At 40.2% G+C, this 71097-nt stretch overlaps 6 protein-coding genes across 9 annotated transcripts; 2 read left to right on the top strand and 4 right to left on the bottom strand.

The window, feature by feature from the left end:
• Window positions 1-12120: 12120 nt before the first annotated feature.
• Window positions 12121-15675, bottom strand: slc52a3 (solute carrier family 52 member 3). The gene is made up of 4 exons (XM_026368433.1): window positions 15560-15675; window positions 13962-15024; window positions 13434-13557; window positions 12121-12920 (listed from the first exon to the last, which is right to left on the bottom strand). Exons 2-4 carry the CDS (start codon window positions 14966-14968, stop codon window positions 12708-12710), a joined length of 1344 nt encoding a protein of 447 aa, XP_026224218.1. The 5' UTR covers window positions 14969-15024; window positions 15560-15675; the 3' UTR covers window positions 12121-12707.
• A 5348-nt stretch (window positions 15676-21023) lies between these two features.
• LOC113167299 (ubiquitin-conjugating enzyme E2 variant 1-like) lies at window positions 21024-24363 on the bottom strand. The gene is made up of 4 exons (XM_026367801.1): window positions 24318-24363; window positions 23161-23309; window positions 22529-22654; window positions 21024-21633 (listed from the first exon to the last, which is right to left on the bottom strand). The coding sequence occupies exons 1-4, from the start codon at window positions 24337-24339 to the stop codon at window positions 21484-21486; spliced, it is 447 nt and encodes a 148-aa protein (XP_026223586.1). The 5' UTR covers window positions 24340-24363; the 3' UTR covers window positions 21024-21483.
• A 2450-nt stretch (window positions 24364-26813) lies between these two features.
• Window positions 26814-30943, bottom strand: tmem189 (transmembrane protein 189). The gene is made up of 6 exons (XM_026367800.1): window positions 30732-30943; window positions 29808-29927; window positions 29571-29662; window positions 29095-29239; window positions 28759-28971; window positions 26814-28670 (listed from the first exon to the last, which is right to left on the bottom strand). The coding sequence occupies exons 1-6, from the start codon at window positions 30865-30867 to the stop codon at window positions 28549-28551; spliced, it is 828 nt and encodes a 275-aa protein (XP_026223585.1). The 5' UTR covers window positions 30868-30943; the 3' UTR covers window positions 26814-28548.
• Window positions 30944-35601: 4658 nt separating this feature from the next.
• cebpb (CCAAT enhancer binding protein beta) lies at window positions 35602-37174 on the top strand. Its single transcript, XM_026367244.1, has one exon. The coding sequence runs from the start codon at window positions 35812-35814 to the stop codon at window positions 36703-36705; it is 894 nt and encodes a 297-aa protein (XP_026223029.1). The 5' UTR covers window positions 35602-35811; the 3' UTR covers window positions 36706-37174.
• An 11320-nt stretch (window positions 37175-48494) lies between these two features.
• ptpn1 (protein tyrosine phosphatase non-receptor type 1) lies at window positions 48495-56911 on the bottom strand. The gene is made up of 9 exons (XM_026367237.1): window positions 56655-56911; window positions 54766-54856; window positions 53360-53460; window positions 52551-52649; window positions 52317-52454; window positions 51985-52194; window positions 51636-51797; window positions 51361-51518; window positions 48495-50695 (listed from the first exon to the last, which is right to left on the bottom strand). Exons 1-9 carry the CDS (start codon window positions 56709-56711, stop codon window positions 50404-50406), a joined length of 1308 nt encoding a protein of 435 aa, XP_026223022.1. The 5' UTR covers window positions 56712-56911; the 3' UTR covers window positions 48495-50403.
• Window positions 56912-63212: 6301 nt separating this feature from the next.
• Window positions 63213-70189, top strand: LOC113166934 (kelch-like protein 12). Of its 4 annotated transcripts, XM_026367202.1 has the most exons (13): window positions 63218-63505; window positions 63604-63714; window positions 64536-64762; window positions 65107-65260; window positions 65467-65684; window positions 66313-66462; window positions 66584-66698; window positions 66795-66901; window positions 66986-67181; window positions 67280-67438; window positions 68463-68561; window positions 68643-68829; window positions 69194-70189. In XM_026367202.1, exons 2-13 carry the CDS (start codon window positions 63660-63662, stop codon window positions 69318-69320), a joined length of 1794 nt encoding a protein of 597 aa, XP_026222987.1. In that variant the 5' UTR covers window positions 63218-63505; window positions 63604-63659; the 3' UTR covers window positions 69321-70189. The 4 variants fall into 4 exon arrangements, with proteins under 4 accessions (XP_026222988.1, XP_026222987.1, XP_026222989.1 ...); XM_026367203.1 differs by lacking the exon at window positions 63604-63714 and having other exon boundaries at window positions 63213-63355; XM_026367204.1 differs by lacking the exon at window positions 63604-63714.
• The last annotated feature ends 908 nt before the right edge of the window (window positions 70190-71097 follow it).

The raw sequence follows: 71097 nt of genomic DNA, 5'->3' as shown, positions 1-71097 counted from the left end.
CTGGCAGCTCCTCTTCAGTCTGAATAATCAGTACTTTGGTTAGACTCAGACACCACTTCAAACCATGATAAATACACCACTCCAAACCCTCGCCACCAAGAGGATAGCATTTGTCTCTAAATGCCTTGACCACCATATTTATCTTGTTGAGGAATGATCAGATGATGAAGGGTGATTTCTTCCATTACGCAGGTAATTATAGGTGTTTTTACACAGGAAAAACATCAGCTGCACCTTACCTTTACATCAGGGGCCTGTACAGTAGTCATACTGCAGGGATAGTGGTGAGGAATGGGCTTAACGGTGAAATAGATCTATTTTATTCTTGTTGCGTGTGCTGAGGCTGCCTAAGAAATGTTTATGCACAAATACAGTGAATGTGTTACTGTGCATGTTAATATCATCACACTCAGACCCGGTTGGTCCCTTAATATAATTATTCAACTTCACTATAAGCCGCCACAGTAATAGATTCACTGCATACATTTCACAGAGCAGGACTGCTGTAGGCCCTACCGAGGGAAACAAAGGCAGATTTTTATTTTTTTATTTTAAGTACAGTAGGTGCTATTAATGGCAGTTCATCATAATGCAAGATTCACTGACTTGCTGAGATTCACTGCTATCATTTATACCATCGCTGTCCAACACCAGCTGACTGTGTTTCTGAGTTACAGGAATTAAATCCACTGCTAAATGCTGCAGACCGGATGCCTGTGGATAATGTTTGACAGATTCAATCAGAAAAGGATTTATCATCTTATGCATCCCATCAGACCAGGTTAGATTTTCTCACCATGTTGTCTGGATAACCCCTCATGAAAAAACTGCCACTTGGGTCAACCCATCTTCTGATTGTTCTCGATGTAACTAGTTCATGTGTGACTGTATGAATAGCTTGGGGCTATTACACTGCTGAATATGAATAGCAGACCAATTATTTTGGCCCAGATGGAGCTGTGTGCTCCTCGGAGAAGTCCCTATCCTTGCCTAACACCCATACTCTCACACACACGGGAGCCTCGAGATCCTGCTCTCTTGGTAGCAAATGTAGAGGGGACATGAATAAGGCTAATGAGGTACACAAATAGGTGTTTCAAAATTATATAACACTTCACCCACATTTCAGATCAATTGATGCTTTCTCACTGGATGTGACATTTGTGTCCTAGCAACAGTGATTTGCCAATTGCAGCAGTGTTTTGATTGTCAGACAGATAACATTCAGCAAAATTATCATTTCAGTAAATGCACGCCTCAGAGGAGATATGTGCACAGTTTAATTATTTCAGCTGACCAAAATTGAGTGAATGGATGTTGTAGTCGACTCCCTCTCCATCCCAGAGGAGCTTTTACTGGGACGTTCCCAAAAGAATCCAATCTCAAACCAAGCCAGTGTAGCTGGCGCTCACACACACAACGGACATATGGCCAATCTCCCATCGTCTGCTGTGCTATTTACGGCTCAGTAGCCTGTCATTTGTTGCCTCTCAGAAACCAGTATGACACCTGTTTGAATTCTCAATAAAGAGCTTTTTTATGTCTGGGAAAGTGTTGTTGTCACTCAGTTGTTCTCTCTACATCACTAATGATTGGGGCTATGCTTTTATCATGAGATTGACAGTAATGTTTGTTTTTTGTGGTGATGAAATTTTAGACTCGTAGTGATTGTCAAGGCAGCTATAAAAAGTCAAAATCAAAAAGCTGTTGACGCATTGATGTGCATCTGAATTAAAACAGTGTCTCATTTACACACACTGACAGCAAAGCTAAAGGTTTTAGTGGTATAATAGAGAACCGCTGACTAGACGGCAGTGTCACTGATGTGTAGCCCATTATCTCATCTTCTACTGCATCACCAACTTAAAGCCAGCACGCACACGGTAAGAGGCAGGGAATCTGCCTGAACAGGTCAGAAACATTACTGAGATTTATACTGGTGTCAGTTCATATACAGTTTGTCCTTTTAATCACAAAAGCCATCATTAGATTGTAGGTTCTGCTATTTTGTTGTGTCACATTTGTCCTGACTGTATCAGGCTAGGCTGTGTTTCTGCTTCTCCCCCAGTGTGAACTGGGGGAGAAGCAGCCCCCTGCAACTCTGTATGATAAGCAGGTATACATAATGGATGGATACATAGAAATTTATCATGGTCTAATTAACGCAGGCTCAGGCTTTCTCAGGAATATGATTACATTGTGTTTCATTTGTACTCACAGGAAAAACAGAATTTATGCTGATTTAAGGATTGTTCCTTTATGGTGCAGTGTGTAAGATAAGGAGGAATCTACTAGCAGAAATTAAATATATAGTTTTCATAAATAAAACAATTAAAATACCAACCATTGCATTACTAAGCTTTGAATGCTTTTATAACCTTTTGTGTCTACATAGGGAGCGACTTCCCTTTCACAGACACGCCATGTTGCACCACCGTATTTCTACAGTAGCTCAAAACGGACAAACACTGGAGTTTTTCTATGTTTCATTGAAGCTATGGCATGTAGTCTCACACACAGTATTACATAGGTTAACTTAAATCAGTCTATATATATTTATCTAGAGTCATCTCGCCACATAAGATATGACACTGTGGGTTCCCTTTTGTGTGGAAATGGGCTTATGAGGTTTGAAAGGTGCGCACAAGGTTTGGAGTCTCACTCTAGCTAAATGTTTCACATTTTTCATGTTCAACCTATTTAACAACTACAGTAAACAACTGAAGTCACAATGAAACAATAATCAGTGCATCTTTATCCTCCATGATGTGATTATTTTCCAATGAACTGAAACTGAATATACTATATACTGAGTAAGAAATGGACTGTAGCAATGGTGTTGTGTTGGAATTTAAACAACCTGAGCTCCAACGACACATCTCTGACCTTTGACCTTAGTCTAATAGCTACTCACTGGCTAAGTACAGTGTTATACAGGCTAATTTTGACACTGTGGAAAAATATTTAACAGGAAGAGAAAACCGATATCATTTTGATATATAAATACAATATATTTCATAAATATAGGGACATAGTAGACTCAATAAGGGATTAGATTTTGATTTTCTTTAGTTCATCCTATACCAATCCATTAAAATATGGTCAAATGTTAGTTTTTTACTATTGCTGAGGAAGTAGTGATGACATCGTCCATCTTGGGAGGACAGTCTCGTTTCACAGATCATAAACCAAAGAATGGTACAAATGAAGTATTTGGCCTAATGATGGCATTGGTAGAATTTACAATTTATCCCGAGGGGCACAGAGATGTCTAATGAACCAAATATTGTGCCAGTCTCTCTGCTATTTGTTTGGATATTGCAGTCAAATCACAGATGTGATTGGGGACCGTGAACCTCTTTCAATATTTTCTAGCTGCTTATCCAATAATTGAGATATTTCTTTGAAAGATCAACCGCGCATCATTGTCATCTAAAAAGAAGAACAAACTACCATTGTTGAACATGCTTCGACCAGCGCTTTCTTTCCTCATCTGTATTTTTCTTGGAGGATCGTGTGGCCATGCCACAGCACCACAACCTGTTACAGAGGGAACCGGATGCAGTGCTCAGGTTGTGTCACCCTCAGACCAGTGCTGAGTCAGTCGCCAGTGACAAGGTCTCCTTGTCCTGCTTTCGCCCCGACAACTGAATTATTCATTAAAGAAGAGGAAAGCACAGGGGGGCCTGCTAATTTCTCAATGGGATTGTTGGCTGTCCTCGCAGTAGGCTTTCCAATGAAAAGACAAGTTCAGAGTATTGGTTTGAAATGATCTGAGAGTATTTCACTCAATATATATGTCAAATGAACAACACCCGCTATCCACACAATTAACAGGGCTCTAAGTGACTCATTGACTTGTGGCAGAGTGAATACATTTCACTTCCTGAACTGATATGGCTTTAGCTTCTTTCAAGGACACTGGACGGCATCGTGTTGGTGTCTGAATCAGACCCTCACAGATTTATTGAGCGTACTCACACTGTCGCATACCTCCAGCAGTGGCGCAAGTCTTTTTAAAGGTTGGGGACTCTGCCAGTTGTCGTCATCAAAGAGAGTGTGTCTATGTTTGTGTCCTTTTATAACTGGCACAGAGCCACTGAGGTATGCGGAGGTTAACTTAGCATATGACATTCTCTGCAGCACCAAATCCCCATAATGAACTAAATCATGTTAAAGTGAGAGCATAAGGGGAACCAGGGCTCCAGTATGAACATGGCGCATTACTGTCTAACTATTGTACTTACAGAGAGGAGTGCAGACATGAGAGGGATCAATAATCTGTATGAGACGGTGAAATAAATAATTAAACCTTAAAAATGCACACTGGCTACCAGTGAACAACCAATGAATCCTTTAATACCAGTTTTAAAGGTATACAATGTTACACAGCTGAACACCAAAGTTCTGTACATCCTAAATTGAGTATTATTTACAACTGAGAGAATAAAGAAAACACATGCTTCTTTTCCATAATCAGTGAATAATTAATCAGTTTCTTATAGTGTATGTACATTTAAGTACTAGCGCATACAGAGAACCACCCTGAATTAAGTTACATTATCTGTGAGAAAGGTTCAGCAGCTACAAGGTCAGTGGTATCAAAAATAAGATTCCCATGGGGATTTTGGAGGCAGATATTTTTCACTGTAATGCAGGCCAGATACAATGTGACCCATCAACCCCACTCAGTGAAGAAAAAGTTTGCTAAATGTGTGTACCCTGTGGTGTAAACATTTCAAAGTTGCAAATGTTGATGTTTGTATGTCCCATGAATTTATACCTTTGGCTCATTTTAGGGTAATTATGCAAAAACATCCTGTGGCTCTTTCACCTCAAAACTGAGAGACAGCAACTTAAGTATTTATTACAGCAAGTTTTGTCAGATTGTTGGTTGCTATCATTGCTCAGTGGATGACTCACTAGAGCAAATGCTACTGGCTAAAATGTACAGAGAGACGTATAAAACTAAATGATGTTAGGAACTGTCTGTACATAAATAATATGAGCGCATTTTTTATTACAATCAGCACGAGGTATATTAGCATCAGTAGCCTCTGATCACCACATGTTTGGTGTGTTCGAGGCCAATCAAGAGCGTAGGTCATCTGTGTTTTAGTGACAGCCCAAGAGGCTTCACATTAAATATGAGCCTTTTAAAGGATAAAAGAAATCAATTACACTGTAAGAACTGAGAAAATGCTGGGTGCCTACCAAAAACAGTTTGGATAACATGACTATAACAACATCAGGACAAAGTATCCAGATGTGACTGTGTATTACAGCTAAAGAATACAGTATTTGAACCATGGCAGATCATTAATAACACATTGAACAAAACACTATAAATTAAATAATAAAAAAAAACTATTTAGGTTTTTAGGTTTTAAGATATGTTTTACAACAGCAGCTGGGATTGTTGGGATAATATATGCACATATCTAGGGCAGCCACGCTAGTGAAAGTGGGTTTCAGAGTGGAACCTATATGTTGATTTTCAAGATTTTCCTTCTAATGAACTTACTGTATCCCTACAATTGGTCAGTTTTGGTAACACAATGTAACACTTAATTCAGGCCAGTGTTACTAATTAGGTTCCCATTATTTACATTATATAACACTTTGGAGTATAATTTATAGCTTTTTCCCTCTAAAAACACAACCTAACCATTTTGTGTCCTGATTTCCTCGAAAAGTCATCAAAGCAAAACAAAGTGAGAGGATAATGGTAATCGTGCACATTAAAGCAGTTTGAAGTTTCATGCTGAAGAAGGAATACCGTTTTAAATCCTGTATATATGTATATAGTATTTATGTAATGACATTATGTTTCAGTCATAATCATTGGAGTTGCAGTTCTGTTCTTCTGCACTGCTTTTCTCAACAAATTTCACTAAAATAATCATAGTCATTCTCACTCACAAAAACACACACACAGGAGTATTTAATGCTGAAGGCGTTCAACGGCATCGTCAAAATGCCCTCCTGATGTTCTCCGTGAAGATAAGGTGTCCATGAACAGCAATAAAATGCCGACTCTGCAGGAAAGAAAAATCTGTTCTGGTAGTTTTCTTTTGGTCATTTTTACCTGAGATTCCTTCATTTCACATATATCTTTACATCTGGTTATGGGGAATATAAAGGGATTAATCTGCTTCCTCAGAACGTATAGATCCACAGTAAGCGTTTCCTCCCAGCTGTCAAATGTTACCTCTGTTTGTCCTAATTACACACTGAGCATCATGCCACATTTGTTAGTCACCTCTCTCTGCTTTTAATGTCAGTTTCATGACTACAGAGAGAACGAGAGAGCTGCAACTCTGGGAGCAGAGGTGTCAACAGGCACAAAACCACAAGTGTGTGGATTGAAGTCACATATTTTCTCCAGCTTCCCACTCCTGACGCATAAGCACACACACACACGTAGATGCAGACCTGTACACAGACACTTTCATCCATAGCCACAGATCCTCGCAGCAACAGATGGAGGGCCTTGAGGCAGTGCCTGAGAGATTTGTGTGAGGGTAGAGCTGCCAATTGATTGCTAAGATCAGGTGTGCGTCTACACAAAGGCACCTCCTGCTCTTTTCAAGTATCTGCTTTATACTAGCCTCGGGACAAATGGAGACACAAAACAACAGTGGCATCTGTGGCAGGTAATGATCCCTTCACCAAAAATCTGGATAATGACGTACCTCGACCATTTGTTGCGGTTAAAATCACTGTTGCTCATTCGGAGCTCCACGTGTGTCCTCCAGCAACATGTGCCGGAGCTGTGAGACCTGCATGAAGTTACAGCCGCAGATCAGCACTCAGCCAATGCTGGAGTCGAGCCAGCGAGAGCAGGGCCGGATGAAATGGTTTCAGCTTTCATCTGCTGCTGATCCAACCTGAATCCAGAAATTTGGCTGCACACATTGCATAAAGTCAGAGGTGGATTAGAGCACCCTGCATCAGCTAATGAGCATATGACTATTTTTCTCAGTTAAGCTCGTTTTCTGAGACGTGGTCGCAGTTGTCAAAACGTCCCATTAATCTTATACTATTCTTCATTTATCCTACAATAAACATACTGGGGTTTTGTGGTCAAGAAGCTTAATTGTTTTTGAACGACAATGGAGCTCTATGGTACAGACAAATAATCTTTTCTACATGTTTAGTCACTCAATTTTTTTTTTACATCAGTGAAAACCTATGGTCATTTTTGAGGCTGTATCTTGTGCTACTGCTGCTGCTGTTTAGTCTTTTTAATATATTGACAGTGGACAAAATAACAACAATACCACAACTGATGGAGTTGATAACAGGTAACTGATAACAGGTTCACCATATCCACTTAAAAAGTGATTATATGTGAGCTTGTTTGCATTTGGCACTGCGTCACTTTTGTGCTGGAGCCCCCTGTGGTGCCAGTCCCGACTGCATAAACATGCTTTCCCCGTTTAAATGAATGAGAAGTGCTGCTTTTTTCACGGAGGGCAGATGTCTGTGTGAATCCAACCATATTCACACATTATATCCTCTATATAATAAGTAAATCTCCTCTACAGCTGACTGACAAAACTCATGTCATACGCCAGCCTCAGCCAATTCTTCACATTTCTATCCACAGTACAGGAAATAGAAATATGTAAATTTCTGTACAACAAAGCAAATAAGTAAAATGAAAAATGTTAAAAAATCAAAATCAAAACGTAAATTCCCTCCAGCACCTTATTTGCTCTCCAGTATCTAAACACTGTTTACATCACATACAACATTTTTGTATGAACCACAGAACATGTTGGGAGGAATAAAATGTACCTTTTAAGCTTCGTTCATAGCATCAGTACCCGACTGAAACAGATGAATACTTGGATAACAATCACACTTTGCTCAGAGAGGACAGCATGAGGCGAACAATAACACATCACCCCGAAACACACTGTGGATGACTTGTTCACTAAAAGCTCGACTGACATGTTGTAATACAATCTCCACCTGGCGGTGACTGATCCAATGTCATGTTTCCCCACAGTGGCACTGTGGCGTGGCTCAGACGAGCACCCTGCCACCCTTGGATTCAAACATCGACCAACAGGGTCTCCCCTTGATCCCCTCTCCTCTCCTCTTGCTTTGGTAAACACGATAATAGCAGTGCTGTGTTCGTGTGGGCTCCATGTTAACACTGTGGCTGTCAAAGGCCATCATGCCCCTTCAAAGGATGATGGCTCTCTAAAATGGGCTCTCTCGGTAGCAGCCATTTTCCACTTGACTGGCCCCACACACGAGGGGGACTGGTAGCCCCTAGCAGCTGGACTAGACTGGTCACTGGGGGTGGGGAGAAGGAGATGAATGGGCTGGAAGTAAGAGCAGGGGAGTAGTAGCAAGAGGTGCTTTTGGTATTTTGTCCTAAAATATACCCATTTCCTTCATTTCTGATAATCGCTTACTGCTCAGGTGTGTTTACCCATCTCTGCCGACCTGCTCATGTTTACTTATCAAATACCCGATGTACATCTCCACCCAGTGACGTCGAGATGAAGCCTCCTTGCGCGTGTGTGCTGAAACATTTTGTTGCTCGCTGAAATCCTGGCAATCTCTTGATGAGAAACAGACTGCCAGCATCTCATCAGGAACCGGGAACAAAAGCTCATTGAGATGTTATGATATGAATGATAATTCAGCGAGTGGCTGTTTGCTCTGCCATATGGGCTTTGTGTCAACACTGTGGGTCCAGCCAGGTCTCGTTTGGGACAGGGAGAGCAGGATGCATTTTCATAAATCATTTCTTGACACCACATCAAGGTTATGTGGTTGGCAGTCAGTAGCCTGTAAATTGCCTTTGCATTGACAATGCAAAGGAGCTCTACCAGGATTAAAATAGTCAGTGGCTATTTATGACTGGAAAATAAGGATGACCTTTTCCCAAATTGTGTGCTTAAATAATGCTTTCAATATAAGTGTGTGATATTATGCTGGAAATGGAAACTGTTTACTCAGAAGCTCTGGGCTTACAGACGAGCCAGCTTTTTGTTTCCCGTCCATGATGCACTGGCTCTATGCTACCCACAGTGTGAAGGTAATAATTAGCTCACTACAGCAGGGTAACAAGTTTGCACCCCCGTCCTGCTGTGCAGCTCTGTAATTGGTCCCCTCATGTGGCACAGTCGGGCCCCAGAACAAAGGGTTCTCAGAGGGGGAATCTATGCTGACCCATGCTGAACCCTCGACAACAATGACAGGCAGGATGCATTTACATATGCTGACAGACTTGTCTCTTCCTAGGGTGGAGTGCTAGGCACTTCATTAAAGTAACATCAATACCTGCTGATAGAAAACGAGGAGTGGGCCTCTGCGCATCACTGTCTGCTCCAAGACACTATAGTGAAATGACAGAGGGCTGTCACATCCAATTTCAAGTAAATGGACAGCATTTATTAAATGGGCTGTGTGTGGAAATTGATGGGAGATAGGCTGTGAGATGCTGTCGGAGCTGTGAATTGTCTGCATGCATCAGCAATTGGTTTACCCGCAAGCTGTTCACCTGAACATCAGCTGCCAAAATCTGTTGGCCCCTGGGTTCACCGTAGCAAACATCCATACTTTCGGAGCCTTGTTTAATTTTTGACCTAAAAAAGTAATTCACCTTGTTTTTTTGTGTGGCCATGCTTTCACACTGTGTCCTGTCAAATGATAACATGCTACCCAGTGAACCCTGCCTTCGTGTCTCAGAATGAGAAGATCGTGCAAAGTCAGACACAGGTGACATATCTGTCGATTCAGCAGCCGAGCTGCAGGAGTGCAGGTGGGTTCATTCATTCATTGCATCATGGTGCTGTGAATTCATTATCCAGTTAAAGGAAGGGTAAATCCTCCTTCCATTTGACACGCTGCTCATTTAGCTGAGAGGCACAGTGGCTGGGTGGAGGGAGGGGGCAGCTGAGGGGGAGCTGCGGTGGTGGTGGGGCTCTTCGGGAGGTGTCGTCCTGAGCAGATGGACCTCTCAGTGGCATAGTAAAGTGAAGTCTTCACATGGCTGAGGAGACTGCAGGATCTCACAGGACCGGGACACAGTATCCAGGTGGCCACAGCCCCTCCTGACCAGCTGGAGGAGCGATGGGACCATCTGACACTCGCAGGAAAATGATACACTTTTCTTTGCTGCTTTGTTTTGTCTCCACACAAAAGACCAGAGCCAATCAAGGAATGTAGCTAATGAAGCTTAGAGAAAATCCTTTTGATTACACATACGGTATATTCTCAAGGTCATGTTAACACAGAACACAACAGAACAGCATTAACATGCAACCTTCAAGTGAATATTCCTAGTTTATGTCCAGGCTTGAATTTTATTTCCTAAAAAGCAAAAATAGTAAATGTGACGTATTGTTTGAAGTGATTAAGATTTCATATAAACCCATGCTTCAAATCTGCCTTGGTAAACAACTGCAGTGATTTCTGCACAGCTTACACATTCTGCGATGTAGATTCAACAAATCCAAGTGAGAAAGTCCCATCTGTGCTTCTCCTCCACTGACCCTGTACCCTAGAGGCTACGTAGGGCTAATTGTGGCCCTATTTTCCCTTCCGTATCTTATTGTTTTTACTCAGTGTGGAGGTCAGGGAAGCTCCCAAGTGACCAGCGGCAGGAGCAACAGCCATCGGCCCCCGCTGAGCATCAGTAATTAGAGACCTCCTCCTCCCCCTCACTGTGCTTCCCTACAGACCCAGACTGGGGAACCTCTTGCTCTCCTTCTGAAGGGCAAGGGGGCAGGGAGAAGGAACAGCTGCTCTCCTGTTCCCATGGATGACCAGCATCCCTCCGTCCTCCTCCGAGGATGTGCAGCAGCATCTTTGATTGGAATGATAGAGGCTTGGAGCAGATCTACGATAGGATTATCACCTGTCTGGTTTTCAGTTTCTCTCTCTTTTAGTTTGTTATCACAATTTCTCATGATTAATGGTGATCTATCATTTTGTTGCTGCTTTATCACTGAGCGTTTCAGCCTGTATTTGAGGGGTGGTATTGCATTGAAGCGGCACGCATAGATAATAATGATAGCACGACCTGTTATACTTTGTGAAGCTTATTTTCCAATTAAAAATGAAAATGAATCTAACGGATATATATAATATTTAATGGTCATTTTTAGGGGTGATGACAAAGTATCAGGTACACCCATTGGTGGAAGACATACTCTTTTATTTAAAGCTACAACATGCACTTTCAGCTACTGCTAGCATGACATCAGACCAATCCACTCTGCTGCGTCCAGGCCCACCTCTCCCTGCTTTGCTGTGCGCTTTACCTTATGCTCTGTTCTGCCATGCTCTGCACAGACCTTCAGGAATTAGCTTTTATCAAATTAGACAAAACTGAATCGGCTTAACTTACTTATCTGCCAGTAATCATTGCAATTCTCTGATTTGTTGGAAGGCTGAGCCTTTCAAATCTAAGAAAACTGTATCATAATAAAACTACTTGCAGACTAATTGACTCTTTGATTATATACAGCATCATTATACTCAGATTAGTGAAAACATTAAAATCAATACAGCACTACTACAGTGTTACCAGAGTAGATAAGTAAGTGTTTTATTTATCACATGCATATAAGAAGTCAAACATTTTAACATAAAAGGAGTACTTGAATATGGGATGTGATTCCAAATATACATCAACCTGTCTTTTGTGTATAAATGTATATATGTTGGCATTAAATCTGTAGCTCACCTGTTATTTTGTCATATACACAAAAGAAATGTGTTTCACGAGCAAGGATTTGTGTTGACAGTGGAATAACAGGTCTTAATATACAGAAGTGTGCTTGTGCCATCTAGTGGACAAAATCAACCTTTTATGTTTCTAGACGGGTCAAATTCACATTTCATACAAAAACCTAGGCTGAGAACAAATAGTGGCCATCCAGTGTTGAACTCCTTATAATGAATATTATATTTTTAGCTTTTTCTGTATTAATGACTTTCACACAAATAATAATAAAGTTAAGTGCAAACACTGTTCAAAAATGAAAAACATGCAAAGGGAACAATAAGCAACTGCTGCTTTAGTCCCACACCATGTCTTTGACAACAGATATTTTAAATCAGATATTACATTTACCATTATACATTTTCTTGCTTTAATTTTCACCTATGAAAGTTTAATTAACACATTAATGGTATCAACAGCATCGTGTTAAATACTGTTAAGGGAATAGTAACTTTTAGATCATATGCTTAGTACTTCAACCTGGTGTTACTTTTACCAAGTCTGTAGTTAAATATTAAACTTTTTGCCTGACACAGTCCAAGCATAACAAACGTCTCAGCCTGGTAGATTTTATAACATGATCGATCTCTATTTTTTAAGCTCTACAAAACATAAAAAATTTCACATGTGTTTATGGGAGTTCAGTCACTCAAACAGTTTTCCATTTCCATTTGTGCTCATATTAAACATGCAAACAACTTCAGGGCTGCTGGTAGACTGAGCCTGGCCAGTGGTTTGCATTTGTTTCTGTTAGTTTTACAAAGACGACCTAGCCATTTGCTCGCTTTAGCTTCTTCTTTTTCTTTTTTTTCATAATTATGAATGTACCACTTTACAGAGAAAGAAACTTTGCTTCAGAGAAAGTGTGTTTCCTGAAATGTTACAATATTCAAATGTGTCAAACCATATATTTATGTGGTGTGTGTCCAACCTGTTGTTTTCACATTAAATGTCATAAGGGACATTCAGTGTTGCAAACATCTCCTGACTCAAACAGCCGGAAGACATTGACCAGTGGGAACATAGTGATCGAGCCGACTAGTGAACCCATTTGTGCTGCAGCTCCACACCAGACCAGGGCGCTATGGCTCCGGTCTCGCAGGATGACACCCACCATTACTTTGACATAAGACAGTGTTCCAGTGAAGAAGAGCCACGAGAGCACCTGATGAGGACAGAAGAACAGGGTGGAGTCAGCAGTCCTTCTAAATGATCAGCTGGGCAATGTTTAGAGCGTAGTTCCATATTATTTCAACCTGGTGTATTTTCCCATGAATTTTGTCAGCTCTAAGTTGCTTGCACTTCTTGCTTCAATTGCAGAAGTCGTCAGTTCCCTCAGTCGCAACAACAGTGTTGAGGACTGTAAACTAAGCTGAGCATGAACCATGGAGCCACAGTTGCCACATTTAAGAGAAATACACCAGAGTGAAATGAGCCAGAATTGTGCTTATTATATTTTAATTATTATTATTTTAAACTTTCGGTTTGAGAAACACATCAGCATTTGATACATACATACGTACATACAGTCCAGATTACACTAGCACTAATACTCAGTAAACAGGTCTTTTATAAAGGAGCAGTTGAGCTTTACCACAACTATTTAAAGGCCTTTGAGAAATGTTTTCTGTGTTCATCCTATGCTACACATTTTGCACAACTTGTGTGTTTTGCTTACGATGATCGTCTCTCCCACCACCGATCCTTGAAGCAAAGGACATGGACTCATTGCTGCCATAGCCATGTTATAGCTGCCGAATCCTGTCCCCAACACCGTCAGCACACCAAGAAACACCAGTGATCTGGCAGCAAAAGAGATTTGTTATCTGCAGCAGCTTCCTAGAGTTTGATTTATCCCACATAAACAATGAGAATGGCCGTTTACTGGGGTGAGACGAAAACCCCAGGTAACGTAGTGATATTTCTTTAACGAGCATTTAGAAGAAGATTTAGATGGTCCACCATCAACATTATTCCTAAAACATATTCATTCCTTCTAATAGCAACATAAAAAAGATGTTTTTTTCCATCTTTCAGAATATTGCTTAGTTGCCAAGTTGCTGGCAACACATAAATCATAGTTATTAGCTGGTCATTATTTATCAGAGATTCTTAGAAAAACAATAATTTCGATCAGACATTAGGTAGAAAAGTGTTTCAAGTATAACTGCGGAGTCAGTGAGTTAAACAGAACAAAGAGTTTTACCTGATTTGGAAGAACATTGCAATGGTGCAGGCCACTGGGTTGGCCACTGACGCCAGAGCAGCAGAGAGGTGATAGGCCAGGTTACCGTAGGGCATACAGGAGTACGACTGCACAGAGGGCAGCAGGCCGTTGGTCGCAGCATTGACCCACACCACCAGAACGTAGATGAAGGCCAGTTGGTACATGGAGTGTTTTGGGCCAGCGAGCAGGGGACTGTTCTGAACTGCCCCCTCTCCCTGGTGTTTCACACCACCTCCATCGCTCTCTGATGCAGGGTTATCCAGGCCATAGCTGATTGATGCCACAGTGTGTGGGACAAGCTTTTCACTGGATAGCTCGTATGTCTGAGGAAGCCTGTTCAGTGCAACAAAAGCAGCCATGCTCACGCACATCATGGCTGCTAAAATGAAGAAAAACACGCTGCTGGAAAAGTTTGGAGGAAGGTACTCTGTATGTAATGACCACGAGCTCTCTCCTGTGTGGTTTCCTACAGACTGAGAGGAGTTGACACATTTGGCCATACCCACACCTTGTGCCAGAGCGACTACACCAGGAATGAAACCACTCAGACCTTCTCCAATAAAATATGTGGTGATGTATTTAGCTGGAAGCTGCATCATGAAAGGCAGGAAGGTAACAGAGGAGGTGCAGTCCACCAGGGAGAGGAAGAAGGTGATGATGAAGAAGGCGGTACTATGGGATGCCCCGGCCACAACTGTGGTCTTGTCCCAGAAGAAGGCCAGCAGGATACAGGACAAGGCACCGATGGTAAGGATGGAGTAAATGACAACATGCTCTTTAAGACGACCTGGGCAGAGTTTGTGCATAAGGGTGACAAGTAGAGGCCCCAGGTTGGCCAGCTGGATGATAACCGTCAGGTAGGAGGGGAGCTCCCAGCCCTCAGGCAGGGCGTTGACGATGAGTGGCAGTTCCACCCACAAACCATTCACTGCCACCCAGGAGCCCAGGCCAAAGGCACACGCCAGCATATGGATGAGCAGAGCCATGCTGCTGATGGGTCAGAAGAAACTCAGAAGAAGACAAAGTTTTGGTTCCACGTCTGCTGTGTGAACAAATATCAGAGATGAGTTGACGTGACTGCTCTCAGCTCACGTGCACGACCGAAGCAGCTATACTGGAGATGAGAACCATACTGGGGAGCCACTGACAGAACTCACACCACCAAAACCAGCATCATTTCAGATCACACCCACAGAATGCTACGCATGTGTCAGGCATCTGATAACAATTTTCACATCTCCTTCACACATTAACACACTCACATTAAGAAATCCTACAAACCACATGGGCCCCCATGCTCTGTCTCTTGCACACACGTAGCTTTCACACTGATCTTATGATCATGGACAAACGTCAGAAAATTCTGCAAACGAACACAACCCACGACCTATTCCTGGTTGTTCAAGAAACTGTCACAAAGGCTTTTATCCCCTCACACAATAACATCATGGAAAAGCTATGGTCTTATTGCAAATTCGAGTAGAGTTAGAGTAACAGAAAATAGAGCGTTTCACATGCACACTGTCCCACAAGCAAATAAGAACCTGGTTAGAGATGTAGTTCATCAACATACTTACAAGATTCTTCAGTCCCTGGAGGTGTTAAACACAACTGTTGTCATCTCACAGAGGTTAGTGACAGACCTCGTGTGAGCATACACACACTGCATGCTTCAGTGTGGGTCAGAGTCCACTGCAGCCGCTGATCAGCTCCACTGGATAACAGAGGGCAGTGTCTAAAACTCTTTCTTAACTGCACCCACCTGTTAATTAGGTAAAGTCAATAAAATACTTTCAGATGCCCTTGACATGGTGACTCACACACACATACAGGGCTCTAGGAGAAAAGCAAAACAAGCTGCAGCATTTGTTTCTGACTGTCTGAAGTCATCTTGGATGTGATTACCATTGAAAGGGGGCTTTGAACACATTACTTGTGTACTTGTCAAATCTAACAGAGGCATATTTTTAGGTTCAGAGTAGCTTACACACTCTGATTTCATTATCAATATGCCAATCACAAATAAACATCTAGAAATCTGCTTGAAATCTGATATCAGACACTTTAAAACTTGCCCAAGAGTAAACACATGTGTAAGTCTGACGGTGTCAGAGTGATCCTGTGAGAGTTGTCTTCATATAAACAGGAAGTGCTAATAGTCAAATCTGCACACAAGAGTTAAAATTCACAGTGAGCTGGTAGAAGATACTGAAGCAGGACAAGCAGCTCTCCACGTGGACTCTGCGTGGGGTCGGCACCTGTTCCTACTGGTTTCCTGATGCATTAAACAAAGTGTGATGTGTCACTAAAGTAGAGACCTCAACTGAATGAATGGGAGGCCGTGTGTCTTGTGCAATAAACAGCTGCCAAATGATTCAAGGGAAGTAGCTGTTTCTTCACTCCGATTCAATTGTAAGACGCAACTGTTCTGTCGACACCTGCCTTTTTCAAAGTCTCTCAAACTGGGTCAAATATTGTACTGCTTGTAGTTACAGTCATTTAGTTTGTTTTTTTCTAGGCAAGACCATTTTTACATCCTCCCCAGTCATCACATCAACCCAAAAATAATGTTTATATACAACGAGAAAAGTACTTAATTGCAGCTGCATTTTCTCTCTACTTCATATGTGAAGATACGACTGATTGATTATTTCTGATTTCTGATTAGTATCTGATCAAATCTAGTTTTCTTTTCTGTTTATATATCCAGTGTTAGAGCTTAAATGAACTGTATCAAACAGAGGGTCAGTGTGTAGCTCCATAAAATAGAGGATATGATAAATGAGCAGTTTTTGAAATGGTAAACAATCCAAAGCTGTTTCAGTAGAGCCCCACAATAAAAGCATTAGCCTGAAATTATGCATAATGATGTTAGTATGTTTAGCACATAATGTTTCCCATGTTCAGCTGCTAGCGAGCTAGAACGCTTATCAACAAGAAGTACAGCTGACAAAATGTTGACCTGATGATGGTGCTGCAGGAAAGGTCATGGGACACTAGAGTTATTATTACTGATCTTCAGCAGTGGCGAGTATCTGTTGTATGTGGAGACGTGGAGAAAATTGTCAGTACTCTTTTGTTAAAGAAAGAAAAACACACAAAAGGTCACTACTAAAACTTAACTCATGAAAATCAGTCATTGCTTTTGGCCACATTTTGCTCCACAGTGCCTTGAGAGTCTTGAGATTTCATTGTACCCCCAAGACATGCTGTGCCAGATGCAGCAAAGCAGCCTCAGAACATAACCTAGTAGGTACAGTGTTCTTTGTATGCTTTATTTTTGATGTCTGATACTGATGTATGTTGGATTTGGATTTCACCTCTAATCTCTATGGAAGTTGTTCTGGGTTCTTTCGTTACCATTTGTATTATCTGTCTCTTCAATTTGTCATCTATTTTCCTCTTGTGGCCACATCCAGGGAGGTTGGCTACAGGCCCACGGACCCTCTCTGAATGATATTTGCAACTGTAGTCACAGGAACATCAAGCTGCTAAGAGATAATCTTCTAGCATTTATCTTTTTTTCTAATCTCCTGAGACAACTCTGTCTTTAGTTTTCTGTGGTCCATGATCAGTGTGGTACACATCATGATACCAAACAGAGCAGTGACTACTCTTCACCCTTTAAATAGACAGACTGACTGGTTACAAGTGTGAAGACACCTGTGATGCTTATTACAGGACTCGCTTTAGTTTAACATGTGTCTTTGGTCAAACTGTTTTTTCTAGGGGTACCATCTTTAGTGTCCCGGCCAGTCTCATTAGTTTATCTTTTAAAATGCTTCTGTTGAACCACAACTGAAAAGCAGTGTCTGATTTTCATGAATTCATTTTTGTCAGTTTCACTTTATTTCAGTGATCTTTGTTGGTTCGTACACATCTGTGTGTTTACTTTTTGCTTGTCTTTTATTGATGTGCCTGGTTTTAGGTTTTTCTTTTAATGGTCCTAACATGTTATTTTTCTACTTCTACTCCACAGCATCCCAAAAGCAAACAGTCAAAAGCAGAGTGTGGCTGAGTCTCCTTGTTATGTTCTAAATGATGCAAATGTTTTACTCAGTATGATATAGAAGCAGGAGCACGGGTGTAGTTAATAACGTTAACATTGAGGTTTGAAGTATAACACATTTGTATTTAATAGACATTTCCCATATCTCTAAGGAGCTATAAGGAAGCAGTTAAATAATGAAGTTCATTTTAAAAAATGCATAATAGTATGCTAAACATTTTGCTTTGAGGCTGTCATGCCAGGAATCTCTTAAATGCCTGGAGTTTGCTTTGTGTATGTGTTGTCAGAAGCCATTAATTTAGTACAACTACATTCAATGACAGATTACGTTGTAGTTAACTTCTGTTGTGCATTATCTCGTGTTCTTTGGTTTCTGGTCAGTCACGCAGGTGTTTGTGTCTCCTGTTCTCATGCCTCACAGCTACAGTCGGACATGTTCTCAGTTCTGCTTTTGACTTGAACACAGCTTGTGGCTTAGGGTGTTTTATATAAACATTTGCTATTTTTACCTTGTCTGTATTTTCCCTTGCTCCTCTAACTAGTTTTCCTTCCTGTGGACTCTTACAAAACTAAAAGTAAGACTAACATGAGGTTTATCAGCAGCAGGGTGCTGTAATGTCAGCAGTCGTCAATGACATTCATTACTCCAATAATGAAATAAAGTTTATTTATATAGCACTATATCAAACGCTGTGGTTGCAGAGTGCTCTACAAAAGGTTCACATAAGGCAGTAAAATAATCAAAAAGGATATAATAAAATACCAAACAATGATGTAACAATATTACAGCATACAGTAGTGAAGGATGTGAGTAAGGTGTTGTAGTAGTCAGCATCTGTGTCTAAAGAGATGTGGGTTGAAAAATCCAGTATTCACAGAGGCAACAAGCACGAATGCTGTCGGTTCTTCAACAGTTCAACACTTTCATCCTTTCTGCTTGATATTATCAAAAATCTACTGGACTTTACATGGACACTATGTTAAATTCAAATAATACTTATTGTGATAAAGGCCTAAAATAAGCACAATAAGCAGTTTAATCATGGATGTTGGTCTCATTTTGATGACTGTTACACTTGTTTCTTTGTTAAGTCAAACAATTATTTATTTATATGAGTTTTAGTATTGTTAGGTATTGTTGTGTAAGCTCCCAGAACATGGCTAGATTACTGAATGGGACTATTGGGCCTAGGCCCAAAAAAGTCTTAGTTGTAGTCAAAGACAGACCAACTAGACAGAGACCCTAAACATAGGTCTGAGCACAGGTTCTGCAGACCTTAAGCGGGATACAAGCAACTTAACCAAACACTGTATCCAGTATTCAACAATTGAATGAAATTCTAATTAGATGTATTAATTATTCCCATATGAAAATGTTGCTTAAGTAGAAGCATTGTCAGCACAATATAGCCTACTAAAACTATGAGAAGCACTAAAATGCACCATCTGATATTCGATTATTACATTATTACTACTATTGCATTAGTACAAATACAAATACGTAGGGTACTTTAGAGCCGTATTTGTGTAAATAGACATGTAGAAACAAGTGGTGGGACATTAGAGAAGTGTAGAATTTATCAGTTCATGACCCCCACATTTGTCTCACAACCCCTAGGTTGGGAACCTCTAACCTAAAATCTAAAACCTCTTACTGGTTTTTGAGTGATCGGCAACATGTTAAGCATCTTTTCAAAACCAGCTGTTTTAGTGATATCTTGCAGTGCCTGCATTATCCTCAAGTGGGCATGAAATAATAATAATAATAATAACAAAATACATCCTGAGCAATAAATAGTTTCACTTGCAGCTGTAATCAATATTTGAAGATATAACCCATAAAAACCCAGACTAATTTCTAAAGGGAAATGTGGGATAGGAAACAAACCAAATGGACCATGTAAAACACACTTCTGAAAAGATTTGCTGAACACTACCTACTAGTGTCAAAGATCTGGAATGTTTGTAGCACTGGGTGTTTACTATTTATTATTAATTAATATAATTAGTTAAGTTGTAGCTGCTTTAGCTTTTCAGTTTTTTCTTTTTTATTTGCAACAAACAATTATTTTGCATATGGGTTTTATAACATGAACATGTGCAAAGGGTACAAATATGAAAAATAATCATTTGTCAGCTAAAGTCAAGGTGCAATTTCAATAATGAAATGCAGAATGTATGTTATTAATAATTGTAATAATTTAGCACATTTTATGTTTATATTTATTTACAGTAAATATGCATTAAATTGAGAAACTGAAAATATACTGCAAAAAATAATGCAATCTGCTAAATGATCTTGTTCTGCAGCCCACATCTTTACAGCATGTCTGAAGAAGCCACTGTAAGTGTATAATGCTGTCTCAAAACCAAACAAAAAAAATGTGACACGTATCAGCTGAAGAGCTCGATATTCCCTTCAGCAGTTACTAGAAAACAAAAACAGATCTAAAAGCAGAGTCACTACTGGAGTTCCATTTGTCAAACAGACTGTTTTACTAACTGTTGAATGTCATTACTGTGATGTGTTCTAGTTGCACTGATGTTCATGCTGCAGGTTTCATTTCTTTCTCTTTTTTTTCCGTTGATCAATTAAAAAAAGTGTAGTTTATAGCTGTAAAACAACACGAGAGGGCACCATATACTAGCAGCAACAGGAAAAATATTAACTCAGCAACACTATAAATTAGTGTATTTGCAAGAAATGTCGAATTGTTCCTTTAAGCAGCTTTTAGAAACTACTTGCATGACACTTCTTCTGAATTTGTTGGGGTCAATACAGTGCAAGTCAGCTGCTGCCACGTTAGACAGGACCAAAAGAGGTAGCTGATTCACTTCTACTTTCAACCATGGTTTGACTGCAGCTTCTGCAGACCCACAGTGGATTTACAGACTATGCTACTGTTTTGAGTATATGGGGTTTTATATGTTGTAGGTATATTGAAAGAAGATGATCTTATAATGAACCTGTTTGTGTGAAATTATGCTAATCAGCTTTTTTCAGTGTTACAAAAAGGCGACACACAAAGAGGTACACTCAATAAGATTATTTATGTTATTGTACAATCTGCATTTTTAACAAATAATAATAAAAAAAGATTAGTAAGATGTACAGTATTCGAATGATCATTTCTGGTGTGGACAGGGACTCCACCCAGAGCTCCAGTGATGGGAGAGAGAGGGGGCTGAGGCCTGGAATGACTTTCATGACTGCTCGATATATATATATATATGTGTGTGTGTGTGTGTGTGTGTGTGCGTGTCAGTGTGTATACAGGTGTGTCTGTGTGTTTGTGTTTGTGTGTGTTTGTGTGTGTGTGTGTGTGTGTGTGTGTGTGTGTGTGTGTGTGTGTGTGTGTGTGTGTACGCTCGACCAAGGTGGTGGCAGGAGATGGAATGTCACATGGCGGAGAATGGGGAGAAAGGGATGAAAGCAAAACACAGGAATTTGAGGGTAAAAAAAAAAATGGAGAAAAGGAGATGGAGGCAAAATTAGCAGTTGGTGTAGATCTGGCCCTCAGGTGGCTGAGGAAGCTTCATGTTTTCCTTGCACGTCATGAGCCGTCGCAGTTCCTGCAACACCATCCGGATGCTGTAGGAGTTCTGCCACTTGGCCAGCGCAGTCACTGCATGCATGTCCACCTGCAGGACAGAGAACACGAGAACACTATGTATTTAACCCATTTAACCTGGCACGTACGTTGTCTTTCCCCCAGACACAAAAGGAACTTAGAAGTTAGAAAGCTGACACTTTGCAGCTTTGTGAGATTAAAGGTGACTTTCTGTATGTTCAGATCCGTTTTCAGGCTAGTTTTGTTTGTGTGAACACAAGTTTTAAATGCACTGAAACTTAATTTAATATTATATTATTGAATATTTAAGTAATGATTTAAATTCCACTCTATGTTGGTGCCTTTTTTTCATACAATCAAACAACTACTACGGAAAACAACATGTCATCATGTTAACTATGAACGTTTTCTATGTTTCTAAATTGAGAAAAGGAAATGTTTGATTGGATCCAATCTAAGAGCATTTCATGCATGTGACTCACTTACAGTTTCTTAGTCTGTATCCAAGTTAGGAAAAGTGGCCACATGAGCAAATTTTAGGTAATCATCAATCAGCTGTGCACTACACTGCTAGCACAGAAGATATCACAAATACAAATAAAATAGACTATCCTCTTGTCCCACAAGATGTAATATATGATGGTCTATTAGATGTGAGAGGGTTTAAGCTCATCTGCATTTACTAGTTCATAGAGCATGCTAATTTCTTTTTAATAAAATGCCACTATTGTGTTAGCCTGCTTTGTTCTGCATGCACATCCTCCAAAAAAACATGGTGCTTCTTCAGCGTAAGCAACTTGTAAACTAGAGGCCAAATGCTTTTGTTTGCCCAAATGTATTTCAGTGTAACAGGAACAGGATCAAGAACATTACCATGCATTTGAAGAGCACAGCTGACAGCTGAGGCATACACATTTGAGCGATCAAGCCAAAGTAACAACAACTGTTTTAGAAGATTTACATACCACACCGTTGGAGTTGTGCACGCCATTCAAGTTTATCTTGGTCACAAATCTGACAAACGGAGGTGACTCTGGGTACCCTGGCCCACATTCAACCTTCAGATTGTACATCCTGTTTTCATAGCTCGTCTGTGGACAGAAACAGGTAGCGAGACATCAACAAACAGCACACAATTCATGACTCCAGGTTATCAGTGTTAAAGATGGAACTATATTCTTAGAAAATATATTTGCTGGTTTCAACTCAGAGAAAGGGAATTGGCTGAGCTGGCTGACTTAATAGTAGCAATAGTAGTATTCGGACATACTTCCATCTCCTCAGTGCTCCGGAAAAAGGGCACACTACTTGGGCCTGTGCTTTTTGCGGTGCTACCTTTTGCTTTTGTGATGCTATGTATGTGGGTTTTTTTTTTTTTTTGCACTTAGGTGTTTACACGCTTTCACTTCGCACTTGCCTTGGACTTGGCTTACTTAGCTGATCAACTCATTCAAAGAAGCATACGAGGAAGCATCTGTGTCTTCCTTTTCACCACACACACATCCTCACTGGTACACACACAAAACACACACACATGCACAGCTCGCATGAGAGACCTCTGAGTGACATGCCTATCTGTTACCCTGGAAATGCTCACCCTAGGAGGGCCAAGGATCACGCCTCTCCATCGTGTTAAGGTCATGTCCTCGTCATCCTCCAGACCCCAGCTCACTGTTCCATCTCCAACACCTTTCTGGCCTTCCTCCAGCTCTTCCAGGAGCCGGAAATTGCGAGGAACTTTAACGCCTGTTTGTGGAGGAAAACATCACAGCAGCAATGTTATGCTCACACATGCACATTTCCAACACCACAAGCGGCTAAGCTCATCAAACTGTCCATTTGCAACAGCTGCCAGGGCAATGACTTGCACTTATAGAGCCATGATCTGGCGGTGGCGTGACTCAGACACACAAACTGTGACAGGAAAATAAGGAACGCCTTAGTTGAGCAGCTTTCATTTGGTGTGTGTTAATAAAAGATGGTATTCGTGCCCTATGACTGAAAGTTGGCGTCTGGCTTCGACGATGCTGCATCATTTGGCCTCTGCAGTGGTGCTGCACTGTGAACTGATCCATGCACACACAAACTGTGACACTGCCAGCTGTTGCAGCGATTAAGCTCAGTTTACCGGCATCTCGAGTGTCTTCACCGCACTCGACACAGACATGTTTCCTTGATGAGCTGGAAGTCAAATCACAGGAAACCTACAGTCATAGTTGATATTAAACAGTCCTACGTTAACCATGCACGAAGGCTGAATTTTGCTGCACCTGCGTTTATCTGTGTCGTTTGATGCCATCGACGCGGTTTGTCACAGACGCGTTTTCACGGTCAAGTAGCGTTGAACAAATTCATAACGCAAACAGCGAACATTTCCCGGACGTCGGTGCTGTGCTGCACTAGCGTCAGCGCTCAACCCGCTTAACACCTATTCCATTATTAAATTAAAGCCAGGAAGTCACGCTTCTTTAACATGTCGATGGCTGGTAATAAATTTATCCCATAAAAACGGCTACAAACATCGGTGCTCATCTCGCCCTTTCATCTAACTTGCATTGAGAGCTTAGCTAATAGCATCGCTTCCTATTCATTCAGAGGGCTCCAGCTCTGCGTTAGCGTGTCCTTTCCATCAAGCAGCTGCGTCAATAAATAATCAACATCGTTATGAAAGGTGATAGCTGCATCGCGAAAATTCACGGAGCCGATTATTTACGGACAGCGTCTGACAGTGATTTACTTCTCTCGTACATTTACCTGATCCGGCGGCGACCGCCATCTTGTCGCTACACAGCGGGAGCGCGCACGTACTTTTGCTTTTGGAGCCAGCGGTGCGTGCACGTGCGCGACACGCAAAGTCTCGCATCCTCTGTGGATAAGTTGAAGCTGGTAGTTAACAGCTGATGTTATTTCTATTTTTAATCGTAAACAAATGCCACAACCAACAGTTACGAGTTACGTTTCTATCCGCATGTTTTATCTGTAGCTTGTCTCCCTCAGCCTCAGTTTTATTGATGCCCAGAAAATATTAAATACAAGCAATTAAGCCACGTTGTTGCAAAAGGGGACATAAACTACTTTCTACAGAACTGGGGTCTAAAGTTAATTTTGACACAACCATGCTTTTGTATTATTCTGGAAATTACCTTTCTTTAAAGACTATAAGAGAATGGGCACCAGCTTGGGGCTGACTTCCACAGCCAGGGTCCAAAGTAAAAACACAGGCTGCTGATAGATGGACTTTTTGGTTCTAGCGGTTTTTTATATTTCATTTGTTGACAGTAACCAAAATACTAAATATGACCAGCCTTCATTTTTAAACAGGCCTAGTAGAGCCTGATTCCTAACCGGTGCCAGACCATTAAATCATTAGTAATATAATATATGTAATGTAATATGTAATATTGTATATCGTGTAATATTTTCACTTTTCTAGTAGTTAAAGAAATGTTACTAATAACTTTTAGTGTTTCTGTTGTTCAGTTTTATTATTTACGTATGTTCTTTTCTTTCTTTATAGAAAAACAAACCATCTGCTCTTACTGTAAACTCAATGGTTATGGAGGCAAAGATAGAGAAATATACAATATAAAGATTGTGTATGTAGAACAAAGAACAACATATGATACAAGACAAGAAGTAGTAATAACAGTTTATTTAGTTTATTTATAAATACAGTTTAATATATTACATTGTAAGTCTCCCAGATGGAAGACAACAAAAAGGCATCAAGGCGTTATTCTGATATCTAAAACTCCATCACCACCAGCATAATTAACCAACTACAACATCCATGTGGATCTTGCCTCAGAAGAAGTAAAAGGCCAATGGAGGGTAATTTAAAGACAGTCAATAGATTTTTTTTTCCCATATTGCTAGCAAGATTGACAGTAGATCAATTAAGGAGAGGATAAGGCTGATAAATGTTTTTTTTAAATCCAAGGGATTATTACAGAAGCAATTTCAACACAGCTTGTCAAACATACCAACAACTGCCCAGCCCAATTTCTAATAAGTTAATTTGCTTTCACATGATTATTTCCAGAGAGAAAATATTAAGTTAACCACACATTGTCACAAAATACCCTTCACAAGCCATTGATGAAAGCCCATTGTCTCTAAGCAGAAAAACCAAACACAGCTTAATCACAAGTTTTACCCCAGTAACAAGAGGCCAGGTTGACTCTACAGCATAATGCATTTCAAGTCATTTGTCTGCTTTGGCCAACAGAATCTTACAGAAATTGGGAATGGGATTAAAACAACATGTATATCAAAGATAACTGTCTTGCCTTCACAAATTGAGTGTTTGTTTTTGTTTTCACAAATTCATGTTATACTATGGTTGTCACCTCAACCACCATCTTCAGATCATCTGGTGAATAAGCAAGAAGAATAATTGAATGAGTATTAGATGTGTTTTTCACATACTCCATCAGACTCCTCATTATGACAGCCTTAAATAGTACTTATGGTAAGTGCAGTCTAACATTAAACCAATGCAACCATAGGTTCCTTCTGAGTTAACCATGTATTGTTTAAGCAAGGTTGTCAGTTTTAACAATATTCAATTATCAAAGCTAATGTCAATATTCCTATATAGAACATAAGTTGTGTCAAAGTTAAAATGTGTCTGCTGACTGCAATCAGCAGTGCCCGAACAATATCCTACCTAATACTGACAAAGCAGTAGAACCTGTATGGAGGCCTTAAACTTGGATGACAAATCATGCCATCCATTTACCAGCGTATATTACACTACCTAGTGCGCACAAAACTGCTTCTCACAATACTCTACAATCACTATGCAATCTGCACTGTACTTCCGCTGTTGACCTATGATGAATAATTTCATATAATTAAGCATGAATGATTCACAAACTTGAATATTACATAATATAAAACATAATTTGGCTTAAAAGTGTTATCTACTATTACTGCAATTAAAAGGTCTACTTTGACTAGGACACCTGGTCAACCCAACTGAACAGGCTGGGTAAACCACTAAATCTTTGCTAGGATTTTCTTGGAATGACAATAACATTTGGATGGTTCAAACCTGGGACCACTTGGTCAAAGTTTGGGGTCATCTTCTAAAATCAGTACAATGAATGTCACCTGAAGTGAGCACAATCCTCCCTGGTCAGTGCCCGCTTAAAACAAACTTAAAGGAAAGCTGGTGACCTGCTTGCACAAGCCAATGTGCTGTATGCATGCATTCTTACGTCTGTGTAAATGACATCTTACCAAGAGTAATTCTGTCATGCAGTTTATTAAGTAGCTAAATTTTTGAGCTCCAGTTTTCCGACATTGCAATTGTGTGTAAACTATTAGAAAAAGAAAGGCATTTCAACCTAATCAGATGAGTTAAGAGGTGTACTCAAGGGCCTCTTATGACAATGCATAGTTATTTGCTGTACAATACATTTACAACTTACTGACTCAAGCATTTTTTTTTTTAAAGTTACATAATCTCATGTATAGTGAAGAAATTCCTGGATCGTCAGCCTTCACTAAAGCCCTTGGAACATCTCAACAACGGCTTGTCACAGTTACCAAGACGGTGCACTGTGGCAGCTTTAATCAACGGGAATGTTACACTCTGAAACTGACAGTTCCCTCCCACAATGCAAAAGAGCAGCAAGATGCGAGGAGTGATTACAATGTTACATACAGTTGGCACATAACCCTGGAGTGTCCGTGTCCATGTACAGCATCACAAATGAGTGCTGCAAATGCAACAAAAAAAGACAAGTACTGCATTTCTGGGGTATAAGGCAGCTTGACAAAACTGCATGTGCCTATTATCTGTATAACTGTCCGCATACCAGGAGTCAAAAGTTAAAGATGCTTGTCACAGAAAACACATGATCATCTGAAGAGTATGTAGGTACGGCAGACTGATCCATCTGAACAACAACGTTATGTGTGCAGATTTGCCCAAAGTTTCTAGTGTTTCTCTAGCATCAACATAGGCTACAGTTACGCACATCATCATGTTTTTCAGCGGCCAGATAACATCCAGAAAATTCCAATCAAAATGCTAACTTAGAATCCAACAGCGATTTTAGCCATTTGGTTTGGCTTCATTCTTTTTGGTTGATTTTAAAACCTATTTTTTGAGCTGTCAGATATGTCATTGGGTATGCTGGTGGGGTTATTTGGCTTTAAAGTTATGTACTTTAACTGTAGTGAACTTTTAAATATGGCTGCATCTTAATCTGTAACATGTTTGTAGAAACAACAGTGGTTAGTATTGAAAAACAAAACCACACCTTGTCATGACCTCTCTGTTAGAAGCGGTCCCAAGAAGTGTCCAGTTGAACCCAAATGTGCAATAAGACCATAAATGTAACAGTAATTTACCTATTTGTTCTTCTGCAATCAACATTGGTAAAGCATCCTATAAACCTATCACCTGAGTCCTACTTCTCACCATGACCAAAATCCAATTTTGTTGCTTGCACATCAAGCAGACCCTTGAAAAGGTAGCGACTGGCAGAGAAAATAAAGCAGTGCTAAAAATAATGTGATCTATCAACACTCCAAATGCACATTTGTGACTCTGGAGGTGAAAAAAAGCGAGCAATTGCTTTTTCAAGTATACTTTCACCGGAGTGTTGGAAATTTCTTTTAATCTCCTTGGAAAGCACTTCTAAATTTATGTTTTCTGACCATACCTTCTTAGCAACAGCCTTCATAAATCAACTCAACAAAAGCGATGAGTTGTGTTAGACATGTAAGGAGTTAAGGATATATTGCAATATGAAACAGTGATCTCCTTGAGTGAGTACAGAGAAAAAAACATCAATAAAGCCCTCGTCTGTAAAGAAAAACGACAAAATGTGCAAGACTTAAAGCTATGGCATCTGAAACTGTTTGTTAGCTTGTCTATCTATGTATTTCAGTTTAAGTGAGGCAAATGAGGGGATAAGAAGCCTGGGCGGGGCCAGTGCCTTCTGAGGTAGGGAGCAGTTAGCCTGCAGCGTTACTTGACTTTCTGAGCCCATTTCAGGTCGTCCGCTCTGGGCTTCTCTCCCGTCACACCCTGGATAAGATCTTCCACGCTCCTCCAGAAGCCCAGCTTCTCTAGAGGATAGTTTAGCCAACCTGGTAAGACAGCAATCAATGAGAAATTGCTCCTCCTCTCTCATCTTTAAAATATGCTTATGATCCTTTAAAAAAATTAAAGGCAAACCTGTAGTGATGCAGAAGTAAGTCTCGTGAGGAGCGACGTGATGGATGCGGTGGTGCTTGCGAGGAAGTATGATGTGGCAGTCCTGTAGGAACACGACCCAACGGGGCAGGCCAAAGTATGTGTGCGACCACTTGTGAATCTGGTTGGTCAGGGTCACAAAGATCCCTAGTGCAAACAAGTAGCAGTACCAGGAATAGATATGGTAGATCTCCGCTGCAAATTAAAAGAAGGCAGAAACAACATGAACTCAATTGCCCTCTACACGGTCATGGTAGATCAGATTACAGCATTTTCATGTAGAAGATGCCAGGTTTTCTTTGTTGATACAAATCTCACCAGGGGAGAGGGTGAGGAAGTTGAAGGCCATATTTGCTAGAGGGATTATGGTCAGCATGCAGTTGTCACCATTTGTCTCAATGAAGTCGTGACGGGTGATGGCTGTGGGGTCAATGTGGTGCTCTCTAAATGGTCGTATAAAGGCCTGCAGGACAGATCAGACATTACAGTAGGGTGAAAAACAAGAGAGACACACTTTCTGTGTCCCAAATTGCTCCTTAGTCACTCATTCACTGCCTATATAATGTGCTATAGGTAGTGGACTCAGTGGTGAACAGCAATATTGATAATCAGCGCAATATTGCATCATCACAGATAATTGTTCAAGCTGCACAACAGTCATTTTCTTGTCTTTAAAACAGGGAGCAGTGCACAGAAAGTAGTGTACATGCCATGTACCGTACTTCCAGATTTCCAGTTCCCACATTGGATTGTATAAAATGGAAAAATGACACACTGACTCATGGACACTTTACCTTTCCAAAGATGGGTAGATCCACTGAGCCCCACGTATCAGCCCCCCAGTGAACAAGTCCTGACGCAAAATCTGCAGTCAGTATTCCTGCCACTGAGGATGAGTTGGTGGAAGACAGAAGCACAGGAACAAAAAGGCATGAGGAAATCTTTCTACTAACGAGACAATAGCCAACGCTTGTTCGTACTGCAACAGAACTAACCTCATGACATTATATCCATTCTCAGCCAGTACTTACCAATGCCTAACAGGATGGACCATGAATGTCCCAGGTGGAAGTTGGCAAGGAGGTGAATGAAATTGAAGGCCATGAGAGAGAAGCAGAGGATAACACTTATCCATTCTTGACATCTTTTGCCTTAAAGAAGAAACACAAGCACGCACATTAATACTTAACTAGAGCACAAAATGGAAACTATTACTGACTCTGTTATAACTTGATGATAAAGATTATTCATATTCGTCATATTCTGCCTCCAAAACACCTGAAAATCATATGATCTGAACTCAAATGTTCAAAGGTTCCTAAACTAGTCAGCACAAACCTTGTCTTTAACAGGGACACTCACTGGGGCCATATTCCCTCACAGGGAGATAAAAATGACCATAAAAAGTGTCTACAGACAGTAGGATCAGGTCCCGGTGTCCTGTGTAGGAGGGATGGGGGTATTTCACCTGGCTGACTGGCACAGTGGGAAGGCCATCAACTATTTCAGTCTTTAGTTTGTGGCTCTCTGAGTTTCACTCTCTTGGGCTGACTTAGCTTCAACGTAGCTAGGAAAGGTCAAAGCAGCTTCTGAGGCCAAAGCAGCAGCGGTGAGTTCTTCTAACCTCTGCCTGATGCTCGAAATGTCAAAGGACAAAAAACGACTGACACAAATTCAGACACTCTCACATGATTCATATTGTGTAACAACAACAACAACAGCAGCAGCAGCAGCAGCAGCAGCAGCAGCTCTGTGGCTGTAGTGAAAAGCAGTCCCCGTGTGTTCGGCGTCATTTCACCGGTGTAGTTAGAGACAAACAGCCGCTGTTTCACTAGTTTGTTGTAGTTTCTTACTTGGAGACTGTTCACCGCCTGTCGTCATGTCGCGCCACTCATGGACACTTGAACCGGGCGGAACAACCCCAAGACACAGCGCGGCTGAGTGCACTGACTCACCTGGCGAGTACAAATTGGCGAGCTCTCGGGCACCGGCGTGTTGCGGACCCCATCTAGCTGCACCCCGGCCCGGTCCCTGAGGTTCTGGGCTCTGTGTTTCCTCTCCACAGTCGTTCTCGTTGACCATTCTCGCCATTTCTCCACCGCGGGCCCAGCCCCTGTGTCTCTACTCACAGCCAGGAACCATCAACGTCTCAGACCACAGTCAACGTAACAATCTCAGCCAATCAAGAGCAAGTCGGTGAGCGCAGTAGCCAATCACAGATCGGAGAGATGTTACACAGACGGCCGAGCGGCCAATGGGGTGTGCGAGAGGAAAGTCCGCATTTATCGAACCCCGCCCGTGCTGAGCCCTCTGCTGGACGAACAGTGGAACAGTCGGTGTAGGTACATGATCCGAGACACGTTGACACCCGGTAGGTGTCACAGCAGGTGATGACAGAAATGAGTGTAACTCAGGCTTTGAACCAACGTTTCCAAACATTTTACGCATATTTGACGTCTATATATGAAAATAGAATGGAAAGACCCAAGAAATAAAAGGTAATTTGGAAGAGGTGTTATTTTCATTAAGGGGATGATGTGTCCATTAAATTACATCACTGTGTGTGAATGATTTGATAATAGTAAAGTTTGTTTATATAATGTATGACAAAAGTCAAATATGAAAAAGTATTTCGCTTTTGATATGATTGACACAACTATAGAGGCGTGTGAGTGCATGTGACTGGGTCTATTGATGATGGGATGGATGTTAGGGAGTTTTGTTTTTATTTTGTTTTTAGCAATAACCAGGCATCATGTTTTCATTTATATGGCCATCCAGTTCTTGTAAACACAATATCTAAATAATGCTTAAAAGGAATTCCTTCAAATTTGGTACAACTGTCGAACTGGAGTCGGTGATGAGCTGATTAGTTTCTGTTGGCCAAAGCTCAAAGGTCAGGGTCAGCTCATGTTCATCCAATTCTTGTGGTGTGATGTCTCAGGAACACCTTGAGGAAATTTCTGCAATTGAGGGACAAATTGTCTTCTGGCTAGACTAATTTTAACAGTTTTACTTTAGGCTGTGACATCTAACTTAATATTCCCTCATAGGGCCTATCTTTCTTGTTTCCTCCATCTTTCAGCTCTTAACTAAACTTAAGCATCTGTACATTTACAAGACATTATTTGGTTATTTAGAGTATTTTGCCCCATCTGCTGATTTACATGTAACAATAATTTCTGACTGTGGATCTGCCCAAACAGACCTTGCTGAATCAAGATCAGTAGTTTCATGTGTTCAGGGGATTCACCACCGTCTAACTTCAACTAGAGGATCATCTCATCTCATCTGACACATTTCAGGAAAGAAGTGTGACACAATCACATGACTTGGCCACTTTGCTACAGGCGTCAACAATGTTTCGAAACGGAAATGCTGTAAGTGAGATCTGGAGATATAGGTTTGAACAATATACTTAAGGTCATTTGGTAAACATGCAAATGGAAGGTGTGAATATTGTGAAAAACAGGAAACAGTAGAACGTAATTATGCAATGTCCTCAGTTTAAACAGGAAAGACTTTTACTCAATGGGAAGTTGGATAAAGATCACAGAAAATTTGAATATAAAGAAATTTTGCATTTGATTTGGGACTGTGTATATATTTTCAGAAAAATAATTGACTTTGTAGGAGACTTTACTCAGACGTAAGAATGACAGTAGTAATATAACTCAGTAGGTGGTAGTAATGCCTGTAGGCTGTTTGCCAACCACCAACCTAAAACCAGAAAAAAAAGAAGAAGAAGATAAGGAAGAAGAAGAAGAAATGTAAACTGTTTGAATTGCTCAACACACTGGATGAAGTACATTACTGTAGTAACTTATCACAGTGCTGTTGTTACAATGCTACAGTTTCTTTGACTATGGAAAAAAGCCAAATGTTGACAACTTATCAAATAAGATAAAAGCTCAGCAATATTAGGTTATATTATATAAAAATATATTATGTAATTTTAAAAAGGAGAAATAACAAATATTTTTTTCTAATATTGTTCGGAACAACACAAAAACTAAATCTGATGAAATGTGCACTAAAGATAAAGTTATTGAACTAAATCTCCACGCTCAAAAACTTAAAGGAACACTTTGAAAACACCATCAGATCTTAATAGAGAAAATAATTGTGGTGGATATCTATACCAATATGAACTGGGTGATGTGTTAGGAAAGGATGTCATATTGTTTGATGGAAAGGAATATTTAACCCTCTGAAAATCAAAGATAAAAAATGATGCAGCGGCCATTCTGCTGAAATTTCCTTGCAGCAACTCATAATAGCGCTCAGTAATTTGTATGGCCCCCACATGCTTGTGTGCAGGCCTGACAACGTCAGGGCATCCTCCTAATGAGACCACAGATGATGGTATCTCCTCACAGATCTGGATCAGGACATTACTGAGCTCATGGAGAGTCTAAGGTACAACCAGAACATAACATAATGTCTCAGAATTGTTCTATTGGATTTAGGTCAGGCGAGTGTGCATCAATATAGGGTCTGACAACGGGTCCAAGGATTTCAACCTGATTCCTAATGCCACTCAGGGTGATGTTGTTTAGCCTGTAGAGGTCTGTGCCTCCCTCCATGAATATGCCTCCCCAGACAATCACTGACCCACCACCAAAACCTGTCATGCTGAACCATGTTATGGGCAGCATAGCATTTTTCACGGCTTCTCCTTTCACATCTGTCTCATGTGCTCAGGGTGAACCTGCTCTCATCTGTGAAAAGCACAGGGTGCCAGTGGCAAACTGGCAATGCTGGAGTTCTATGGTAAATGGCAGTCGAGCTCCACAGTGCTGGCCAGTGAGCATTTCAGGCCCTCAGGCCATCCTCATGAAGTCTGTTTCTGATTGTTTGGTCAGAGACATTCACACCAGTGGCCTGCTGAAGGTCATTTTGCAGGGTTCTGGCAGTATTCATCCTGTCCAATGTAAAAATAGTGAAAGAACAGTCAGAAAAGATGAGGAGGGGAAAATGTCAGTGGCCTCCACCTGAAAACCATTCCTGTTTTGGGGATCATCTCATCCCTCTAATTCACCTGTTGGTAATTTCACCAACACCAAAGCAGCTGAAAATCATGTTGATTCATGTAATGTGATGCACTTGTTGGAAAGCACTGTTCGCCGCACAGGATGCAACAGAAAAATACAAAAAAGCACGTCCAGTGCTAGTCCAGTGACTAAATATAAAACAAAAAAGTATACAACAACTATACAACAATAAATGTTTGGTATATCCTCACATATACAAAGTCAACACAGCATTAGACATGAATGAGTTACCTGGTATATTTAAATACAACAAAAGAACAGTTTTAGATCAGCAGGTTAATCATAAATTTCTCCTCATGAAATGTTTTGATTTTAATAACAGAAATAAAAATCTTATTAGTCAAGTTCACACATGGTTCAAAAAAGCAAAGTGGGTGTTTCTCATTATCTGTTCGTTTGGTTTGTTTTGTTTGTATTTTAAATTTAAATTTGGCTGAACAGAAGATACACTGAATCCTCCATATTGGTGTATTCCACGTTAAAATATGTTGTAATTAAAGTACAATCAAGGGACCAACATTTATATCTGTGTTCAGCCGAGTGTCTGGGTTTTCCAACTGTCTTGAAATGCAGCATTCGTGAGTGGATCTGAAAGCGAAAACATTCTGATGGAGTCACTAATTAGGAAAACAATACATCCTAAAATCCTAGGAAATACTAATTCTAATGAGTCAAACAATAAAACGTAGCAGCAGTTCGTGTTGCTCTGACAGTAAAAAAGGGAGAGTATGTTTCTGGGAAATCAATTGGGATGTTTTGAAGACACACGCAAAAAGAAAAGGCGTCTTTGGCCTTAACCCAGGGAGACACACACACACACACACACACACACACACACACACACACACACACACACACACACACACACACACGTCCTGGGCTCCACCACAAGATGGCAGCCTCACATTGAACACGTTACAAACATCACACGGCACGCAAGCAGAACTGAGAGTGGAGTTATGAGCAGAGAGTGTGCAGTGGATCTGCTGAGCATTATGGTACCGAGACCCACTCCTGAGCAAAGCAGTGTGTTCACTTCAATCCTATTTGTGGGATTCTTTTTTATTTTTTCATTTTGAACTTTAATGTTCCGACATATGTAGAATAACCTTACCGAATCATTTGACGTGAATCAAAATGAGACTGACTAGATTTCTCATAACACCCACCCCGACCCTTACACAGTATTGGAGTGGATGCCTCATCTTGTACAGTTCAACCGCACAGCAACACACACAGACTGGTTTCAACTAGTCTGTGAATGCTGTGGGGAAACAGCTGTCTGGAGATGTGTCCAGGGCTGCTTTCATGAGCATCGTTCTTATGAAGCGATTACGCATGAACTTAGACAACTGTAAACAGGTTGCCGCGGAGTGTTTTTGTTCCATCCTTGTGGAGGTGATGACTCTTGAGGCGTGAGGGGACGTGGTTGTCAACAAATACTTGTTTAAAGTGTTTAGTTGGGGTTTGGCACTGTGGATTCTTTTCTGTTTTTATTTTCATCGCAGATGTTTCAGTTTCCTTTCATGATAAAATAATGTCCGCCACAGAGGTTGCATTTCCCTTCTCCTGTTGCTGCAAACCAAAGTATGTGCCCCAGCTAACAGTCACACACACACACAAAAAGAGCAGATCAGGTTCGTTTTTTATTCTCTTCCAACATGCGTAAAGTAACCAGTCGACTGTACCAGTCGTCCGGTTGGCTCCTCGCGGCGCGTCACGCACCTGCCCAAGTGAACCGCCCTCTTCTCAATAAAAGCCCCCGAGACAGGAAGACCTGTCAATTCCTCCCAATCCATGAGCGCAGCCCCTTCAGAGTAGTTCCACTGCGTGCTGTCACAGGCAGTGACACAAGAGGGATTTAAACTCACAGCAGTCCGTCACTTGAGCCATTTCACAAGTGAGGCGACTGAACCAACACCACTCTGGGCGTCTCTTCTCAGCCCTCCATGCTCCTGCAATCCGGCGGGTGTTAAGATCCATGGAAGTGGCCGGCTTCTACGACGAGGGCAGCTTTGCTATCCATAGTAGAGACAGCATTATCAGTCCCATCAGCGGCGGCTCTTACTGGAGGCTCGGAGACTCGATGACGGAGCTGGGCATTGAAGAGCGGGAGAGAGCGATAGACTTCAGTGTTTACCTGGATTCAGCCTTGCACTGTCCGCAGCTGGCGGCGCAGACGCAGCAGCAGGGAGACGTTTTCTCGGATTTCCTGGCGGAGAACAAGATCAAGAGAGTTGCAGCTTTACAGAACTGCAAGAGCTACTCGCTGTTGAACGAGCTGGAGGCGAGCCAGTGCGACAACTTGAGGGACATCAGGGAGCCTTACGCGCTGGGTTACACTGAGCTGCAGGAGACCCGTGTGGACAGCGTGCTCAGTCCTGAACTCGAGGGCCGCTACAGAGCTGCTGCTGCCGCCGCTGCTGCTGCTGCTGCTGCCGAGAGAGACGACAGTCAGGAAGACGCAAAGATGGAGAACGGGTCGTCTGGGTTTGACATGAGGTACCTTCATTACCACCAGTCCACCAGTGGCAGCCTCGGAAACATCTCCACTGCGTCCTCGACTTGCTCCAGCCCGCCCGGCACACCTGCCCCGTCAGGTAAAAGCAGGTCTCCGTCGCACAGTGGCAAAATGTCCAGCGGCAAAGCAAAGAAGCGCCTGGACAAGGACAGTGACGAGTACAGGCAGAGGCGAGAGAGGAATAACCTCGCCGTGAGGAAGAGCAGGGACAAAGCCAAAATGCGTAACTTGGAGACCCAACATAAAGTACTGGAACTGGCTGCAGAGAACGATCGTTTACAAAAGCGCGTGGAGCAGCTGTCCAGAGAGCTGGCCACTCTGCGCAACCTGCTCTCCGCCACCGGACAATGCTAGAAACCCCACTGGCGAGACTCCTTACAGATCTCTGGGCTGCTTGTCTTTGGACTTCAGAGGCGGATTTGGGGGTCCATTGAGAAAGTGTTGAAAACGGTACGCTTCACAGGTGAAGGCAGCGACCGCCAGTTTACAAGGACACTTTGAATAGGACTTGAGCAGTGTGTGCATGGATTGCGCCGTCGTTCACGATTCTTTACATGTCATCTTAGCATTATTCTCAGATGTAATTTCAGTGTATGCAGTATTTTTGTGCAGGTTTTACATACATGAGTGAATTTCTACAGTTTGTGTAACTGGCGCAATGGTTGTCATGGGAAGAGTTGTGCTGCAGTGAAATGATGCAACTCTTTGTAATAGTATTGGCAATGAATGAAATAAGTCTAATATTTAATATTAAAAAGGTGACATGCTTTAATTGTACTTGATATTTTATTGAATTAAACAGATTTCTACTTTGTTTAAACAATATCATTTGTAATTTCTTATTTTTTTTTCACCTTTTGAAGCAGGTGTGGGCTCAGACAGGAAGGCAGACAGGGGTGTAATGTCTGCCTTAAATATTCACACTCATGATAATCAGACTGTGGATTACCATGTGTGTCAGTTGCACTATATTGCAGATAAAATGACAATGAGGCAGATTAGAAATCTAATCTTAATTCAATTCAGAACTAACAGCAACACACTGTTTGTTTCCTTGTTGGAGATCAAATGAAGTGACAGACAATTTAATAATGCCATGGATCACAATTGTCATTTATTGTATTCAAAGAGGCATCCAGTGGTACAGTGACAGAAACCTCCTCAGCTATTTGTGAAACTGTGTTTTAAAATGCAAAAACAAAGGTGAATCCATTCCTAAAAATAAATAAACAGACTCTCCACACCAACATTGGGCAACTCTTAATGCCGCCGCCATTTTTCTTATCCTGTTTACTTAGCAAATTAACACCAAAGTCCGCAGATCCTCAAATACATCCAACCAATTTATGCTGAAATGATACTGCTGAGAGCAGCAAAAAGAACGAAACCAAAAAGACTTGGTCACACTGCACTCAGCACACAAATGTTCGTTTTATCTTTAGCACACGGCTCTGTCAATAGTCTGCTGGGTCCACTGGCCCAGAGAAGGGGTTCAAGGTTGCAGGGAAATTAATGAGCAACTAACCTCCTCACACTACCTCGGGTCAAGCTACAACAGCCAAGAACTGGCTGCGAGTCAGTGCAGGCCAAAGGTGAACAATCCAGAGCAAACCTTTAACATTCGAGTGAAAAACGCACAGCAGAAAATGTAGAAGTTGAAAATGGGAGTGACAAAGTAGGGTTACACCACACATGATAAGTTGACAATTGGTTTGCACTGGAATTTACCAAGCCCTGCAGACTGCATGTGTGCACAATTTGAAACGTATCTGTCATTAGCAAGCAAACTCCAGACAGCGAAGATAAAGAAAAGGGAGCGCAGTGGGAATTATAGGTGATCCATGACAATTCAGGGTGGGGAGTGTTTTTCAACAGAAGAGAAGAAGAAAAACCACCTCTGCTAGTTTTTCAAGAGAGGACACACTTACTGTTGTCGTGTAAAAAGTTACGCTATATTGATTTAATATTTAAAAAACAAAACACTGTGATGCTGTTTGGCGCATTGAGGGATGATATTTTGAACACGGTTGATATTTCAACACACTCAACGATGAACAGCTTAGCTTTAAAATGTTGTGCAATATCCTCCCTTTCCAACACACATCACCACTTGAATAGAACTACACCCAAATTTAAATAAGACATTGTTGTCCTCCATGTGCATGACAATAGCTGTATGTCATTGTGGCCTGGCTTTAGGCCTCACTGAGTACAAAACACAGCCACTTAAAGTGACAGGTTTCAAGGAAAGTTGAACATTTTTGATAACACAATCATAGACACAGAGTATTCTTTCATGTGACGTGGAAATGATCTAACATCCCAAACCCCTGTGTAGTGACTTTTTCAGCACAGATCCCGTCTCCACTGCTCCCGTCGTAAACGTTGGCACAGATTCATACAAACATTCTAGAAATTCTTTCTTTGATGACCCCATGTTCTCCGTCGGAGCACCACACAGTCTTTCCCTGCTCCTCTGACTCCCATGCTGACAGGAGAGAGGGAAATTCCCACACAGGATGACCTCCTTTCTTCAGAGTTTAGCCCAGCCCCTTTCCACATTTTACCGTCAGTGGGCAGTGTCTGTCCGTAAACTCCTGGTTGCATCATAACCCCTCCAGAGGACAACGGGCCTCCTAAAAACTCCTATGATAAAGCAATACGAACACACACACACGCACACACCTGATGTACTTATGTGTACTGTGTAGCAGCTGTTGTGAAATGGAAGAATGTTTTTTCAACCGTGAGTCATGTTAATATATTTTCTTAAATGTTTCTTCCCTAAAACACTTTCTCTAAAAGGTTGTATCAGATAGCGTTTTACAAATTAATCCAAATAGTCCAATGCCTTCGATTATGTAGCATTTTTAATCATCTTATTTGGCTTTGGTCCCATTTTTTGGGTTAGTATGTTTTCTGTTTGTTTAGGTTATCAGTGTCTCAGCTGTTATAACACGTGTTGTTGTTGTTTTACATCATAAATGCCAAAACATATAGAAGTGAAAGTACACTAAACATGGTTTTGTGGCATCTCGAAGCTACTATGTAGTAGAGCAAAAATTTGTCAATTGAAAAATGAGTCAATTCTTATTGATTTTTCAAAGAAAACATCTTGTGTTTCCAGCTTGCTTGTGCTTTTTTTTTATTTTATACCTCACACGATGTAAACTGTTGAAAGACAAGCTGGAAGCGGGAAAGCAACTGAACATGTAACATTGGGCTATGCGAAACTATACTGTTCATTTTTCACAAATGTCTGGCATTTTTAAACACAAAACAATAAATGTGTATGGAAACAATAAGTGCAGCTTCCATGTAAACATAAAACAATAAATAAAAATGCTGAACCAGTGTTTGACAGCACATCATGATTATGACAGTCATGATAATGATGAATTATGTAATCAAGCCAATTACAACACACAAAACAGCACACAAAAAGTATCAAAAGAATGCTACTACAAAGCATCTTAAAGGATAAGACTGGCGATATTCATACCTTTTGTTATAATGGAATTAAAATAATTAAAACATGACAACCTCCCCTGTCTGTGGAGCTCAGGTCAAAGCTCATTGGTTCCTTATGGAGATATAAATATGTAAGACTCTCAACTAGAAAAAGAAAGTATGAACACGTCAGTCCTGTCTAAGTTTCCTTGCACTGGTTTCCTGTATGTTTTAGGATAGATTTTAAGATTTTATTAATAACTTTTACAGTGCTGCTTGGCCTTTCTCCAGCTATATATTGCAGCTGTTAAAGCTTTATGAACCGCCACATAGCCTGAGATACTCTGTGTAGAGAACATCTGTGTGTCCCTGATGTTAGAATGAAAACTAGAGGTGACAGAGCTTTTGCAGTTAGCCCCCAAACTCTGGAACAACTTACCTGAGGAAATAAGATCAGCTGACTCAGTAACATCTTTTAAATCTCTCTTTAAAGTATACCTTTACCGACAAGCCTATCCTAATTACCTTTAAACAGGCATGACTCCTTATTTCCTCCATCTACTGTATCTTTTGGAACTGGTTTTCTTGATGTAGTAATTGTTGAACATTTTTAAAATTGTTTTATTGTTTATTGTTTCCCCCACCCCAACCGGTCTAGGCAGATGGCCAACTAACTTGATCCTAGTTGTGCTGGAGGTTTCTTCCTCTAAAGGGAGTTTTTCCTCTCCACTGTTTGCCTAGTGCTTGCTCAAGTTGGATTTGTTGGGCTACCTGTGTTTTATGTTTCTGATCTATGTAAGATCTAGATACTTTTATACTATATACTTTTTAAAAGGATTCCCCACACAGCTAGACAAAGATCAAGAGCTTTGTTCAAACACAGTGGGTTTGGTGGGGACTATTTTTATCCAAAGATTGCGGTACATTTGGTGCTCTACCTGCAGAATTATGCCAAAATAAACATTAGTGCCTTTGTTTATAGTAATGAAGGAACATATGACTCAATTATGTGTTTTGAAAAACAATAACAGAGAATATGTCATAAGTCATGTCACGCCTGGCTACACAGACAGGAGTTGTTGGTGGAATCCGATTATTCTATATTTTGGTATTGTTATTGATTTGTAGACTACCAGAAAAATGTAGATCAACAAAGGTAGCATTTAAATGCAAATCTGTTGACTGACATCAGACCACATTTAACTTATGGAGTACCTCAAAGGTCTATTCTGGGACCTCTTCTGTTTTCTATTTATATGTGTTTTTTGCACATTATTTTTTAAATTGTTTTCGCTGACTGTAAGGAAGTCACACATGACCTTAAGCTAAATGCTGATAAAATTTAGTTCATTATTTTTAACCCAGTCATACTCCAACTACTCTTTCTAAAAGAGGTTTTAAACAAATAGTCACAAATAGCAGAGCCAGGAGTCATTTCCATTTTAAGACCCATTTCTTTTGTATTTGGAAAGTTCAATTAAATTTTATTTCATTCCATCACACAGATTGACTTAGGATCATAATGGCCAGAAGTAAAATGAATGGTCATTTAACCCCACATTTAGGTTGCATGTTCTTACAATAGAAGTTATAATATAGACACACAGATACAACCACACATAATAGAAAAAGATAATTTACCAACTTAAATCTTACAATTCACACATCGAAGCAAAGGGTGACATATAGTAAAGTGATTTCAAAGTATTGGCAGTTTTAACACTGATTTTTGCCTTTTTAATTACAGTTCCTTCTCTAAGTGAAAGGAACATCGGATATCCGGACCATGGGTTGTAACGGGAAGCCAGACCGCCTGAGCTCCGGTAAACTGACCAGAACATGATCTGTCTTGAAGTGAACCAGGATTTCAACATCTTTGTTCACTTCTCTAATTTTGCAGTAGATGACTGTGAAAACACTAAACTGACGTGCAGAAGTGTCTTGCGGTCACTACACAGCAAGTATCACTGCCCAGATCTTGTGAAACACCAGGCCATCCTTGCAAAATGAGTGCTGGCTTAATTATTAGAGCAACTTTTGTGTGTAAGACGGGTTTATTTCAATACACTTGCAATATGTGAAACTTTAATTGATGCTTCATGAAGCATGGTCATCAGGTGTTTCTTTAATTTACAAATACAATTTGAATCATGTCTCATTCAAATTATACATTAATTTATAAATACAGGCTAATAAAATCTTTCTTTTTACTGGGTTTTCACCAAATGTTGGAATCTAACAGGAAAATAGTTCATTGAAGTGGTGTGTAAATGTTTATTGTCATTTCTGACTAAATTCAGATTGTGAGTTGAAACATTTATTCTGAAATAATTAGCCAAGTGGCAACTATTGATAATTAATTATTCATTTTAATTATTCAAAAATATAACGAGATTTTCCAGTTTAAAAATAGGAAATTTCATGACATTACCTTAACATGTTATACACTTAACAATTATTAATGAAGAAACTAATCAACAGATTTGTCAGTGATAAAAATAAGCATTATTTGCAGTCCTGCACTAGATGTATGCCGACAAAACGATATAATAGGACCAGAGCATGATACTTTTTCAAAAGTAGCCATTAGCTGATTAAAGTAAAAGGGGAAATGAGAGATGATATTCACATTGTTTACTTACAATTGTCAGTATCACTATGCAAAGACAGACAGGAAACCAATTAAAGGGAAAACCAACATGAGTAAGGTGTTGGGCCACCATGAGCTGCCAGAACAGCGTGTGTCAGCATCTGATTCTGAAGTGTCTGGATTCTGAGTGAACATAAGACATTTTCTTGGTTGTTTTCATGATAAAGTCGGATAGCTCTGTCGTTGGCCTCTCGTACCCTCTGGATAAAGGCATTATCACCATGGAAGAGACAACTCCAATCAGGATAGAAACGTTTCATCACATCAAGTGGACCCAAACCACACCAGCAAAATGCCTGTCAGAACATAGCAGAGCCACAGGTCAAACATTCAGGCCTGTGCTGTTCCACTGTTTGCGAGTATTTTTTAACTGACATTATCATTTATCTATACACCACTGCTTTTCACTTTTGTATCTTTTGTGTAGTATGTACACTGTCGACCACATTTTCCAACCCGGTTGACTAATGTCTTTCACATAGATCTAAATGCAGTTTTGACTTTAGCCACTGTCCATATTAATGTCCTTTAGCATGTTAATGGGAAATTCTATCATGTAATAGCATCGAGCTAATAGGCTAGTTTTTGGCACACTTTCATTGTCATTTGACTAGGATGGCATACGTGGCATACTGTTGTAGGTATTTGAACGTGCTGTCACATATGTGCATCTTCTCTTTTGGATGTTTTACAGTGTTCATTTGGGAGGCAGATAAACAGCATGAACAGTTACCTATCAGAATATGCATAATAACAAAGAGAATAAAATAACTTTTTTTATCTTAGTTATTTTCATTTTTATTTAAAGTAAAAATTATACTTTCAAAATATTTTGATAGTTTGATAGTTGATCATTTAGTTCTAGGTCTAGAACCACCCCTGCTAAAAACAATACTATAATCAGCATAATTTACTTTACATACTGTATATAGACTGCTTAGTAAAATGTATTTAGGGATTATTAACCTAGATGCATTCCCAGGTGCTCTTTATACATAAATATATCTTAATCCCTTAAAAGAATTGTGGATGTGTATCATCCAGTTACACGAGACAACAAATAACTTCCAACCAGATACTTCTTCGAACACTGATACTTATTTTGATACTATTTTATTATACTGACTACTGAATTTCTTACATAGTTCACTGTGGCAGGACCTAATAAAAAGGAAACCATCCAATTAGTCCCTCAAGGTGCGAAGTTTCAGTAGCATCAATATAGAAAGTTAAGTCCATTACACTGTTCCTCAAAGCGCACCTCTAAAACTTTCCTAGATTACCAGACACTCTGACACACTGATCAGAGTGACAACCACACCTCAAAAATTTTGAATATTATGGAAGTGAAAATTGTATCATGAACACATTAAAGAATGCGGACATTTACTGTAAATTGTACATTTTTATTCCACCAAAGAAAGAAAAGTATGTAGGACAACCATGCAGGTAAAAAGGTTACATTAAGGTTTGTAATTCCACTTTAAATGAAAGATAGCTCCACCTGACAAAAAAACAAAAAAAAACAAACTTGAATTTAGACCAATAAACTGTGGGAAGATTGATTAAAGATCTTTTAATCTTGTGACTGCATGTAAAATAGCCTGAAGGAGAATATTTGAAAAATGAAATAACAGTGTTGTTTTGATGAGCCGGTGCAGTGGCTAAATGTAAATCCTCAACCTTACACTCATGAAATCACAGACACCAGTTAGGATTATAAGTGTAAGCTAAATGTGTGGAGTTTGACATGTAAAGATTACTCAACAGGAAGCAGGGTGTGTTGACGATGGCAGCAGCCATGAAGATATTCACCACCCACACAAGCAACTATGTGGCCATCCTCACGTTTACCACATCTTGCCTTTCACCTTATTCCCAAAGGTTGTTGTGACAAAAACAGAATCGCTGGCGAGCATGATTGCGTGCTTTAGCCACAATTTCATCAGTGAGCCAAACTCACAATCACACCTCAGATGAAAAGGTCTGTCGTGTTTTTCCTGCCGTTGCTATGACGAAATGCTACTGCATGATGAAAACATCAAAAACAACCCAAAAGAACACCATGGTGACATCTGTGGTGAGGCAGGCGGGTCAGCAGCTCTGTTTACATTGACGATGTCTACCTCATCACTCCATACTTGCATTCAGCAAGCGGAAGGATGCGGGAACACACTGAGGGGGAACCACCAGCTCCAGCCTTTAAGTTTAACGCTATGACCTACATGCATGCAATTCAGCCTATGATAGTCGAAGGACTATATGTCACCCTGATGTGTGTGTGACGGTTGGTCCTCTTCGGTAGCACCCAGGGGGACAGGAACAGGAAAAGGAACTGCTCACGGGTGAATGTCTCAACAGACGTAACAAAAAACATTAAGCCTCTGACTGAGAGGCAGCACCATTTTTCCATTTGCGTTAAAAAACACTTGTGCTGATCACAAATGCTGAGACTGTTAATAATGATGCAATAATGTCTAAGAGGCATTTTTCTGTTGTAGCTGAGATGAAGATTATTATAAGATCAACACCTTTATATGCTAAAGATTTAGGTAGTTTAGTCAAATAATTTCCAACATAGGGGTTACAATATACATTTGATGGGAAACAAGATGATTAATCCTCGTGTTTCTCTAATGTTGTGCACAATACAAGAAAGAATGAACCTCTTTCAAAGTTTAGCAAGCTGAATTTTAAAGTGTTGTGAATTTTCTTTCTTAAAAGTCCTGGATGCTCTTACTTTGGGCCTTGAGCAGATATTTGAATTCAACTATTTAGGAGGTAAATGTGATTTCAGTGGAGCTGCTAACAACAGCTGACCAAAGGCCACAACTCCACATAGCTTTTGACTGAGAGGTCAAGCAGAAATAATGTTGGTAGTCATTTGTTTAATCTGTGCTAAGAGTTAGATAACAATACCACTAACCACAAACTACTTTCATATATGAATGTTAAGAGATGTTACCCCTAGGAATGGTTTAGATTCGCTTATTTTAGCAGAAACACTATAATTAGTGGAAATAGGCTGTGTTCAAAGGTAACAAAGCTCACCTCCTAACACGTGTAAAGCTCGCATTACTCACATTACAAACTGTCACATTACATCTCAGAAAAAAATCAAGTCAAGAGAGTGCTGTCACTTCTTTCGAGACATTATGTCTTGTCAGTTTTTGTGTGGATTAAACACATGAAATATAATGTGTGCTTCAAGCTATGCTAACTTGCTGCTGACTCTTATTTTCTTTTTTCATTTAACTCTTGGCTAAAAAGCAAATTAAGTATTTCAAAAGTTCACGTTTAATGCAAAGTATGATAAGAGTGTAGCAGAACTATACAGGTCACCAAAATAGAAAACCTAAGCAAAAATGAAGCACAATATAGAAGAGTGACCTCAAAGATTTGTTTTCCAGCACAGGGCGATACTGAAAGTCTCTTCAATCCCACTGGCTTTTCAAAGTTTTGAAATGATAAGGGCAAGAAGAGACATGGCACACCTGACGGTGTACTCACACTTCCTTGTATCAAGCTCCTATTGTGCAGCACTGATGCGTGTGGTGACTCAGACTTTGCAGAGTCACACTTGGAAAGATCTGACTCCCCTCACATTCAGGAATTTCCTGATCCTCTCGTGGCTCCCTGCGAAAATGAGGCTACAAAAGAGACTTACAGTTAAGGATCGTCCTACCCACCCTCACAGCTGGCCAGCCACTGGGAACTTCCAGGTTAATAACTAAACTCAGGACACATGCTAGAAGAGTCAGTAGGGCAGGGCAGATATCCATTTCTGGTCGATGGTGAATGTGGAGTCAGCGTTGTGCACAATCAGGCTGAGTAAGAAGAACTGTAGGATAACACAAAGTGCACTTTTGACATTTGTTGTGATCTGAGAAAAAGAAATCGCACACATTTGAATATGTAGGCCTGACAGCTGACACACACACATCTCATACAGATTCCAAATGACATTTAGCCTGTGTATAGTAACGTAGGTGTAATGTAAATAATCTTCACTATAAACGGCATGTGTCATGACAGTGCTGTCAGATCCCACATAACGTAGTTTCAATAGAAACAACTGGGGCTTTGAGGCGATTTCCGGTGCCTGGTCACACCTTGATTGTAGTTTTCTGCAGCCTGTTCTATCTTGTTGGCTGGCTTGACGTCAGCAAACAGCTAAGCAGAGGCTGGGAGTGCTATTACTCACTCTGTTTAAGTTGCATTCCTGTACACCGCGTACCAGTGCCTGCCCCTTATTTCCCAAACAGGAAGTTCTAGCCAAGACTGTTGCCAAATCCTCTGTTGTGGAGTGTACTCAAGCAATGCACGTATCTCTGGAAATATTCTTCATTCCTTGAGTGTTCCCTCACCATCATAATGGTGATCTTTACTCTAAAAGGAGCCTCAACTCATTTTTGTGCTGTGTTCGGTGGAACAGTTTGGTTAAACTCCTGTGTTTGTGCGTTAGAAAGGAAGTGGGTGTGTTTTCACCAAACACACAAAACAAACTGTTGAGAAACAGTCTTGTATCAGTAATGTCTGCGGTGTGAGTGGCCTGAACAGATGGTAAAATTTAAAGTCCAGCTTTAAAAGTTTAACAACAATGACAAGAGAGAAACAAAAACACTTTGTGTAAATGGGAGCAGTTCGAATTAAGCAAAACGAGACACTTTTGGTGACATGCACATTGTACTTTCCTAGTGCAGGCATGTGTATGTTCTGCAAATAGATAAATACAACTCCTGTTGACTGTAAATAAAACATCATTGATAACGCCAGGTACGGTACAGAACACAGGAAGGAGTGGGCTGCAACAGAAAGCCAGACTTCTACTCAGAGACCAGTGACACAGTCCCACAGAGCCATCTGGTGGTGCTTCAACTGTGTCAGGAATTATCAGTACTCATGAAATACATCACAATAATGTAGAGTGCACTGTAAGAGTATAAAATACTCTGACTTCATTGGACATATTTAAGCACCTACAATAAATCGTAAATGAATCATAACTAGAACATTAATCTCATTAAATCATTTAACTCTTATACATTAGCTGCAAATAAATGATTTAATATTTGTAACTGCAGACAGAACTCCCTGAGCATTCACTCATGTTTAACTGCATTAAAGTGGAAAAATAAACACTCTCCACAACCTGGAAACTTGTTCTAATTAATGTCTTGTAACTCCTCTCTAAATCATCATTAAATAAAGTCAGGTTTAAGCTCTTTCTAAAGGGCATTGTATCATAAGGTGTCGCCTTGTAATGTGATTCTTCTGTTTACAGCGTGTGGCAGCATTTTATTGGTTGATTATTTGGAACTATTATAATTATCATCGAGATGACATGTTCCAACTGTTTACTGTGTGCTGCAGCATTTTTAGCGGTTGATCACGTGAAATTACTGTAATTATCATCAAACTGACACATAACATAGACCAGGAAAACAGAGCTCATTACTGCTGTTGTTCAATCTGCCAGTCACTGGATTTGTATCTTTACTTTGCTTGCTTCAGTTCTCTAATGGTCTTTTATGTTAATTTGATATTGTGTAGTCATAGGTTTCATATACTATTATGTATTGTACCATTTTTTTTAAGTCATATCTAATTTTCCTGTTTTAATGAAGGTTATTTTGCCTGTTTTCCCACTTTATGTTACATTCTTTAAATTGTCTCTGGGTCTTGAATAGGATATTACTTAATTACTTTATTACATTCTTAACAGTAGCAACATATCCTATTAAAAATATACAAAATTGTATTCATGACTGTGACTTTAAAGCAGTCGATCATTAGATGCAGCATGTCCTTAATAATACTACTGATTACAAGCAATGAATCCAGAGGACTGGAAACAATGAAGTGACCGCAGTGATAGGACTGCTGTACCTTCACAAGGGGACACACTCACGAAAAGTAAAAGTGATAAGAAAAGTGCATTTCTGTGGTGCATTTGTGTCTTTTGTGCTCTGGTTCAAAACAAATAGACACATCACGTCGTTTCTGTTCATACTAGTGGCCTAATAGTGAGATAGAAACACAATGATGTGTGACCTTTTATTACCACTAGCATTGTTCAGAAGTAAGAGAACAAGGTTATAGACATAAATCTGTTCTAAAAATTTGAACAAATCAACAGTTAACTTTTCTTTTATTTAAAAAGGAAAACAACAGATGTAAATAAAAAAATACATGTTTTTGAGCTCAGCATAGTATAGAAAAATCAGGGAAACCTTGTGCAACGGCTGCACTGGTGCGGAGATTTCATCCCTTGCTGAAGCTGAAACAAAAAACAACTCAGCAAACCTGAAATCTGATTTGAAAAAAATATATATCTAATAAGAGTGTGTCCTTCAGGAGGACATTTATACATTCTAAAGAAAGGTACAGCTGTCGGACTCGAGCACTGAATTTTGACGAGTCACAAAAGGTAAACCAAATGCTAGCAGCTTAACTAATCTCTTCTTAGGACAAACCTGTTGATTCACAAATGCAGCATGCTTTAAAAAAAACTATCATACAAAACAATATTGCCAGCTCAGGGCCAAGCCATGAACGGATACAGTGTATTGTTTTTAATCCCTGTGCTGGTGTTTGATTTTTGGTTTGTTCAAAATCCCTGGTTCCCTGTTCACACTCAAAGTTTGATGAAGTAAAGGGTGACACATGATTTGTATTGCTGGCGAAAAGAGTTGGGTGTTAGCTACTTTGCGTCTCAGCTCATTAAGCTGGCCCTCTTGCGCATAACTGACTGACAGACTTTGCAGGCATTAGCCGCATTAAGCTTGTGTTGCACAGTCTCCTCCTCACACTTTTATCCACTCAGACGTTTCAGTCTGAGTGGATAAAACGAAGTCATAAAAACAATTAAGATTTCTGAATGTTCCTGATGTTAACGTGAGAATGCCAGCAAAGTGAGAAAGAGAAATCTCACACTATCCCTGCACCTTTTTTTTTTTTTTTTTTAAACACCTACTCACCTTTGAGCTACCAGGGAGAGAAGACGCAGGGACAATCAGGTAACGGGAGGCAACACAGTCACACAGTTACATATCTCCCATGTGACGCAATGGACATGTTAAGTTAATATTTCTCACCGAGTATATTGAACTCAAGCATCAGTAGAAAGCTCCAATAGCTACCACTCGCGCAAATGCTCAAACATCCATAAACGCACATACTTGTATGTTTGCAACCATCATGACTCCTGCAGCCATATACAGGCCACGAGTGAGCAGAGATAACTCACTGCCCACCACAGTGTGCATCTCTTATCAGCTGAGCGCAGGGTTGCTTCCCACTCAGTTTCACATACTTAACCCTATTGTTGGGCTTCATGTAAGACCCATGACAAAAATAGAAAAAAAAAAAAAAAAACATTAAAAAACACAAGTGTCACCCATACTGGCATATTTTACACAGGCTTGTCGAAATTCTGGCTCTAGTATCTCAGATCAATTTGTGTAAGCAGAAAAACAAAATGTGAATACAAAACAGACGCATTAGTGAAGAATGACGTGGAAGAACACATACAGGCGTCGTTTGGTAAATTACAATAGATGAGACGTGTAAAAAGGAGCTTACAGGTCATTCATCCTGGTTCACAGAACAGGGGGAGCTAAAACAAACTCATTTTGTCTACTGAGCATGATACATACTGCTGAGCCCATGTTAAAGTCAGCACACTTATTTGGGATGTGAAACCTGAAAAAACTGAGGCCCTGAGCATCCAAGATGACACTGAGAGAATGTTTGGGTGGGTAATAAAGGAGTGGCAGCCAGCCAACCCCTCGCACTGCATTTGTCAAATTAAACGAGGGAACCTGAATCTGCTGAAGTCCAAATGATCCACTCACTGGCAGAGTCGAAGCAGGCTGACTGGCCAGCGCAGTCCACTTTGCAACATCAGTGGAGAGACAGGGAGGAACGAAAAGGAACAGAAAGGACAGATATCAGTGGAAATAGGCTCGATAACAGACATAAGCACTGAGAGCCAGTGCTGTGCACAGGCACACGTTGGTTAGTAGGGGCGACCAAGTCCCCGGCACAGGGGAGCTTTCTTTAGGCTGCTCCGCTGCCTCTGCCAACTTGGGCTCCTTGTTCTCCTCGGTCTCATGCAGCTGCTGGGATTTGGCTGGATCACTGCAGGTAAGATCTTGGATTCCCATGCGACCATCACTCTGTTCACCGCAGTCAGGAGGCCCAGCAACGTTCCTCTGCCGTAGTGCAGACTCTTGTGAAGACCTGAATCAGGACAGGAGTAAGAGTAAGAAGGGGGTCTTCTTGGCTGCTAGCCAATGCGTATGCAAAGATTACGGCAGCATCAGTAACACCGCTGTTCGCACATTTCTGTACTTTGTGTTTGTCTGGAGAATTTAAAAGGTTGGCCACCAAGGGGCAGAATAGAGCCTCATCATCCCTGACGGACAGAATAGCATTTTACATATGCAATGTTCATTTCTGACGCCACCAAATGGATACTGGCTACATATGGGCACCATGTTGTGTGTGCAACTGCGCAGATAACAGCAAGAATACCCTTAAGGAGCAATCTGGTTTAGTTTTATTAGGTCGTATAACAGTTGCTAAATGAAAACTAAATTACTTGGCTAAGAAAATGTTATAGTAACTAATGTGGCATCTACGGCATTTCAATTTGGTGCACAACACAACAAATACTGCTTATGCAGACATAAGCTGATGCAAACCTGCCATAAATAAAAAGAAAGCCATGTGTATCAACATAGTAAACAAGGCTGAAGTTTCTGTAGGGTCACAGAATTTCTTCCACCTACGGCTGATTGATTATCGGTTTCCCATCCTTCAAAAGTGACAGGTGGCACAAAAACTTACAGATAACTGAATAATGCGTAACTAAATCTTTCAAATAACATGATGTAGACAGTTACCCCACACTGCGGATCTCACTGCGTTGGATGATCTCATTTCCTGGGAAAAACGATGGCTCGACTTTGCCGTTGTGAGGGTCTCTGGGAGGAGGGAGAGGAGGAGGAGGAGTGAACTCTGGAGGATCGTCTTCCTCGTTTGAGAGCTCTTTCCATGACTCCTTCGGAGAAAAACAAAGTTTTTTATAGCTAGTTATGCATATTTGCATATGTTTCTTACTCTTTAAAGGACATACACCAAGTGAAAACAAAAAACAGAACAGAGAGGAAAGACTTGCCTGCAAAGACATATCCCCCTTGATGTACTTTGCACCTTCAATGACAGCAAGGTAGGAGAAGCGAAGCTGATCTGCTGTCTGAATCAAGCCCATTCGATAGCGTCGCATCTCCAGCAGCACATCACGAATACGCACTGAAGACGCATCCTTACGAATGGACATCTAGATAGAACAGCATAAAGAAAAGAAGATTTGTTTATTACACTTTATTACTGATCGATCAAGAAGAATTGTACTATTACACTTTAAGATAAGCCTGAAGTCATTTCCTTAGCAATATTAATGGAAAAGGTACAAAAGATAAAGTCTGTTGTTAGCGTGATTTACAACAGCAGAGTACTATACAAACCAATAAGAGGCAGGTGTCTACAAGACAGAAGGTCCCCGAGCGGCCGATGCCAGCGCTGCAGTGCACCACCACCGGTCCATGTTCAGAATTCAGACAACCTGACTCTCGCACCTTGAACAGGAAGTTAAGGAAGGAGGCAGGAGACTGCGGAACTCCGAAGTCAGGCCAGGTGGTGTAGTGAAAATGTAAAATCTCACGAGTCTCTTGAGTCTGCACAGGGAGATTAAAAGAGCAAAGAAGACACAGTGACTCACAATGACTGAGTATTTAAAGACTGCAGGCTTAATATGAAATCTGTGTTCGTACAGAAACGCCAGAAAAAGCTCACTTACAGACAGATTTTCCAATTCCAGCTGACGGACTGTGTAGTAAGATTTGATGTCTTCTGAGACAAAGGTGAGCTTGAAATTGGTGTCTTCAAAGATGGCATCCCTCTCCTCTTTGTGTGGCCAATATTGAGCACATTTAACCTAAATCCAAATCAATGTTGATGTTACACAAGGGGGGCCAAACTAAGCGTCACAAATTCAGAGGTAACACTGTGAGGAAAAGAAACCGCTGCTTACAGATCCTTTCTCTATGACTCGGTTCAGCATCACTACGCCACGGGTCCTCTGCTCCCACACCATCTCCCAGAAGTGGCCACATGTGTTTGGAAGGGGTCCCTTTAAATGGAAGTAAATAAGGACAGTGCTTCTATTTATTTATTGTGCTTCTTATAGTAAATATGGAAATTATCAGTCACTTTGATTCCCTGTACCCACTGATGGAGTTACAATACTTGCAACCACATTACAGTGTGCTGCAAACCATTCCTAAAATGTTCATCCACTCTGACAGTTTATTACACACCAAGCCAAGACTATACAACAACAGGAACTGTACAGCAATAAGCCAAGCGCAATGTTAATGCAGCGCAGTTCAAAGGCAGTACGCATGAAGGAGGATTTACTGCAGTACTGCTACGTCACACTGCACAAGCGTTAGCTAGGTGTACCTAATAAACTGGCAATGACCTGCATATGTATGCAAAAGAGGGAGCCTTACAATAAACGATCTAATATGCAGTATCACTTCCTTATTATGAGGTGTCGATCAGGGAATCTGAACTCTGTTTAAGCAGCAACTTATGTAAAGTGTGTATATGAAAATGTCACAGCACAGGTATTCTCCCACATTTGCCTACCACTGAAGCCAGACCTGCCCTCTCGCTATTGACACAATACTTCCATTGTAGGTGTTCACAATAGTTGTTGTGCAGTATCAAAGAAAGAGCGGGTCTAAATTTTGTGTAAGGAAGGATCATTACCGCTCAGATGCAACAGCAGGTAATGTTGTTCCATTTCCAGAGCAGCATAGTGAACCGTCTTCTTACCTGAGTGAGGATGTAGTTCCTCTGTGCCTCCTCTACTGTTATTAGACTGGCATTAATGTAGTTGTTCGTACCCAGCTGCAGACATATTCTGCTGTGATCAACTGAGGAGGAAAACAGAAAGAATCATGAAAATACCGTATCCTTGTGTGTTGTTAATGTGTAACAGTCCCCAGAGAGTGAAAACGCAATTATCAGAGCAACACAGCTGCTGAGATCATATGGCATGTCCGTCTTTGAACGCAACACGAGTGTTAGCTTCTGTCTTTAATAGCGAGCCATCAGCGTTTCTCGATATCCAGCTGAAAGAACAACTTAGTTAAAAAGTAAAAAGGCAGTTAGAAGATGTTTCAGGTTACTGATTTTCACATTTTGTAAAAGGTGAATTTTAAAACACTCACACACACACACACACACTCACACGCAATGGCATATACTGTAACTATTTGAAACCCAGTCTGCACAATTTGCATAGCTTATGCGGTGTGAAAAAGAGGAAACAACATATTTCAGCTGTTGGATTGTGACTTTACGAAGAAAAAAAAAAAAACAGAATAATAATTCAGTTACATAAAAAATTACAAATGTATTCATGTGTCTCTCTGAACAATGTTTACAGAGTGCTTTAAAGAGTGAAACACAAGATGATCTAACAGAAACACTGGAAACGAGATGAAACAAAGTACACTTTTATGTTAAGAAGAAGAAAAAAAGATCGAAGGTCAGTCAGTTTTCTTAAAAACCTAGATGATTTGCTGTTCTTCAATCCACTAAGGTCTCTGTAGTGCGGTATACTTGTCTGATTGTGCTGTTGGTTTACATGTTAGGACAATCTGTGATTAATATCCTCAAACATCTCTTTTAAGTTTTATTGCAAATTATTTTTGTTATATGTTAGTGTCTAGTTTTGTCAGGAACACACGTGCCACGAAGAGCTGCTCGGCTAATTCTGCAGCAGCTACACTGATGTCAACTGAAAGTCAACTTTTTCACCACAGAAATCTAAACGAACTAAAAGACACCAACAGGCACAACAGTAGCACACGTAAAATCCAGTCCATGACCATTATATCACCATACGAACTGATAGTTTCGCAACAATAACAAAAGTTATGAATCGTCATAGTTACATCCCTTATTATGTCAGTCTATCGGCAGTGACACAGTACTGTACCTGTTGTGTAAGACCAACACTGTCACTTCAGATGATTAATATATTAATTGTGCCTGAGGTTAAACATTTTTATGTTAACGTCAGCTGTGGAAGACTCACCACTGGCTGATGTTTGAACAGACACAACGCTGTAAGTGGAGCACCAAGGAATAAGACGTCTTGAATTCAAAGGAATACTTTTAAATGTATAAGGCTGGTCTGTGAAGTGCACTGAGCCAGGGGAAAACAAACTTACATGGGCTAACATCTCTGTAGCGATTCCGAGTCTTGTTGTCAGGCAACTTGGCAACCTTACAAGGCAGCTCGCAAGACTGCTGGCGAATATCCTGCAACAGAATAAAACAACATTAGCGGTGCAGACGGTGTTTCTGTAGCTGTTCTACACTTTACAGCACAACCTAAGCACATGTAAAAATTCTTGAAAGAAGGGTAGTTCCTTCCTATATTTAATTCTGCAAAAAACTAAAAATAACTTGCCATCTGTCAAGTTCTCTCAAGCTAGATATTAAAACTACTACAACTGCCCAGAGTGCCCTACTTCTGTGTTTTACACAAACAGTAAAAATAAACTAATGTTGGCCGGTCGACACCGAGCTGTCATCAGTGGATGTGCTGTTGGAGAACGCGTGGCCAAGATATTCAAAACCAGTTAATCAGAGGAAACTAGAAGTCAGGGCTGCAAAGTAACTAAGTACATTTACTCAAGTCCTGTACTTAAGCAAGAATTAAATTTTTGCTGCTTTACGTCTACTCTTGCTTATAAACTATGGTGCTTTGCTATAGAACAAACTTCCAAACACAAATAAGGTGAAACAATAATTCAGCTAAGAGAAAATCAACTGGTAACTATAATGATTACTCTTTAAATGGGGGTGGGTGATCTGGATGAACGATTATATCACTATATGTCCACAAACTGAACTCTGATGCCAATTATCTCCTCCAGAGTCCAGCCAGACTAGGAATAGAGAACGGCGTAAGTACTATGTTCAATCCACGTTAGGCTTATATCCTTCTGTTCTTTTGTTGGCCTAGCACGGCTCCACGTTATTAAGGCTCTTTGAAGCTATGTGAAGGTCGCTCACAGGAGTAAGACGACACATCATCTTGTTTCACCTGAGATGAGAGATGATGGACAGGACACTTTAAGATCAATGAGATTCTATGACAGTCAGATCATGGGCTCTAACTTTAAGTGGTGTCGCCTTTAACATTTGTGGATCCAGCTTAATAACACTTTGAAGTCTGGACGTTCGGTTGGACAAAACAAGGTGTCGCATCCCAAAGTGAGGCCTTGTTATATTACTATTTTTCTGAATGTTTACAAACCAAGTTGAGTTCATAAAGAAGCTGGTCTGGAGATCAAGCTACAACACAGCTCCAATAAAAGTCTGATGAAAGTACAGTAGGATGGGATATCAGTGAAAGGGCCAGTTGGGGGGGTCATTACAGGAGTGTTTTTACTTTAAGTACATCTTTTAAGCAGTAATGCCAAACTTCTCTGGTTATAGATGCCCATCATCTAGTGCTGTGTATATCTGCAACTAAACCTTATTCTTATTTAGAAAATATCAGAAAATATTTAACCATTTCCAGTTTCCATGAGTCCCAGAAGGCATGGTTCAACTCCTTATTTTTAGGACTTTTAGTTTGAAAAATGACTTCAATTGTCAGATTGTTAAAATAGTCTGAATATTATTGTTCTGACGATCTTTGTGAATCTATTAATAGAGGAAATGGAAGAGAGAAGAGTCGATAGTGAAAATAATCGGTAGACTTTTACTTGTGGGGCAATGGAGTATGTAAGTGTAAGTAAGGGTTAAGTACGTCACCCAGTAGGACTGCTGAGAGATGAAATATGTATGTCCTAACACGTGTAACAAACATAAAGGTAGATCAAATGTGGACTGGTGTGCTTTTCACTCATGGGATGTTGTGCTCGTCAGACACCGAGACGCATCAATCATCGGGCTGTTCCGAGCGGGCGGAACACGGACTAAAGCAGACACGGCAGATAGCTACACACAATGTGTCGGGCTCGTTGTGCTTTGGCTATCGTTTGGCCTAAAAAGTGACAGCTTCGCCCACAGCCCGTTTCCACCTTGGTCTGTCGACAGCTCCTACCTGATAAATGGCGTTCCAGCTCCCGTTTTCATCGATTTCCCGAAACTCGGCTTCCATCGCTGACAGTCCAGCTGCCACCCTTTTCCTCTTCTTCTTGTTTCACTAATACGGGCGGCCTCGGCTCCCCAGTCACCCAGCTATTTGGACTGTAACAGTATGTGTCGGTATCACACGACTGTTCCGCCACTATTCCGTAACAGTCGTCGGGCTGCACCGATCACCGTGCTGCCCCGCTCGGCCTGCTCTTAGCGGAAACACGCCGCTGGCTCCTCCCACTCCGAGCGGCTGCTGCTTCTTCTTCTTCTTCTTCTTTCGAACAGAAAATCGGCAGAAATAAAAAAAAAAAAAACCTCTAGAGTCTCTCCATTAATCATATTTCCCTGAGATACACAATGAATGAATATTACATAACACTGATTTACTAAGGTTTATCTGTTGTACAGGTTTGTATTTGTTCAGTGTCTCTCTTTGATCCATGTGTGTTCTAGCAGCACATGTTTGACAGTTTCTGCTTCATCACCATGAACACACTGTCCGGTGGTTTGTCTACCTTGGCTTTTGTGAAGTGACTGATTCAAACCTGTATGTCTAATCATAATTCGAGTAATGTTAGCTTCCTCTTTTCGGTTTCTACCCATTTTTCCTCATGTTATGTACTGTAAATGCCTTCCAGTGTTAATTATGTCCCAGTATTCTTGCCATACTTTGTATGTTTGCTTTTTAAGTATTGCTTTACCTTCAGACTTACTCAGCTGAATTTGCATGGCCACTGTCAGTGATTTCATCGATTGTTTAGCTAGAATGTCAGCATTCCCATCTATTCCTACGTGGGCAGTAACCCAAATAAACAAAACAGCCAACCCCTCTCGTACAGCCTATATAATATATTGTACATTTCCAATAGAACATCCAGTCTACATGACTTCCCTGATTTGATGCTTGTGAGGACTGCCCAGCTATCAGGAGTAATTGTTACATTGCTTACATAGTTTTCTGACACCCACAACAAATCTAAAAGAATAGCTACTGATGGATGATAAATTGTACTGGACTGCCAACACGGGTGCTCTGTGTAGGAAAGGACAGAGCCACCTCTACTTCCTAAGAAGACTGTCGTCTTTCAACATCTGCAAAAAGTTGCTGTAGATGTTTTATCAGACTGTCGTGGCGAGATCCCTCTTCTATGCAGCAGTGTACTGGGGAGGCAGCATAAAGAAGAAGGTTGTCTCACGTCTGGACAAGCTGGTTAGGAAGGCAGGCTCTGTTGTGGGCACAGAGCTGGACAGCCCAACAACTGTGGCAGAGCAACGGGCTCTGAGCAGGCTCCTCTCAATTATGGACAATCCACTTTACCCATTGCACACCATCATCTCCAGGCAGAGGAGCAGCTTCAGCGACAGGCTGCTGTCACTGCCCTGCTACGCAGACAGACTGAGGTCGTTCCTTCCCCATGCGATGCAGCACTTTAATTTCACCCGGAGGGAAAGAGTGAAGGCTGAAATTCCCCCCTGTCTTGAGCCGTCCTTCACACTGCACACTGTGAACTTTAACAACTTGATCTGCACAGGACTGTTTACGTCTTAACCCCTGATCTGCACAAGATACTTTTTTCCGACTTTCCAAGGACCTCCCCTCATTTTTGCACAACATTCTTGTAAAATGCTTTTTGGGTGTGAGCCCCTGTAAGTTGACCCAGTGTGAGAGCATAAGCTGCACTGTCCTTATCCTTAATGACATCTCCCCCATTTCTACTTGAATAGCAGCCACTAGAGATGTTCTAAAAGCTTGCTACTGTACATATTCTTAGTCCCTGAGCCTGGTCCACATCAAGTTTCCTTAGGTTGTCTCAGTGGTTGACAAATAGGCTATGCATATCCATTATCTAAGGTTGATCTCATCAAGGCTTGGTAGATGTTTACTGATGAACTTTAACTCTTTATCTATTTGTTTCCAGTTTAGTGTTTCAATATAAACGCACACCCAGAAACATGATCACCTTTACTTGTTCAAGTACTTGGCCATACAGTTTTAACAGAACTGGCTAATGCCGTTTAGAAAAACAAATTACCTAAGTTTTAGCCATTGACAGCTTGAAAGCCCACTGGTCTACAATCTCAATCGCAGTCTCCATTTTCTTTTGTATGCATCTAGGATTCCTTCCTCTTATCTCCAAGTCCCCATCATCAGTATGAATTGATTTTGATCAAAGATATCATTAATCATTATGTTAAACAGTCTTGGACAACATACCTTGTGTTCAAGTAGGGAAGAGGAGGGAAGAATACGCAGAATAGTAAAGAGAATTAAAAAAAACTCGGATCTTCTTTCTTAGTAACTTTCATTTTTATTTTAAAAAGTGAAAATTATGCTTTTAATACATTTTGATAAATGAACATTTATCTGAGCACAGGTATTGTAAATTGTCTCCAACCTTCAACTGTCATTTTGCCAGTAGCCAGTGTCCTTTGCACTCTTTTTGTCTTTGGTATTGTTTAATAGCTTTACCACTCTGCACATTGTCCCTGCAAAATATAATTGATGATCCAATCGCTTTTAATTTCTCCATCCAACATATTTAACGCTATCGTTTTGGTTAGTTGAATCGGGTTCCACTCACCAATTCGAGCTCCTTCTTTGACCAATTTTAAGACTACTTTATGTTCCCCGTTTCGCCCTTATGTTGCCCCTTAACTTTGCTCATTGTCCGTTTCCTCTGGATATGAAATCTCAGTTTGTTGGCTCCATTTTTTATGTTTTTTTATGTTCATGTTGGCCCTCTTCACGGTACTCTAGTCTTCATCTTTCCCGCTAACTGCTTCCATTCCTCCTCTCTCACTTCCTGATGCGTCACTTCCCTCTGCCGCTTCCGGTCCATCCACAGCCCGGACACACAACCCCACTCCGTGTAGCTGCCGGGCTTTGTGGTGAAAAAGAGCAGAAAGACAAAAGGTTCCGCTGTCTGTTCTTTTACTGTAAAGAAGGACTTAAAGTCCATTCTCACATCGGGACATTGAACTTTGTTTGTATGAGTTAATCACCTTATCAATCCAGCTGCGGCAGCTGTACCGACAAACAGTGAGCATGCGCAGAAGGCATCTTTTTTTATCTTATATTTTATTAAAGTCCGTATAGAGTTCAAGTTATATCCAGGGGACACCTCCACTATTGGCACCAAAATACACGAAGGTAACAGGAAAAAACAACATATGCAGTATAAGACAAGTAAATAACAGCCTCATAAATATATACAGGCTATTAAACTGCTTTTGCTTTGAAGTATGGAAGACCATTTATGCCAAAAATAAATAAAATATATGAGATCGGTAAATAGTAACTTCATTATTGACCTTTATTTGTTTAATGAAAACAACAGACTGTTGTTGAAAAATCAAAAATCAAATCATCAGATTATTTTACTTTAATTATAACTTGATAAGTCAAAAATTTAAACCATCAACATTCTTACTGTATTTAGGAAGAAGTGATTTAGCTGGGTACCCTACCTCTACTTGCCCACTATTGCCACTATGATAAGTCTTAGGCTATACTTGCTGTCTGCCAACACCTACACATAATAATAGTAATAACAGCATCATCAGCATCATCTTCACATAGTTACTTGCTTACCTTGTGTGGGTCTGGAGGATTTGAAAGTAAGTAAAGAGAGTACAGACAAGAGCCTAATCCTCATCACTGACTATCAGATTTTTTTTTCTTTTTAAACAATCTTTTAAACGTTTTTTATTGCATACAACACAGTAAAATAACAATGCAAAATATGTACAACAAATCTGAATGTGCCAGGGATGTAGCCAAAAAATGTATTTAAAACCATTAAAATTGTCTGTAACAGCCTTATTCTGTTAGGATGTTGGTATACTTGCTGTGAACTATGCAGTTGCACACCTGGTGCACATCTCCCGAAATGCTTGCTATGCATATGCAATGATGCAGTAGAAAATTGTTGAGGCAGAATCAGACAAACACAGCAACAACTTTGAATCACTGCAAAAAGCAGTAAGTATAGAATAAAATATACTGAGATTTTCCAAAACTACCTGCATCTACCATCTTGCATCTTGCTATTTATATAATTGCTGTTGTTTTCTTAGTTGTAATCTCAACACTAATCACTGTTAATGTGGCTTCTGTTAATGTTGTGCAAAGGCGAAAACTCACAAGGAAGAAATTCTATTGGTGTGTGCCACCTCATGGCTCATAATCCTCCAGACATACTGTACATACACTATACGCAGAAACATATGTGAACAATGTGGATGACGCTGCCATTATCTACAACAACAACATCCTGAAAATCAGGTTTTACCTACAAGGATCAGGAGAAAGAGGAACAGATGTTTTTGTTTATTTTTATTAACATATCTACAGATGGAATGGCATCAAAAACAAGTGAGAACTCTGTAAGAGTTATGGGATTAAATTAAGGTGAGTTAAGGTGAAATCAATTCGAAAGCTGATCATTTGGTATGGACAGCTAGTTAACCAACAGGATCATTCTTATCCTGAGAACATTACTCCAGGAATCGGATGCCAATAACTACAGTAGATATTAGGAAAGTGCTGTTAAAGCAAACCAGTTTGCATTTAATGTTGTGTATTTAATATTCTGGAGCTGACAGAGACAACTGACTGACCACACAGACATGTGGTTAGGTCAATGAAACAAGAATCCACGATCAGCAGGATTATACTTGCACAAAAGGAACTCAAATTAATTCCTGTACCTGATCAAATAGAGACTATTTGTGTTTGTCCTAAATACTGTTTGTGTTTGTCCTAAATACTGTTTGTGTTTGTCCTAAATACGTAGATAAAATCAATCTTCACAAACAGCCCTGAATTTTCAGTTTTGAAGAATGTCCTCACCTGTTTCGACATTGACAATGAGAATGAGTGCACAAGAAATCTGTAACACCACAGATGGTAGACATTTCTAGGCCTGTGTACTTTAAGATTGTGGAGCCTATAGACGCAATATAAACTTCACCTGTGTGTGCCTTACATGTTGAGACAGGAGGAATGCCACTGTGTTTATGCAGAAAACAGCTTCTGGTTAACTATTGGATGAATGTAAGAGGTCACGGAGATTACCCAACCTAAAAAGTGCTACAGGCCTACTGGGAATTGGAGAGAACAGTCAAGTCAATAAAGTCAAGTTTTGGCTGGAAAGAAGATGCAGCAACATGAGACTTGGCAGTATATGAAAAGAAGTTTTGTGCAACTGTGAAATCCCCCATAATTTACTATTTTTAAAATAGCTTCAGATTAAGACATGAAGTGGACAAGGCCAAAGCTGGATTATCACCAAAGCTACATAACTTTACTAATCTCTATTCGTTGCAAAACTTTCACACGCTGTGTAGTCCATAAAATGATATCAGCCATCTTGTAGCTGCAGGGAACTTGTAGGTTGAGACATTAATTGTCTTAAAATTTCTAATTGTTGCTCACTTGCTTTTCAAATACGGTTTTATTCATTTTTTTCTATCTTTATTTCTGTTACAAGAAATACAAACAGACTAAATCTGTGACAAGTTAGGGGTTGAGTAACAAGGGCTGGTTGAAAAGTTTATCAGACCAGACACTGCAAGGGTTGAGTAACTCCTGAAGATGGCAGTAATACAACACTGAAGAGGACAGCTGCAATGATGACTCAGAGAAGAAGATTATGAAGTATTTCACAGTTTTAATGAACAAATATAAATGTGGAGGCAGTAAAAAAGAAATACCAAAATAAAGAGAAATCAAGAAACAAGAAGGTGCTTTAGATTGAGCTTTACAAAATGAGTAGTTAACATCAGACGTCAGATTTAACTTTTCTTATAAAGCTGAACTGTAACATCTTGGATAATAATGTGAATTCTCGTGTCTTATTTGTAATAAAATAATATTTCCTGTGGAAATTCCTTGTAACAAGTTTACTTTGCAAATGCAGATTCTCAATACAAAATAGTCTACAATTATCTAATAAATAGTGTTGCACTATTAACAACTGGCAGTGCCAATAAGTGATTATATTGAGCTCCACCTTTTTTTTTTTTGTGTAGTTTTAGTTTAAGTCAAAAGGTAACAGAAATCTTTTTGCTCTTATTTTTATTAACATTAACTTTAAGAGCATGTACTTAGTACTTCAACTTGAGAAAGGAAATTGAGGTGGACATTTTAATCAAGAAGCCTACTTGCACTTTTTCATTGAGTGTTGGCTTTGTTTACTTCTACCTCTGGTAGTCAAGGACATAATGTTATACATAAAAGTAGTAAAACACAGTATGAAATGAATCAAAACTCAGATAAATTATGAAATTACCATAGTGGTATTGTACATGTGCTTACATATTTTTAATTCAGTTCCAGAGATCTTTAGCCAACTGATTGGAGGTGTTTTATTACGTGTAGAAAAACCAAATAAGTGTAAACCTCAACCACTTTTCATATCACTTCATGCTGAGTTTTAACGTAACGCGATTGCGTCACAGTAAAACGTCAGGCTGCGCACGTAGACCAGCGTAGCGGTCTGTTTACGTCCAATCTGTGGACTCAGTGCTGCTGTGACCTGCTGCAGTTTAGACCACCAGATATCCTAGCTGATTAAAACTCGTAACTGGAATAATATGGCACTATCTTGAAATTCCAGGCATATATGTCCCGAACGAGTCCGCGCAAAGTGCGGCCTAGCAGAGGTAACCATGGATTAGCCGTAGCAGAGTGTCTTTCTCCAGACAGTGTGACTGACAGCAAGAACTGGGACAAGGGACTTTGGTGCTACTAACGTTAGCTAGCAAAGCAACTTAGCCTAGACGTTTTTTCAGTCTGCTTTGCGGCAGCGACAGGTATTATGTAAATTCCTAACACGTTCTTCTGTGTGTGTCGCTTCATGTGTTGTCTTCCTCTGGCCGCCCGATCACTTTATATGGCTGTGTTTTCTTAGTTGTTGTTGTCTGGCGTTGGCGTTAGCCCTCAGCTGTCGTTGGCTGCTGCTAGCTAATGTGTAGCTATAGTTGCCTCCCAGTGGTGGAAAAAGTGTTCAAATCTTTTAACGGTAAGTTGTATTGGCGTTAGAAATATCACACGCAGAAAATACCTTAAATAAATGACCTTAAGTAAATTCAAAATGTTACTGAAGATATACGTCTTCAGCTTATAGCTGAGAAAGGAACAGTTCAGTCTACTTTTTTCATCACTATTTCAGTTTACTTTTAATCTAAAGCAGATTTCTCACGTTTTGTATGTAAATCTTAAACTGACAAAAGCTGTCAACAAATCTGATAACATAGTATAATATATAGTATTTACATCTAAAATACATTATGATCATCTAATAAACAATTTTTAATAAAAAGAAATGCCCAATACAGTTTATGATGTTTCCAGTTTCCTCAGTGTCAGGATTAATCTTTTTTTTTTCCTGCAATACTTAAAGTATAGAACTTCTTTAGGTTTTGGACTAGTGGTTGAATACAGAAAACTAAAAATCACCATTATGTTCTTTAATTACTACTTTCTGATGTTTTACAAACCAAGTAAATAACAGATTGATCACAAAATAACAATAAAAAAATCTGCTGATATATTAGTAATGAAAATAAATATCAGTTGGTACAATATTCTACTACTGTACTAAGTTTGTTAATTTCTAAATGATGCCTAAGTATAATAAGAAATGCTTTACCCATCAGTTGAACTCACACACAATACACATCCATGTTGTGCACACAGACAGTGCTCTAACATGTAGCCACTCGGCAAGCGACCTTAAAGTGTGATTCAGAATTATATCATAATGTAAATCTTTTTTATACATAACAGTAATTTTTTTCTTTCAAAGACCATTAACAGACGCTGCTTATCTGTTTATTTTAGATTCCTTGAGTAGTTTGAGATCCTTGAGAGAGTCTCAAGGCAGCATGGCTCCCAAAGACATCATGACCAATTCTCATGCCAAATCCATCCTGAATGCAATGAATTCACTTCGCAAGAGCAACACACTCTGCGATATAACTCTGCGGGTGGAGAACACAGATTTTCCAGCTCACCGGATTGTCTTGGCCGCCTGCAGTGACTACTTTTGTGCCATGTTCACCAGTGAGGTAAGGATAAAAATTTCTAATTGTTGTAGAGAAAAAGAGGACATATCAATAAATTGTTTGTTTTTTTTTTGTTTGTTTGTTTTTTTGTTTTTTGCTTCTACGGTCCAAAGCATGTTGCAAATGAACTGAATTAAGGGAATAATATTCTCTTCTCAGGAAAAAAGATGCCCAAATGAAATACATGAACATTTTTTGTTTTGTTTGTTCTTTCTGGCCTTTTTAAGCTTCTCCGAGGCAGTGTTAGACTTTACTAAACTACTGAACAACACTCAATAAAAATACAAATAATTCATCACTGATATGTTTCATTAGACCTGATGTTTTCATTTCTTGTAATTCTACAGCTTTCAGAGAAGGGAAAGTCATTTGTCGACATTCAAGGGCTCACTGCATCAACTATGGAGATTCTGCTGGACTTTGTATACACAGAGACTGTGCTTGTCACAGTGGAAAATGTACAAGAACTGCTCCCTGCGGCGTGCTTGCTGCAGCTCAAAGGTACGTTTAGGAGTGCCTGCTGTACTTTGATTTTAAGCCAGCTGATAACAGTGACAACAAGCATTGAGTTGCACCATTTTTCTAAATGAGCTAGCTGTGAAAGTTTCAAATGAACACTTAACAGATTACTTAAAAATTATATTTATCAAGATCTGCCTGGATATGGACGACTCGTGTGTACATATGAATTTTTCTGTTTTCCCCAGGAGTGAAAAGAGCATGTTGTGATTTTTTGGAGAGTCAGCTTGATCCCTCTAACTGTCTGGGTATTCGTGACTTTGCCGAAACTCACAATTGCCTTGACCTGATGCAGGCCGCCGAACTCTTTTCCCAGAAGCATTTCTCAGAGGTGGTTCAGCACGAGGAGTTTATGCTGCTCAGCCAGACAGAAGTTGAAAAGCTTATAAAATGTGATGAAATCCAGGTATGAAAAGTAGAAGTCTAGATGTTTTAACCTTTTTGGTGTTAGTGGTATATTGTGTGTATATACCTGTAACAAGCGTAATGGTTAGAATAGGTGTAAAGGTAACCATGCAAGTGTGAAAAGAGAGAAGCAAGTACCAACCTGCTGTAATCTCCGCCAGGGCCCCCCTCTCAAATCCACTCACACTTGTGCATTGGACTGACAATGAAATTGCAGAGAAGAAAACCTGATTTAAGTTTACCTTTGTGCTCAGGAAATTCCTGTTCCCAACCACACATAATGCTTTGTGAAAACACAGTTATTATCACATGATGATTTATAGATCATCAATTCTCTCAAAGGTTCTTCCTGTCATTTTTGTTGGTTTTAAAGGAAAACTAGACTATACATGTAAATCACAGTCACGCATAATTTGCCCTCAGTAATACTACTTCGTTTTGTGTCGTCTTTCCCATGTGAGGATTTGAGGGTGAGAACTTATGGCTTGTTCAGCCTTTGTAGACTGCGTTGTCTCACTGTTACATGTTGTGTCTTTGCAGTTAGGCGATTAATTGCTAAATTGTTAATATTAATACTACCAGGTGAATCTTAATTCATTTATCTTACTGTATGTGCTGCCTGTATGTAGGTGGATTCAGAGGAGCCAGTATTTGAAGCCGTCTTAAACTGGGTCAAACACAACCGAAAAGAACGTGAGCCCTATTTGCCCGACATGCTCGAGTTTGTTCGAATGCCGCTGCTGACTCCGCGCTACATTACAGATGTCATTGATGCTGAGGTGAGCCAGACGACACACAGCAGGTTGTTGTGTAATCATATGCCAAAAGCTTTCATGCAAGAATTATCTGTTGACATATCACTGTTACTGCCATAATTAAGCACGTTTTGACACGTTTCAGCCCCTCATTCGGTGTAGCCTGCCATGTCGAGACCTTGTTGATGAGGCAAAGAAATTCCACTTAAGACCAGAACTGAGGAGTGAGATGCAGGGCCCACGCACACAAGCTAGATTAGGTAGGAATTCTGTTTTTAAAACACTATTTCTCCTGTGTATCATCTTTCTATTTCACACCACTGTTGATAGTAAAAGTCACTTACTTGGCTTTTCAGGTGCCAAAGAAGTCCTGTTGGTCATTGGTGGTTTTGGCAGCCAGCAGTCCCCAATAGACATAGTTGAGAAATATGATCCAAAAACTCAAGAATGGACTTTCCTTCCTGTAAGTACTGAATATATAAAAAAAACTTGTGGTTTTGTTTATCTCAGTTGATTTGGCTAGTGCAGACGGGTGTGTCTTAAACAGAACATTGCACGGAAAAGGCGCTACGTGGCCACAGTGTCTCTCCACGATCGCGTTTATGTAATCGGTGGCTACGATGGTCGGTCGAGGCTCAGCTCCGTGGAGTGCCTGGACTACACAGCAGACGAGGATGGGGTCTGGTACACTGTCGCCACAATGAACGTGCGGCGTGGCCTCGCGGGGGCCACAACACTCGGAGGTGAGGACGTTTCTCTGCCTAATGACTTGCCCCTTCACTGATGCTGCTCTACTCTGAAAGTAGTTCACGTTTGTTCCCACTTATTTTGTTCTCAACAGACATGATTTATGTTGCTGGTGGATTCGATGGCAGCCGGCGTCATACCAGCATGGAACGATATGACCCGAACATTGACCAGTGGAGCATGCTGGGAGATATGCAGACAGCCAGAGAAGGGGCTGGTCTAGTGGTGGCCAGTGGACTCATATACTGTCTAGGTATGGAGAAAAAGCTTGACGGGTCAGTCTTGATGTTATCAGTTAAGGCTGAATATTGTCTTTATTCGATTAATCATTTTGGTACTAAATTGTCAGAAAATAGTGATAAATTCATTTTGAAGCCCGAGTTACCCAGGTTGCTCGTTTTATCCAACAATCATCAACATCATCCTAAAACCCAACTTTAACATATTGCAAAAATCAGCATATCCAAACATTTGTCAGCTATTTATTTTTTAAATGACACATTTGTGTATCTACTCTGACAGTTACATACTCTCTCCTGTCAGGTTCTTGGAAGTGGTCGAACTTTGGTTAACCTCACAAACTCGTGTAGGTTGAACTGAACTAACACTATACTTAGACTGCTGACTACCTCACTGTGAATCAACTTTAAGATGCTCACAAGACTAGCAACATTAAGGCTATAAACAGCCCATAATGCAACACTCTTTATTGGAACTGATGTTAACCCAGTACTCTCCTTTTCATTTATCATATCTGATGATTTGTTATGCAAACGCATTGTCTAGTCCTTGAATATGAAATGACTTCCACTTTTTCTAATGTAATTACCGTAAAACGCATCCCAAATTCAAGCAATACATGATCTTTAACTAATACATTTAACCTGTAACTCAAATAGAGAGGATGTAGTAAAATCTATGATTATTAACATGATCTTAAGTTGAGGTAACCTTTAATTTTTTTTACTCACGTAAAAGTATTCCACTAAGAAAACAGTATATTTTAAACAATGTAGAATTTAATGCATAAATCCATAAATGATACATCAGCATTTTATTAATATAAAAAACATTTTTATAAGAATCCAATCCTGCAAAAAGTAACTAGTTAACTATTGATGTCAAAATGAATGAAGTGGAGTAAAAGTAACAAAATTGAAGTTCTTAATTAATGTACAAGTACCACAAAACTGTACTTAAGTACAGTACCTGAGTTAGTTACTTACCACCTCTGCTAATCATCAGTCATGTGTCATTTCCCTGATGTTTCCTCACAGGTGGATATGACGGTCTAAATATCCTGAACTCAGTGGAACGGTATGATCCACACACAGGCCATTGGACAAGTGTTACACCCATGGCCACCAAGCGGTCAGGTAGGCAGGACAACGAGGACTCGGATCTGGCAGCCTGCTTTGTGTTTCACCATTAACCAGAACATTTTCTACTGCTTTCAGGGGCTGGCGTGGCGTTACTCAATGACCACATCTACGTAGTAGGAGGCTTTGATGGCGTTTCACATCTCGACTCTGTTGAAGTCTACAACATCAGAACAGACTATTGGACCACTGTAGCCAGTATGACGACTCCTCGATGTTATGTAGGAGCAACCGTTCTCCGAGGACGTCTTTACGCCATCGCTGGGTAAAAAGAGTGTCCCTGTGTCTTTCTTTCAGTGGCAGCTAGGTTTAAAAGTGGAATGACAATTTTTACATTTATCTCAATACAACATGCATGCACCATGTGTGTGTTGAGAGTTCTAGTATCTGTTATCATTCCTCCTCCCTGTACTGGTCATTGAGTTGTGGCCAAATAGAACAACCACACTGTCAAATCCGATGCATATTTTCCACATCCACTCGTCTGCTGTGGTTTCATTGACGTAAAAACTAGACAAGGATACTAGACCTTTGTTTCATCCATGAAAGGTAGATAATGTTTATTTCAATGTACTTGTGTTCATTGCTGTGACTCTGTTCTCCTCTGTGTCTCTCATATGGCTCCCTAGATACGATGGGAACTCACTTCTCAGCAGCATCGAATGTTATGACCCTGTTATTGACTCCTGGGAGGTCGTTACTTCGATGGCGACACAGCGGTGCGATGCAGGCGTCTGTGTTCTACGAGAAAAGTGATCTTTGCCATGAACAGGAACCATTGGTGGAAAAAGTAGACAGGAGGAAAAGGCAGCTAGACTTTGCTAAAATGCCACTAAAACAGAGCCACAAAGGGAGATTTTTGTTTGCCAGTATGCAAATAGGTAAAACAAAAGAAAAAGTGGAGCAGTTTGGGCTGCCACCTCTACTGGATTAACCCTTCACAACTTGAACTGTGCAACAGAGATTCAGCTTCGCCGTGGTAGACTTCACCTCAAAAGAGGCCTCCAAGGAGCCCATCACCACTTGCATGACTCTCTTCAGTGGTACATGTTGCTGTCGTTACCTGTGAGATTATTTTTTCAGTTTGTCTTCAAAGTGCAATATATTTCTACTCATCATAAGAAACCACAAAATGATGGAGCTGATTTAGACTCCAGTTGCTGCTATATGCCTTATGACTTTGGCCTACACTGAACAGTGAACATTCACGTTGCCTCCCATTTGACTTTGATGATAGCTACAGTACATCGTCTTATTATCGAGTGTATTTGGCATCTGCAAGGTTATGAAGGGGTCAATAATTCAACCCCTTTTTTGGAATTCTTAATGTAAACAGGGCTTTTAGACTCAAATCACTTTAATATAGTTAAGGTTTAATACTTCTTGTTGTTCTCAGAACATCCATAGAGATGAAAATTGTTTTAGAAAATGACTGAGTTGTACCAGTTGACTTATTTTTTTCCATTTATTTGGCAAAATTGAAATATCACAATAAGCATGAGGTGCATGTTTTTTGTTTTTTGTTTTTTTGATTCCTCAGCTTATATGTTTAGACATGTACTTGTAGGACACAAAGTCCTAACATCACTGTTGCCTGGGATGTCAATAAACACACTAAGAACTGACACATTTTTCTATGTGGTGCATTTGAAGACCTTATAAGTAAAGTAGAGAGGCTGTATGCTCGTTTCACACACAGTCAATTGTGTCAGTGACAGCTCGTTCACATCCACAGAGTGTTGTGAGTACACAGAGTATGTGTGATGACCCATCCATTCATTAAGTGCAGTTTGCCATCTCAAATTTATCGAACTACAGGTTACATACATCCATGCATTGCTTTGTGTTATTGTCTGGTAGTAAATGGAAGCATTTTGTAATAGTGATGTTGAGTCTTTGAGTACCATCCCTGCTTTTAAGTACTTTTTAACAATGTTAGCAGGTAAAAATGCATGTTAAACATGTTACACCACTTTCATAGAGACCAAAACATGTGAACAGCTACAGCTAGTAAGACTTTCTTTTTAACTATTTTATAATGGTAAAATTAAGAGGATAAGGTATCAAAATGTTAGCATGCTAACAGGCCTGTACTGTTATAACCTTATGCCAAAATTAATTACATTTGTTATTTTCTTCAAAAGTCTACACAACAAAAAACATCATGTCCAAGTGAAAGAAGCTTGTTTGAAATCTTAGCAAATTTATGAAAAATAAAAGACTAAAGCTCCATCAGGTTAGATGGGGATCATCGGTGCACAGACATTTTCAGATCTCTCCAGAAATGTTTACTCAGGTTCTACTCTGGCCTCTGGCTGGACCACTCAAGGATATTCACAAAGTTGTCCTGTAGCCACTCCTTTGTTACCTGGCTGTATACTAAGGGTCGATGCCCTGTTGAAAGATGAACCATTTCCCCAGTCTGAGGTCCAGAGCACTCTGAAACAGGTTTTCAGCAAGGACGTCTCTGTACACTGCTGCATTAATCTTTCCTTTCGATCCCGACTTGTCTCCCAGTTCCTGCCGTTGAAGA

This window comes from Anabas testudineus, chromosome 7 (genome assembly GCF_900324465.2).
Source record: "Anabas testudineus chromosome 7, fAnaTes1.2, whole genome shotgun sequence".
Classification (NCBI taxonomy): domain Eukaryota; kingdom Metazoa; phylum Chordata; class Actinopteri; order Anabantiformes; family Anabantidae; genus Anabas; species Anabas testudineus.
Note: the sequence above shows the minus strand (reverse complement) of the source record. Positions and strands in the feature narration are given on the sequence as shown.

Bases quoted from the DNA above. Each gene is read 5' to 3' on its own strand.
- LOC113166934 (XM_026367202.1), top strand. From the start codon at position 63,660: ATGTGTAGCTATAGTTGCCTCCCAGTGGTGGAAAAAGTGTTCAAATCT. The intron at 66,463-66,583 runs GTGAGCCAGACG...GACACGTTTCAG, and splicing joins CAGATGTCATTGATGCTGAG to CCCCTCATTCGGTGTAGCCT. The intron at 66,699-66,794 runs GTAGGAATTCTG...TTGGCTTTTCAG, and splicing joins ACGCACACAAGCTAGATTAG to GTGCCAAAGAAGTCCTGTTG.
- ptpn1 (XM_026367237.1), bottom strand. From the start codon at position 56,711: ATGGAAGCCGAGTTTCGGGAAATCGATGAAAACGGGAGCTGGAACGCC. The intron at 52,650-53,359 runs GTAAGAAGACGG...TTCCATTTAAAG, and splicing joins GGAACTACATCCTCACTCAG to GGACCCCTTCCAAACACATG. The intron at 52,195-52,316 runs GTAAGTGAGCTT...CTCCCTGTGCAG, and splicing joins TGGAATTGGAAAATCTGTCT to ACTCAAGAGACTCGTGAGAT.
- slc52a3 (XM_026368433.1), bottom strand. From the start codon at position 14,968: ATGGCTCTGCTCATCCATATGCTGGCGTGTGCCTTTGGCCTGGGCTCC. The intron at 13,558-13,961 runs GTAAAACTCTTT...TTTTGCTGCCAG, and splicing joins GCAATGTTCTTCCAAATCAG to ATCACTGGTGTTTCTTGGTG. The intron at 12,921-13,433 runs GTAAGCAAAACA...TGTCCTCATCAG, and splicing joins TGGTGGGAGAGACGATCATC to GTGCTCTCGTGGCTCTTCTT.
- LOC113167299 (XM_026367801.1), bottom strand. From the start codon at position 24,339: ATGGCGGTCGCCGCCGGATCAG. The intron at 23,310-24,317 runs GTAAATGTACGA...CTCCACAAACAG, and splicing joins GGCGGTCGCCGCCGGATCAG to GCGTTAAAGTTCCTCGCAAT. The intron at 21,634-22,528 runs GTATGTAAATCT...TCTGTCCTGCAG, and splicing joins TGCACAACTCCAACGGTGTG to GTGGACATGCATGCAGTGAC.
- tmem189 (XM_026367800.1), bottom strand. From the start codon at position 30,867: ATGGCGAGAATGGTCAACGAGAACGACTGTGGAGAGGAAACACAGAGC. The intron at 29,928-30,731 runs GTGAGTCAGTGC...TTCTTCTTTAAG, and splicing joins CGCCAATTTGTACTCGCCAG to GCAAAAGATGTCAAGAATGG. The intron at 29,240-29,570 runs GTAAAGTGTCCA...TCTGTCCTGCAG, and splicing joins ATCTACCCATCTTTGGAAAG to GCCTTTATACGACCATTTAG.
- cebpb (XM_026367244.1), top strand. From the start codon at position 35,812: ATGGAAGTGGCCGGCTTCTACGACGAGGGCAGCTTTGCTATCCATAGT.